The 72,089-nt window shown below is 42.7% G+C and overlaps 4 protein-coding genes across 4 annotated transcripts in view; 2 read left to right on the top strand and 2 right to left on the bottom strand.

The window, feature by feature from the left end:
- Positions 1-13,007, top strand: part of lyrm4b (LYR motif containing 4) — a 112,531-nt gene extending 99,524 nt beyond the window's left edge. The window contains exon 3 of the mRNA XM_083631964.1: positions 12,605-13,007. Within this exon, the coding sequence (XP_083488090.1) occupies positions 12,605-12,667 (63 nt within the window). The 3' untranslated portion in view covers positions 12,668-13,007. The remainder of the gene's footprint in view (positions 1-12,604) is intronic.
- Positions 13,008-21,441: 8,434 nt separating this feature from the next.
- ppp1r3g (protein phosphatase 1 regulatory subunit 3G) lies at positions 21,442-23,786 on the bottom strand (the record flags this gene model as incomplete). The annotated part of the gene is made up of 2 exons (XM_083631845.1): positions 21,442-21,987; positions 23,487-23,786. The coding sequence occupies 2 exons, from the start codon at positions 23,784-23,786 to the stop codon at positions 21,442-21,444; spliced, it is 846 nt and encodes a 281-aa protein (XP_083487971.1).
- A 7,791-nt stretch (positions 23,787-31,577) lies between these two features.
- Positions 31,578-56,107, top strand: sh3glb1a (SH3-domain GRB2-like endophilin B1a). Its single transcript, XM_083651953.1, has 9 exons — positions 31,578-31,717; positions 32,200-32,341; positions 33,623-33,751; positions 34,731-34,864; positions 36,073-36,165; positions 45,788-45,877; positions 48,525-48,625; positions 52,011-52,248; positions 54,420-56,107. The coding sequence occupies exons 1-9, from the start codon at positions 31,655-31,657 to the stop codon at positions 54,525-54,527; spliced, it is 1,098 nt and encodes a 365-aa protein (XP_083508079.1). The 5' UTR covers positions 31,578-31,654; the 3' UTR covers positions 54,528-56,107.
- Positions 56,108-66,808: 10,701 nt separating this feature from the next.
- Positions 66,809-72,089, bottom strand: part of nrros (negative regulator of reactive oxygen species) — a 5,339-nt gene continuing 58 nt past the window's right edge. The window contains exons 1-3 of the mRNA XM_083632119.1: positions 72,046-72,089; positions 69,797-69,911; positions 66,809-68,763 (exon numbers count right to left, since the gene is read on the bottom strand). The exon at positions 72,046-72,089 is cut by the window's right edge and continues 58 nt beyond it. Of these exons, the coding sequence (XP_083488245.1) occupies positions 66,829-68,763; positions 69,797-69,898 (2,037 nt within the window). The 5' untranslated portion in view covers positions 69,899-69,911; positions 72,046-72,089 and the 3' untranslated portion in view covers positions 66,809-66,828. The remainder of the gene's footprint in view (positions 68,764-69,796; positions 69,912-72,045) is intronic.

Below are 72,089 nucleotides of genomic sequence, written 5' to 3'. Positions count from 1 at the left end.
ACCAGATTTGTCGTTATGCGCATTTTGGAAATAAAGTCGCTAGGGGGGGGTCTTAAAAGTAGCTAAATATAGCGACAAAGGCGCTAAGTTGGCAACACTGCTGCTGACGTTTTATTCTTGTGTGTGTACAGACCTCTGCAGGTCCTTCCAGGAGGGCAGTCTCCTTGTGAAGTACTCTGATGACACTGTCCTACTGTCTCTTCATGAGGGCTCAAAGTCTGATCATGGAGATGCCCTTCCTGCCTTTGTCAAATGGTGCGATGACAACTTCCTTGATCTTAATGTGGCTAAGACCAAGGACTTAATTATTGACTTTAGGAAAAACTGTGACAAACCAAAAGCTAGCATCATACATGGTGTGGATTTTGAAATCGTAGAGACATACATATCTAGGAACAGTGTTCGACTCTCAACTCAAGTTCGAGGCGAACACAGAGTCTATTGTCAAGCGTGGTCAGCAAAGAATCCACTTAATGCGAAAGCTCAGTTCCTTTAATGTCTGTGACACCATTCTTTGTCATTTTTACCAATCTTTTATTACCAAGTCTTTTAACTTTTTCATTTATTTGCTGGTTCAACGTGTTGTCTGTGAAGGACAGGAATAGCCTAAACGCTATAGTCAAGGTCTACTCCAGGATTATTGGAGTCCAGCAGAATAACCTGTGCTCCATGTGGGAGAAACGTGTGGTACAGAAAGCAAAAAAGATCATCAGACAATCTAGCCACATTTTGTCCAGTGAATTTGCTCTGATGCCCTCAGGCCGGCGCTACCATGCGCCCCCTAGGAGAACTAACCGGTACTCCAAGTCTTTCTTCCCTTCAGCTGTCAGGCTGTTAAACACAGACAGTAGTCATTTTAAATAAATGCCTTCACTTATATGAGCGCACACAACAGGCTGTACGTATCCTGTCTGTGACGAACAGCTTAGGCTCGTTCATACATAGATATATATGTATATCTTTTATTTTTTATACATGTTCTCATGTCTTTACATATAGAAATATATGTATACTTTTTATTTCATGTTTATATGAGGCTGATCTGTTATCTCTGACATTATTTATTTATTTGTTTGTTTATGTTATGTCATGCTGTGTTACGTTACGTCCTGTCATGTCTGAAGTTTGTAGCTCACTGTGAGCTTTTGAAGGTGTTGGGTAGGCTGTGAAACTGAATTGCCCTTCTGGGATAAATAAAGTTGTCTGAATCTGAATCTGTATTGACTACTAATTGACAGGTATTGACGGAGAGACGTGCGTCGTAATCGTACAGTCTGCACCATAGATATGCACCATAATATGGATGTAGCTATCCCATGTAGCTATCCCATTAAATGCATTCTCCCTGGCGCCGGAGTTCAAACGTTGGCCGTCGCCATCTTGATTTTTCGTCAGCAGAGTGGGAGGGAATGGGTTGAGTCATTCCGCACCTCACGTGAGATGGGAGTTTCCCAGAGCCGCAGCTCCGCCTGCTATTGGTCCGTGATCTGCAAGCTGAGCGATCACTGGACAGGCGATCTGTCAATCACCACCTTTTCTATCATCTATTTTACTCTAGTCTCGTGGCCAGCCTCATCTCCCTTCCGTCTGAGGAGTCTGGCGCCAAAGAAACAGGCAACAGGGATAAACCCTCCACTGCTCTACAGCTGCTCTCCCATTGGAGCGACTGTTTCAGTGGCAGCCGGATGTCAGGCTCCCGGCTTATTACAAACTGCCATTGCTAATGGCAGAAACCTACACGCTAGCTCGTTGCTACCAGGGGCGTAGGCAGAAATTCAATTATGGGTGGGCCTGGATAAAATTGGTGGGGCAATTGCATGACGAAATTTTGCACGGGAAGCGTGCAAAATTCCTAGATGTCATGAAGTCGTCATGCATTAGACTCTGGAGATGATGTGCCCTGCGTTTTTAAGCTACAAAACCATTAGCTAGCAAGGCAGCAGCAAGTTTGCCTCTAGAAAACAACCAATTAAAAAAAAAAAAAAAAAAAAATTGGGTGGGACAGGGCAAGAAGTGGGTGGGCCTGTGCCTACCCAGGCCCACCCGTAGAAACACCCCTGGTTGCTACACGCTGAAAACGGCAAATTGGATTGTTGGAAACTATTTTCCAAAGGCACTGCCGTTAAGCGCCGCCCATCGCAATCCCACTATGGAGACCTGCGGCGCCAGACTCCTCAGACGGAAGGGAGAGGAGGCTGGCCAGCGAGACTAATTTTACTCCAAACGGGCAAGTTATATAAAAAATGACCCCCCTACAGTTATTATGAAAAGGTGAAATTAGCTATATATACAGTACAAAAACCGTGTTTTGTCCCTCACTGTAAAGATGTTTAATCATGTTACAAAGTCGGGCATTTTAACATGGGGGGGAATGGCTACTCCCCCCGACACCTAGTGGCCATTCGAGGAACTACAGCTTTTCAATTCACTTCCGCATCATCAGAGGGAAGGGGGTGGGCTTGCCCACTGGTCTGCACACATCAAACCTGACGTCGTACCCAAGTTTATTACAATAAACTTATAATGGCTCATTTCCTCCGCTGGTATCAGCGCGGCCCCGCCCAGCTCGTCTCGCTTTTTTGTCTCATTCCACCGATCAAAAACGTGGACAGCCCGGGTTGAGTCGGGGTTGAGTCGTGCTAGTTTTGGTCCCTGCTTTGTTGAGGTTCCACCGCTGTGGACCCGGTACCATATGGTGACGTGAAAACACTGCAGACGACTGATTGGTCAGCCAGAATCGTATTTACTGTATCTACTGTCAATGCTGGATACCAGTTTAGTGGGGCTTACCTTCTCTTCTGTTATTTCAGCGGAGCTGACGTTACACACAACTCAAAGGGCTTCCCGAGGAGCGGACTTTTTCTCTCTCAAAACAATTGAAAACCCCTGTCATGTTAAAGCTGAGCAAGGAGATCGATTTTATTTCACCAGAGCCGAAGGCAGCAACACAAAAGACTGATGGAAATAACAGAAGAGAGGGTAAGCCCCACTAAACTGCTATACAGTATTGACAGTAGATATAGTAAACACGATTCTGCCTGACCAATCAGTCGTCTAAAGTGTTTTCACATCACGGTATGGTACCGGGTTCACAGCGCTGGAACCTCAACAAAGCAGGGACCAAAACTAGCACGACTCAACCCGGGCTGTCCATGTTTTTGATCGGTGGAATGAGACAAAAAAGCCAGACGAGCTGGGCGGTGCCGCGTTGATACCAGCGGTGGAAATGGGCCATTAGTGAAGCCGCGGTCTTGCCTGGTGAGCTGCCGCCGGGGCAGTGGGCTGGCTTCCCTTCTCCCCGTAGCGTACTCCCGTCCCCCGCGCAGCACATGCATGTGAGTTTGAGTAACAACAAAGTGATATCCATTCTCCTAGCCGATTGTCACATTTGCCCATGTACACTGTAGGTCATTTAGAGGCACCAGTATTTCATAACCAGTTTAAAAGTTCCGTGTATGGATTTAATTTTAACGTTATACGTTATAGGCTACTTCGGCTATGGGTGGAGGACAGATATGCGGTCGCTATGACAACCAGGTGTGGGCGGAGGCGAGTAAACTTGCTATGGAAACAGAGTCTATATCAAGTAGAGACGAGTAAGACCAGGTCGAGTAGAGCTGTACTGTGCTGTTATATGTGGTGGAAATGAGCCATAAGATTGCTAAAATCTTACAGTCTGTAGGCAGCTAGGGCTGGGTAAAAAAATAGATATATCGATATCAAATGGATATTAATTTGAAGGAATTGATATTGATTCATAAATCCCAATATCAATCTTTTAACACGTTCACTGCCATTGACGTATTAATACGTCAAAAATAATCCAACGGTTGACTGCCAATGACGTATTAATACGTCAAAAAAAAAAAAAAAAAAATTTGACCGTGGGATGTGCATCTAACCCTTTTACATCTCTTATATAATTATTGGAGCCACCAAACGTTTACAACCCATTCCACCGAGCCACTAAGTGGCGACAGTGGTCTCCTGACTAGAGGAAGGCAAGCAAAAAGCAGCCATTCTCATGAAAATGGATGGGGGAAAACGCTTTCGTTTTCGCGCTGATTGCTGGCGATGCGGGATTGCAAATTTGCATAATAGATTACAGGTGGAACACACTTTGAAACACGCAGCATAAATATGACCAGAATCGCAAAAGCTTCTCTCAACCAAAACTCCAAGAAGCGAGCGATCCAGACTTCCTCAAACAAGCGGCCGCGCAGACAGGCACAGGACAGCAGCAAAGCAGTGAGACTGGTGACAAGCTTGTGACGGCCGCTGCAGCCAAGAAGAACGCCCACGGAGGGAGGAGTTGGAAGCAACTCTCCCTCTCGCTCTCTCCCTCTCTCTCTCTCTCTCTCTCGCTCTCTCTCTCTCCCTCCCTCCCTCCCTCTCTCTCTCTCTCTCTCTCTCTCCCTCTCCCCCTCTCACTAGGATTAAACCTAGTGCGGAGGGAGAGAGAGAGAGAGGGAGGGAGAGCGAGAGGGAGGGAGAGAGAGAGAGAGAGAGAGAGAGAGAGAGGGAGGGAGAGCGAGAGGGAGGGAGAGAGAGAGAGAGAGAGAGCGAGAGGGGGAGGGAGAGAGAGAGAGAGAGAGCCAAAAATGAATGGTTAAAGTGACTGTTCTATCGAATTTCACAAAAAGCCGTTTATCTCTGAATAATTTTTCTGACGCTGAAACCATGCTGTATTCAACTGCTAATGCTTACATAACTACTAACTCTACAAACTAACTCTTTTAGACAGAGAAAGCACACATTCTATTAGTTCTTTTGAGATATTGTGTGTTCACAAAATCTTAGCAGAAAAGAATCCTCGGGTCTTGAAAGATGAGCCAGAATCCTCAAAAAAACCCTCTGGCAGAAGCTAACTACAGTAAAAAAAAAACGTCTGGCAGTGAATGTGTTAATATAATGCCTTTTCCCGTGGATGCTTGAAGCTTTAACCCGATTAGACTCGTGTGGTTTGGACTTAGCACATCAAAATCTGGTAAACATCTGTAAACATGAATATTTTTAATAATGCACCAGGTTAGCGGGTTCCTTCCTTGTATAATTCACAGCATTAATTATTTGTGAATCTCTTTCATATGCAAGCAAAATTTATATTGTGACTGAAATATCGAATCTCCCCGGGCGCTGTACGAGAAAGCGACCACTGCTCCTGGCCTGCCCCATGGAGGAAAGGACATGCCTGGATGGGTTAAATGCAGAGGACACTTTTCACCGGCCACCGTCGTCAGCATGAGTGTGTTGTGGCCGCATGCATGTATTGTGGTGTTCGTGTGACAATAAAAGACGGGCTTGTCCGTTACGAGAGAGAGAATCAGAAATCATATCAAATCGTGAAATCATTGGCGATTCCCATGCAGCCCTGGTGTCTCTTGCTCCTGTGGGTGGAGACACTGCTCTCTCTCCTCCTCTACCATGCATTTATCCCTGTATCATTGTTTCCTGTATTGTGGAACTGCTGTGGCAAAGTAAGGGCAATGTTACCATTCCACTAAATTCAAATTAGATGAGCTGAATTTAAATTGAATTTAATTGAATTAAGTTAAATTAATCGAAACAATAGAGCGGAATGGATGGAGAGATGGACAGAAAGACAGATCTGAAAAAAGAGGTGTAGTGATATAGACAGAAAGAGGGATGAGAGATAGAATGTAATGTAACAAGAGAGCGATAGAACGAGATGGAGGGAGAGAAAGAGAGAGAGAGAGGACTTCCCTTTGTTACGAACCCCACTGCCACAGCCGCAGCAATTTACATGAGCCAAGCCTCCTGCGAGCTGATTGGTCCAGAGAGCTGCCCACCCCCCTTCCTCCTACGCCACACTCCAACCAATCAGCACGTCACACACCAGGATGTTCCTACTGGGCGTGAGAGGGACTACTCTACACAGAGAGAGAGAGTGAAAGGGATTTTGGGTGTATGAGAGAGAGAGAGAGAGAGAAAAAATGTGTGTGTGCGTGCATGTGTGTGTGTGTGTGTGTGCGCGGTCTCAGAGAGAGGAACATTTGTTGGAAAATTGCGCCACCTGGTGACACTGCAGTGACACAACCACACACACACACAAATGCAATCACATACATACTGTGTAAGAAATCTGCAGTTTCTTTGCTTTCTTCCTTCTTTCCTTCCTTCATCCTTTGATTTAGAGCTGCAACGATTAGTCGATTAATCGTTCAGTCGATCAACAGAAAATTAATTTATAACCATTTTGATCATCAATTAATCGTTTAGACCAGTAGACCAACCATAGATCTCAGTGTGCTTACCGGTAGATCCAAAAATTATTTTTGGATAATGAGTGTAACATTGTAGCGTCAGTGTCTTGCATTCAACCAGTCAGTCTGTGCATGTTTATTGCAAACTGACAATTTAAATGTACAGTACATCAACAAATGCTGTTTATTGGGGCTGACCCAAAAAAATTGACGCTTCGAAGCTTCAATCGTTGCTAGGGCTGGGTATTGGCAAGGACCGCACGATACGATACATATCACGATACATGGGTCACGATATGATTGTATCACGATACATTGCGATACAATACATATTGCGATATATTGCAATACTGTACATAATTTACTGAAAATTGTAAAATAGAGCTAGAAATACAACATGCTGTGTACCAACCAGGTAGTGTAATATATACATCACTTTATATTGATAACTTAGTGGACAAATTTAGTCAAAACTAGAGTGTTGAGTGTTACTGAATGCACTGAAATAGAAAGTATTGTTATTGTGTCACTGAACACACGGATGTGCAAAAAAATCAATATGGCGATATTTTTCTGAAATATCGATACAGTATTGCGGAAAAAAGTATTGCGATATATTGCCGTATCGATTTTATTGCACAGCCCTAATCGTTGCCATGCTAATCAACTCTCAAATCAGCAATCAACGCTTTGTTGTTTTTTTCCTCCTCTCCTCTCTTCTCCTCTCTCTCCATAATATCTAACATGAGGTGTAGCTTCGTGAGACAGCCTCTAGCAGGCACGTGCACACATAGACATCAAAGGGGGCTTGAGCCCCTGCCTTTTTTTCAGTCTGTAAAAAGTGCCCTTTTCTGACCATGAATGCATTTCTAATGGTGCTTTGTATGGAAATTGCCCTTTCCATGCCGTCACTGAAGGCAGCATTCAAAGAGAAATGCCTTTTCCGAACTCTCTTGGCCTTGAATGCACCATTTATAATAGGCTTCTGCATGGAGCAGTGTTTTTTTAAACCGCCCCTGAAGGCAGCAGGCAGCAGCCCAAAAACACACGTGGCCCGTCCCCGCCCACTCCAGCAGCAGTGCGCACTGAACTCCGCTCAGCCAGACAGAGCAGCAACCACATGACATGCAGCAGCACAGGCGCACCCGCACACAGTCTGACAGATATATAATATCAGTCAGTCAGTCAACGTGAATCAGGTATGTATGTTTGTCAAAACAAAGAATTACACAGAGAGCCACCATTGTTTCATGTTGAAATTTCGGCGGTACAGACAGGCATGCAGCAGCGAGGCGAGCAGCCTGTACTGCTGTTTTACACCCCGCCAGAGAGCACCAAACACAGCCTTCATGTGCTAGGAATGAGCCCCCAAAACATGGAAGTCACCTCGATGCTTTTTTATGCTTTTAAAAAGCAAATCACATCTTATGGTGGTCTATGTAGCAAAAACGGAGTTAAATGACTGCAACTGTAATTCGGCTTTGTCTGATATATCGATATGTATTCCGTAGCCACTAGCCAGTGACGACTGAGTGAGCCTCATTTATGGCTACTGGCCTGGGTAGTTGTTGTGGCTCTTGTTCGACTTGAATTAATTAATTAATTAATTAATTAATAAATTAATTAATAAATAAACCACCCAATAAATAAATAACCAAAATATACGGAACAAATGCAGAATTGTTGCTCTTGAAAATATTTGTTTGTCAATGTGTCTCCTGATAAGGGCAAGGCTGTGTAGAGTAACAATAATGCTGAATTGCTTCTAGAGCTTCATCAGTGACAGAATACTGCAGACCCCTTCCGCACCCCCCTCTCCGCTTAGGTTGTACAACAACCTAAAGGGAGAAAAGGAGCAAATAAATATTGATGCTTAAATGATTTCACAACAGTATTGCAACAGCATGCAACTTTTATATACTAATATTATTCAGTTTGTGAGTTATTTTTCCGTGACAAGTCTCATCCTAAAATCAGATATTCTTCTAAATCTGGTTAAAATTGGAATATTTAAAATGAGTTATACCCCTAAATTGGCCTTCAAATTGCCTCAAATTTTCTTCGGACGGCGGCTGTAGTGCCCTTTTATGAATTTGAGCCCCTGCCCCTCTAATGTTCTGTGCACGTCCCTGGTCTCTAGTTTCCTAGCTGGGCGGGGTCCTTCAGGCCAACACTGTTTTTAACATGGGGAACTCATACCAGCACGCGCCGTGAGCAGAAACAAATGCACCCAACAGCCAGTAGCCACACAGACGGTGAGCTGTGGGCGGAGCTGTTGTAAACATGAAACTTCTACACTTCTTTCCAACCCAGTGTGAGTTATGTTACAAGCGTTCAAGTGAATTCAAGTCATTTCATTTGTTTATAATGTTATGAATTAGCAGCAGTCACAGAACGTGAACCCTTGGCTCTGTCTATCACATGGATTTGTTATTACCGACTGCTAGTGAAAGTGAAGTTGGCTCCGTCTATCACATGGATGTACATACAGCCGGAGCGCACGTCATTTAAGGATGAGACGTGAAACATGTTTGTTAGTATAATGTTAGTCACTTATGTAAACTAGTCGCCTTTTTCATCCTAAAATACGATCGATTCACCTCAGAGAGACCCCCGTTATTCCTGGAATGCAAGTTTAACGACCCTCAAACCTTCCTTTCATCTTAACTTGCCTTGCTCCCTTTCTTTTCTATCTGCTGTCATCCATCTGTCAATCCTTCCTTTCCTGCCTTCCCTCTTCTCAGGGCCCGAAATGAACACCCGCCAAGCGCCTGGCCACTAGATTGTACATCTGCCGTGTGACGCACAGGGGTCTACCCGCCACCTGGTGGGTCCCAAAATAGCCATCATGTAAAATATGTTTTGGTGTGCAGCCGCTAACATGAGTGCTTTGTGAGACAGTCTCTAGTTTTCTGGCTGAGCGGGGTCCTTTGGGCTAACACTGTTTAACACGGGGATAACTCACACCGGCACGCGCCGTGAGCACAAACGAACGCACCCAGCAGCAGGCAGCACACAGAACTGAAAGAGGCTGTCTTATAAACATGAAGTTTCGTGCACTTCTTTCCTAATTTTCAACCCAGTGTGAGTAACTTTACAAGCGTTCAAGTGAATTCAAGTCGTTTACTTTGTTTATAACATTATGAAGTAGCAGCAGCCAGTCACAGATACACAGCTCTCATTGACAAGCTCAAGATTCAAGATTTTTTATTGTCACTCCGTGGTACAAGTATCACGTGTGAAATTCTTGTGCTGTGGACTCCGTTTACAACATAGAGACACTGCGTAACGCGTCATCATTCAGGAACCACGCCCAAGACGGGGGAAAACAGAAAGCCCCCCTCCAATCCTGGCGTTCCCCTATGTCACGTGCATGGTTGCGTGTTGCACACAAAGATCGTATATACAGAAGATGAACACTCCAACTTACTTCCTTGACAGCTAAATCCACATTTTCTTCTCACCAATTCTCAATGGCTTCCTTGTTTTGCTCAGGAGTACAAAAAAACTTTAATTTGCGATTTTTTACATTTGTTGTGTGCGCAGCCCACCACACAACAGCTTTTAGCTATGTTTAATTCAAGGAAAATGACGCTGGTGAATGGGAGTGAACGGACCGATTTCCCCCATGATTGGCGTGGCCTATTTCTTGCAGTGTCTCTATAGTACAAATATAACAGGGCATATGAGTGCAAAAACAACAAGAGACACAACAAGCAATAAGGCAGTAGAGTGATAAGACAAGTCAGAGACAGTGGCATATTCACTGCACATAGGTGCACATGTCATGTGCATACTTTAGACGTGCTTAAACATTTTAAATTCGACGTATTTGACGTACAGGTGCAAATAGCATATACCTAATTAAACATACAATTAAACATTAGACATACATAATGGTAGCAGCTACAGTACGGTACAGTACAGCTACTACACTATTTGTGTATGTTAAGGAGTCTCGTGGCCTGCGGGAAGAAACTGTCCCTCAAGCGATTTGTGCGTGCTTTTGGGACCCTGTATCTCCTCCCAGCTCAGTGAGCATCATTGCAGGCAAGTCCGCTAACGTTATGGTGAGCCCACCTATATTCACATTTCGTGGCAAATAATATCCGCATGTCGGACTGAGAAAAGTTGGATGAAAATCGGCCATCAGGAGGAGAGATGAGGAGCTTTTTGTTACGAGTTTATAAGCCTGCAAGGAAGTTTACAATGAGCCGCGGAGCGGACGGTGCTGAGCTGAGAGTCCTTTCATCTCAAAGTGAGTAGCCTACAACTACATGTTTGTTTGTTCCTCTGTCTGAACAGCCTGCCCGGAATGTATAAGCTTAGATTATGATCGATTTTATCTCATTGAAGCGTCAACGCTCTAAATATGGTATTCGGGACAGCCCCAGATATATGTATATGTGACAAAAATGCAATATATTATTTTGGCCGGTAAAAAAATGCCTGATGGGTGGATTTTTTCTATCTACACGCCACCTGGCCGGTGAGTCAAAAAGTTAATTTCGGGCCCTGCCTTCTCCTCGCTCTCTCTCTCTCTCATCTCCTTTCTATGACACTTGACCAGATGCTCTCCTGTTTTTAATATTGAGTGAAGGAACATCTGCACCCCACCAGCTGAGAAAAATGGTGTGTGTGTGTGTGTGTGTGTGTGTGTGTGTGTGTGTGTGTGTGTGTGTGTGTGTGTGTGTGTGTGTGTGTGTGTGTGTGTGTGTGTGTGTGTGTGTGTGTGAGAGAGAGAGAGAGATGCAGTGTTTTTTGTTGTCTCTATCGTATACAACCTCTCTGTGTCTCTCTCTCTGGGACCTTCTAGAGGTTTCTTAATGACAGTCCTAATTGACAGGTACTCTTTCACCCAGTCGCTCTCTTTATCTCTCTTTGTTTTTACCCCCACCAATGAGTTGGCCGGCAGGTCATGTTTTCACCCCCATCTGTCTGTCTGTCTGTCTGTCTGTGTCTCTGTCTGTCTGCCCGTCTCTCCGTCTGCCTGTCTGTCTGTCTACCTGTCTGTCTGTCTGTCTGCCAGACAGTGTGCCTGTCTCTATCTGTCTCTCTGTCTGCCAGTGTGCCTGTCTCTCTGTCTGTCTGTCTCAAAAAGTTATGAATGGATATGCAAGCAACTTTGTAGAAAAGTAGCCTGTTTAAAACCATCCTGGAGATCCATGTTTAGGACATGGGTTAGTGGTGCACTTGTGTGGCCGAAATGAGTATTACAACAACAAACACTTCAAAACAGTTGCCTGACAATTGACAGACACACTCTGGTATTGGAATCAGTATCGGTATTGGCAGATATCCAATTTCAGGTATTGGAATCAGATGGGAACTGAAAAAGTGGTCCATCTCTATCTATAGCTCTGAGCGGGTGTGGGCAGAGCCAGCATCTAGGTTTTCAGGGATTTTGAATGCTTTCAGATTGATCTTTATCATGATATGTCATCATTATAACAAGGAAAGCTAACAAGTGCTAATTAGGCTCATTCATCAAAAATAAAGAAAAACATCTCAATCAAATGACCTTCAAGCTCAGCATTGACTCAGTGATGGATTAGCTGATCTCCAAGCTTCATTTTTCTTCTTGTCATCTTTCAAAATAAAAGCATCTGGATCAACTTCTCCATTTTGAAACTAAATCACATTAATATGGAAACGGAAGAAATGTGATTGGCTGCTGACGGTCAATGATGGTGAAAACTTCAGCTTGCTGAGCGGCCAATCAACAGCTGAGTTTCCCTGATCGCACTTTGGTGTGCACACTGTCCATGGTGCATGTTTTGTGTGTGTGTGTGTGTGTGTGTGTGTGTGTGTGTGTGTGTGTGTGTGTGTGTGTGTGTGTGTGTGTGTGTGTGTGTGTGTGTGTGTGTGTGTGTGTACACGTGTACGTGTACGTACGTGTACGGGTCATGTTTGGTCATGTTCTATAGATGAGTCTGTCTTGTCTCGGCAGTGAAAGAGAAAAAATCAATCCTGAACTGTGGCCCAACCAAAGGTTTTACCCTGCTTACACACATGCATGCGCGCGTGTGTGCACACACACACACACACACACACACACACACACACACACACACACACACACACACACAAACAGTCGGTACACACAGCTCACATCACACTGGAGCATAATTGGCCATCTCATCTGACAGCAGAGTTGAGCTGGGTAATTGTGACATAACACACTGACAGGACCAGTGTTGTAGTCAAGTCACTATAAGTCAGTCCAAGTCGATTCTCAAGTCCCCAGTGTTCGAGTCTGAGTCACCAAAGAAGAGTCCCAGTTGAGTCCCCATTACCTGGGTCAGAGTCTGGGTCCACTTTGAAAACCCCTGCTATAATATATTCAATAGATATTTTTGATTGATATGTGTCTCTCTCAGGTCTCCATAGGGAAAATGTACCCGACCCAGAAGATCATTGTGGAGAAGAAGACAATCCGCTGACCAACGACTGGACAGGAAGAGAGGAGGATGAATGACAAAGAAAACTGATGGAGGAGAGAGAGAGAGAGGAGGAGAGGATTATTTCAGCAAACAACAGGATGTGACATCACGGTCGAGGGTGTCTCACCGCCACCGGCCACCAACCAATCACCACTCTCCTTCCTCTTTAACCCGGAAGCTGTTTGCTGACCAAACTGACATTGGGTGGAGGAGTGAAATGCATTGTGGGAGATGTAGGACAGATATAGAGCTGTGAAATACCTGAAGCTTGTTTTGGTTTATGGCTTTGTTTTTGTAGGGACCGATTGTTGTTGGTTGTTTTGTTTTTGTTTGTTGTTGTCTTGTGTTTTGTTTTTGTTGTTGTTGTTGTTTTTGAGGGGGGGGGGGGGGGGTTATCAGCTGTTAATTGACCTGATCAACAACTTTCTGTTAATGGCACTTGATGTAAAAACGCACAATAAACAAATAAAACTGATTTAATCTATGAAGAACGACATTACGTTACAACACATTCAACTGTTTCTATGTAATAATTGATCAAACGTGTCAGAAATGAACACATGTGAGCTGTCAGTGCTGTTACTGTATAAACAGTGGGAAACAGAATGAATGAATTGATTAATGAAACTGCAAACCATCGAACTTCAGAAAGTGGTGAGATGAAAAGAGCAACTTTCTCTCTGAAAGTAACTAGAAATAACCACCTCACGCTCTTTGCAAACAAGTCAGGTTGCAGTTCACATCCATGTCTGTAAGCAGCAACCTCAGGCTTGGACAGATGAAGCCGATGTGGAAGTGCCAAAAACAGTGCAGTTCCTCAAATCGCCACTTGAGGCTGGCTCCAAAAGGGAGTCAATCCTCATTCACCCCCATGTTAAAATGCCCAACTTTACAGCAAATAAATAAACATCTTTACACCCTGGTAAAAAAAAAAGAATTGGTCTCTCTGTATAGCTAATTTCACCTTTCATGACAACTGTATGGTGTTTTATATATATATATATATATATATTATATATATATATATATATATCACCCGTTTAGAGTAAAAGAGATGATAGAAAAGACTAGTTTGTAGCGATAGATAGATTGACAGGTCACCTGTCCAGTGATCATGCAGCTCACCGATCACGGACCAATAGCAAGCGGCTCTGGGAAACCTCTGGTCTCACACAAGCACCAAGATGGCAGCGGCCAAAATGCCAATCTCAAGACTGCAAAACGGGAGTCCACAACCCAATGAGTGATGTCACGGTGGATACGTCCATACAGTCTATGGTCCAGAGTGACTCATAAGATTATGTAGTGAAGACTTTGAAGGTCCATACAGTCTATGGTCCAGAGTGACTCATAAGATTATGTAGTGAAGACTTTGAAGGTCCATACAGTCTATGGTCCAGAGTGACTCATAAGATTATGTAGTGAAGACTTTGAAGGTCCATACAGTCTATGGTCCAGAGTGACTCATAAGATTATGTAGTGAAGACTTTGAAGGTCCATACAGTCTATGGTCCAGAGTGACTCATAAGATTATGTAGTGAAGACTTTGAAGGTCCATACAGTCTATGGTCCAGACTCATAAGATTATGTAGTGAAGACTTTGAAGGTCCTCCATACAGTCTATGGTCCAGACTCATAAGATCATCTAGTGAAGACTTTGAAGGTCCATAAAGTGTGCAGCAATCCAAACGGTAGGCCTAAATGTGTCATACAAGTGTGTGTGGTTTGTGTCATACCGACACAAATAAACAGTGCAGCAAAACAATGCATCAGGACCGGGCCCGGCGCCACGAGGGGGCGCCAGGGGGCTTTGCACCCTCAGTTCAATTTTCTGCCCCCTCACTTAATTTTTTTTTTTTTTTTTTTTTTTTTTTTTTTTTTTATAGTTCATATATAAAAGGCCAGTTAGGCAATGTTTGTACCTGACATGTTTCGGCTGCTGTTTCTGCAGTCTTCATCAGATTTGATCAGTTTAAGTTGATGTACAGTAGGCTACCCCCTATAAACAGGGAAGCGCTATTTGCTGTGCTTTGGTTGTCACAAGGTGTCAGAGATGTAGCTATTTATTAAATTTGAACCTCACTGCATGTTGTAGTGATCATGACGTGATTAAAACACACACACACACACACAGAGAGAGAGAGAGAAATCAGCTGCACCCAAGCACACAGCATGCCATGAGCAGAAAGATGGAGACAACGCATCTGATCACTTTATTTCTTTAATTTAATGAACCTGGCACTGACTGGCTATTATTTTGTTTAGTTTTTTGTCGATTTTTGCAGCAATTGTTTATTCTATGACTTTTCATATAGACATATATGTTCAGAGTGCTCCAGACAGGTCCCGCATTTCACGTTATGCAAAGCTCAGCTCTATTAATGCCGTAATCTGCTGCTGTGAAATAAATGTTTTATTTGATTTTGAATAGTAGTCTTTCTTGTGTTGTTATTGCGCTTTTCAGAGATTATTATGGTTAAAGAGTCCAGAAATAGGCATAGCGGGTATATAACCTATGTTTTACAATATAAAAAAATATAAAAAATAATAATAATCAGCCCCCTCCCCAGTTATAACCGCCCCCTAAGTCATTTCATCCTGGCGCCGGCCCTGATCAGGACGGACCTGGAGAAACTGAGAAGCTTTAAATAGTGCAGGAAGGTGAGGTAATTAGTGCTGATCATCTGACAGTGTGTCTTTCAATCTAACAGAAAAGTGTTTCTTCGGCTGTGGGTTGGAATCTCAAATGGGCTAAAAGATGGGATCCTATGGCTTGGATGTAAGGATGAGAGAATATTTGGTAGTAGTATTTGGTCAGGCTGTCAAGATTGAAGTGAGCACATTTCTTGTATTCTGTGCTTCATTTCCGTGGTATAAGCCTTTGTGGCACAAATCTGATGGTTGCATCACTGTTTGAATAGGTTTAATATTAAATAATATTCCTGTTAGTGCCCCTGACCAAGGCACTTGCAAAGTAAAGAACTAGAGTTGGTCCCCAGGTATAGTGATGTGGCTGTCTACTGCCCCTGCTGTGTCTAGTGATGGGTTAGATGCAGAGGATATGTAGTTGTACTTGTACAGTGGCAATAAAGGAATCTTCATAAAGCAATCAGGTGTCTTTCACAACTAGTTAATTACAGCATGTGTATACAGGAATGTTCAAGGCAAAAAACATCTACTGGTTTTATTGAAACTTCAGGTCCATCTCAATTTTTTTAACTACACAGGCAATACTACAGCACAGGTTATTCATATTCTAGCCTATGTAGATTGGGAGATTATCAATTATCACTTTTCTGGTGAACCCAGGTAGAAACTCACCTGAAAGGCCTATCTGATAGTATATTGAAGATATATGATGGTATAAATCTGTGTTCACATCTAGTACATCCTGCTCTTGTTGTGTAATGGCCATTGGGACAGAGAATATAAATAAACCAGTGATCCAAACAGGGCCACTAAGATACACAGACATGAATGTATCCTGTCTTTGATGTGTTTTTCTCAACCAGACCTTTATATCTTTGAGTATGGCAGGGTTTGTTTAATCCATGTGGACCTGGGCACCCACAATCTGATTCACTCAGCTCAACACAGATGTTGCATTTTAACATTGTAATCCAGCGCTCAGACATTTAAAGTGCAGTGTATGATCTGTTGATAGTCCTCTCAGCTGTTATTTTGAGATATTTGCTACTTGTTGCTAATTGTAATTAGGATCTGTTGGTACAGGACCAGTCTAAACTTAGACTAATACTAGATGCAATTGGATGTAGAGGCGTGGATGTTAGCTCGTACAAAGATGTATGAAATATATCACAAATATAACCATTTATAAAGCGCAGCATGAAGGTGGGGTAATCAAATCCTGATTGTGGGCACTAATAAGGTGAGTAACTGGCAATGGTGAGAGGTGATGGTGTGAAGGATTCTGGGAGATTGAGTCCAGGATGTTTAGCTTGGGATTTTGAAGAGCCGCCCCTTCAAATGGTACATTTGAAACAGATACACAAATCACAAGCTGGGCTGGTTAAGTGTCAGTTGATGTATAGTTAAATTAAGTAGTCGCCTCATGGAGGAAGTGAGCAGGTGATGTGGCCTGGGCAGGGATGAACAGGCACAACAGGTGTGGAGGGCGTCCAGGAGGCAGGGCCGAAAGGTGGAGCAACCCTGGACGACGGCCCGGACACGGATGACACGGGTGGGGACTTTTCAGGAGGCTGGCCCGGACGCTGGTGGCTGGACACTGGTGATGAAGAGCGCGATGGTGGCTCGACACTGGTGATGAAGAGCGCGATGGTGGCTGGACCGTGCAGGAGCCAGGCCACTAAGGATGGGAAAAAACAAAAGGGGTGAGAGGTCACAGACCTAAAAGAGGCCTCAATTATCATGCTGGGCTAATGTCATATTCAAAGCAACAATGGAAAGCTACACTAAATGACATAATAAAAGATGTACTGTACTTACACTTTTCTATGTCAGCTGCACTCGAGTGGAGTCATGCATGCCTCTGATAATGGGCAGTGTTGGCGGTAGCAGCAGTCCCCTGGGGATGTCCTCCGTTTTGGTTCCTGTGTGGCAGGTCATCTCCCTCAAGTAGTTGACATACTGTAGCATAAATAGCAGATTAAGGGGGTGAATCATTTCCTCTTGATGTCTGTTTGCATAACAAGTCCTCTATCCACTAGTTTAGTCTGCAATGCATTCAAACTTACCTGGCTAACTCTCACTCTCACACAGTTAGTGTATATCTCTCTCTCTCTCTCACACACACACACACCTGCTTGTTTATTTCGGTCAGGTTGAACAATAGCCTCGGCTGTAAATATTCAGAATTCTTGCTATAGTGGAAAACATGCACATTTTCCTTATGCGACTACGAATTGAAAACACAAATATACTTCATACATGGACCAAGAAGTAATGGAATAACCTTTTATTATCATTTGATTTATTAATTACTACTGTGTGTGTGTGTGTGTGTGTGTCTGTCTGTGTGTGTGTCTGTGTGTGTGTGTGTGTGTGTGTGTGTGTGTGTGTGTGTGTGTGTGTGTGTGTGTGTGTGTGCGTGTGTGTGTGTGTGTGTGTGTGTGTTTTCCCTTGTGGTTACTGTGAAACACACACAGAGCGTGATTGAATGTACACAGCGTGAGCGAGGTGAGCCTGGTCCGGTCAGCAGGGTGAAGGTGAGGGGACTGACTGACCCACAGCCTGTTGCTATAAATGGAGCGCTGTGTTGGTTTAGGATGAGCGCCCAGCCTCAATACACACACAGACAGACCTGTGTAAAGATCACAGTGATCACCAGTGATTGCTGGTTCATCAGCTAAACAAACAGAGGATGCATGTACACACCATGCTTCAGAGCTTTTGCAATGTCATGCACGTGCTCAGTAGGATTCCTCCAAGTCAAGTCCATGTTAATAAAGCCAAGTCTCAAGTCTAAATGTAGAACAGCAAGGCAAGTCAAAACAAATCAAGAGTGCAGTATCAACTTAATTTCTTAAAGAAAACTAAATATCAGGACTTTTCAATGCAATATGGTTTTAATAGGATACAAACTTGGTAAGAGCATCATGAGTTTGATTTCTATGTTTCAACTTCAATCAATTCAATCATTCCATACAAATTCAGCTGGAACAAATCTCATCACTGTCATTTTCAGAAAGATCTCAAGTCAAGGACAAGACTTTAAAAACCTTTTCAAATCATCAAATTACAAGTCAGTCAAGTTCCAAGTCACCAGAACCCGAGTCAAGTGTCAAGGACTTGGACTCTGCTACTCAGTCATGTTAAAGGGGAAGTTTGCCGGTTTGCCTGTACAGCAGTTGCTCCATTTAACCACTGGAGGGCGAGCTGAGCCACGTTTAATGAGTTCAATACTGTGGAGTAAGTATGGCACTGGTGCACAGGAGCTCATGTTGACAATTAAACAAATACTGTTGGACCTGAGGGACATGAGACTCACAGCACAGACATTGAGTACAAGTAATAATAACAAGAAAAACACCAAAGTTGCAGTTATGTGTTTTTACTACACAGTAGGGGTGGGGAAAAAAATCGATACACCACAGTATCGTGATATTTTGCCTGACGATATTGTATCGATATTTGGACGCCAAGTATCGATATTGAGGGGAAAAAAAAAAAAATTGCAGGCCATGCCAGGCCACCGGGCTACTATAAACTTTAGTTCCAAGGCCAGCAGTAAACAAACGGTAGCATATTTTACTTTTGTTTTAACAGTAACAGTTTTGTCATAACAGTAATTTACAAATTCCCCAGTTACTGAATGGGCTGCACAAGATGTTTTGTGTAAGTGAAGTGAAGTTGCAAAAACTACATAAGTACAGTAGTCCACACACACATCCAGTTAAGGTGGACTGTAAGTAGACTGTAACAAACAGTTCAGTTTGTCAGGTGCATGGAACTATGACATGACTTTATGAAAGTTGTTGGTCTGTCTACTTGACAATGTTGCTGCAATAAAATGGTTGAAGTCAGATGTACAGACTGAAAAATTGTTCTTATATAAACCAGATGTTGACAAAGTTTTCCTTTGGGGACATCATTTGCAGTTGAAAAAGTAAGAAATCGCAATATATCGAAATATCGCAATATTCAATATATCGCAATATCGATATATCGCAATATCGAAAATATCGCAGTATCGCAATAATATCGTATCGTGACTCAAGTATCGTTTCAGTATCGTATCGTGGGCATCTGCTGATTCCCACCCCTACTACACAGCAGTGGATAGAGACGACACTTTGAACCAACTCTCTCTCTCTCTCTCTCTCTCTCTCACACACACACACTCTCTCTCTCTCTCTCGCTCTCACATACACACTCTCTCTCTCACATACACACTCTCACCCTCTCTCTGTTGACAGATCATAAAGTTGCTCAGTTTGCCAACAGAAACACTTTCAGAGGCTATATGAACTTCTGGACTTGGGTCTCGGTGCAGAGTGGATAGATAGATGGAGACAGCCAGAGTGGTGTAAAGTAGTCACAACGGCCCCAGTGCAAGCAGCGCACGCACACACACACACACACACACACACACACACACACACACACACACACACACACACCATTAGATGAGTTGGATTTTACAGTCGAATGTACTTAGGATGGAAACGGGAAATCCAGGCAATCCAATGGAAAATCACACCGAGGAAGGACTATTACTCAATTAAAAAGCCTTTATTTTAATGCATCATAGATTAAAAAACATCTTTTGAGCTCTGATGAAGACCGATGGGTCCAAACATGTTGGCATGTTTTTTTTTAATCTATGATGCATTAAAATAAAGGCTTTTTAATTGATTAATAATCCTTCCTCAGTGTGATTTTTCCATTCGAGTGCCTGGATTTTCCTCTTCTTTCCAGTTTTTGCTCCCATTTTCCAAAAGCACCCAACACTTCTTTTTGGACTAGAACTACCAGTTGTTTTTCTCTCAAGTTACTTTGGTCATTTGGCTTTCTGTTGTCCGTATTTTATTTATGTCCTGTCCCAACATTGGTAGGACATTGGTAGTGCATCGGCACTGGACACTATCGATTCAACCGGCCTGGTCTTTCCGGTAAAGATTTTCTTTTCTTTTCTGACAATATGACACTTTTAGGAAAAGTCGTGGTCTTTCTAGTGTTAAAGGACGCCTTTGAAAATGGCCACGCCAGTTTTTCCCTCGCCAAAACTTAGCCTAAATTTGGAGTGTTATTTATCCCCCTTCCCGATGAGATATCATGACATGGTTGGTACCATTGAATGCCTTAGGTCTTCTATTTTCATATGATCCCAAAATCTTAACTCTGGCTTTAAAACTGGACTCTCTACAGCTTCTGAAAGAGAATAATTTTGCCAATGCCGGGCTCCAACTTTCTGACTACTCAGTTCATGTCCACTACTGAAGCAGAAAGAGATATCAGTGTCATGGTTGTCAGTAGATCCAGAACATTTCCTCATGGAGGATGTTGTCATGCATGTTTTCCCTGAAATCTTTACCAATTAAAGCCTCCCTTTGATTTTATTTAACCTTTATTTATACAGGGAAGTCTCACTGAGAGCAATGCTCTCTTTTTCAGGATTACCCTGTTCGCATTCACACACACATCCACATCTGGAAGCTGACCAGTACAACCACATTCTGATCTGCTGGCCACTGAGCAGCTCCACTGGAGCGGTTGGGGTTAAGGACCTTGCTCAAGGGCACCCCAGTGGTGGTAATGAGGGAGGGGCAAGCGCTGCTTTTCAATTTCCCCACCCAGATTTATCCTGCCAGTCCCGGGGTTTGAACCAACGACCTTGCGGTCACAAGCTTGCTTCTCTAACCTTTAGGCCACCACTGCCAAATTTGATTTATTTAGCCTTGTACTGTCTTGTACTGTTTGAGCCCCGTCTTTTCTCTGTCTTCTAGGAGGAAAACATCCATTGAGCCAAGTGGGACTTCAGAAACTTCCAGACATGTCTTTCAGCCAAAATAAGTGTTCCAGAGGGGAATCTACTGTCCTCCAGCTCCAGGCTTCAACAAATAAAAACAGATATGAAGTGGTTTGAATTTCTACCATTCCTTTTGATGGAAATACATCACTGGAAGTATTTAGAAAACCATATACTGTACAGTAGAACATATTCGAGAAAACATAATAAATCTCCATGATGTCAAGAAGACTCTCCATGTTCAACTTAGTTGCTAAAATGATGGATTGATTCACAATGTCAGAGTGGGTTGGAGAGCTTCTTTCCGCATGACGCACAGCCAGGTTCAGGTGGTGAGGAAAGCCAAGGGTGTCTCGCTTGGCATGCAGTGGTAGCGGAGGGTGTAGTTCTGCCCGCCGTTGTTGTCCCAAAACTCCCCCGCCTCGCTTCGCAGGTAAACGGCAAAGTGAACGGAGGAGCTCGGGTCCAGAAATGGCGGCGTGTACATTGTGAAGCTGTAGCTCTCCCCGACCCTGATCGACCATTTAGGGTCAGGGTCCAGGTTAGGGTCAGGGTTACCCTCCGCCACGGGGAGAGCCTGCGTGTCCACATGGGAGAGCCAGTCATTGAAGGTGTACCGCACTCCGACTTCTTTGGCGGGGCATGGACCGGTGAAGACGCGGATCCGTCCGCGCACATCGAACTGCGTGATGGTGAGTTTCTCCAGGCAGACGTGCAGCAGCCGCACCCGGTCCCCCAGTTCTGCCTCCGCCCCCTCTCCGGGGAGCGGGAAGCACGCCACCAGACGGTCCATGGTCAGCCCGGACCGGAAGCGGCCACAAAGCTCGTGGCTCTGCGGCTCTGGCGGGAAGCTCTTCAGCCGGGACAGCACCTTGGTCGGGAATTCAGAGTTGTTATAGTTTATAGTAGGGGTGTCACGATACACTCAGTTCACGATACGATACGTATCACGATACTGGGTTCACGATAACGATACGATACGATACGATTTTAACAATATTTTTTTAAACTTGAATAATGACAATATATGACTGGAAAAGTAGTATTTTATTTGAAATGCACAAATACAAAACATGCTGTTGTGGGAAATTGTTATTACAATAACTAGAAAAAACATGAGATTGGAGATAAGGCTTATCTTGAAATAGAATGAGTTACACCATCACTTAGATTTACTTTGAAATAAAAGGTTTCTCAGCAGTATAAATTCTCATTATGCATCTTCAGTTTTTCTTCAAACTCAAACAACAAGACTTTTCTTAGTCTATTTTTTATGCATCTTCAGTTTTTCCTGTCAAGTAAACAGTTTTGCCAGAAACTCAATTGAATGGTTTCTCTCCTGTATAACTTCTCATGTGTCTCTTCAGAGACTTGTTCAACTGAACTACTTTCCACACATTGAACTTCAACAAACAAAGACGTTTCTTTGTCTATTTAAAAAAAAAAAAAAAAAAAATTGCGATATGAGATTTCATCTCAACGATACATATCGTGACGTTTTACTATCGCGAAATTTCGTGGGACGATATATTGTGACACCCCTAGTTTATAGTTTATAATATAATTACATGTAAAGTTAAAGTTGAATGTCTGTGTGAATGTGTGTGTGTCTTTTGCCAATACCGCAGCTCAGATTGGTCTGAAAATTACAGTGACATCATCAGTGATTTGTGCAAATCGTGACATCATCAGTGATGTCATACTGTAAATGCTACAACATGTTGCGCCCATGGCGCATTGAGCAATAAAATTACTTAAGTAAAAGTATAGCATCATAAAATATAGTACCTAAAAAGTACAAATCCTAAAAAAAACGACTTGTACTTGAGTAGTGTGTCTAGTGTGTGTCGGCAATGTTTTATAGATTTTGAAAGGCCATAACTCGCACACCATTGCTCCGATCGCCTCAATGTCCGCTTTATACCTCCAAACCCAGAATCGCTACACTATTTAAGGGGACCAGGGCCACTTTCTTGTCCCAGTCCAGGCCTGCTAATAATTGAGCATGCGAAGCGCACCTAAGTTCTACTTCCATAACTGTGGCCATGAGAGCCCCCTACATTTCTAGTTTATATCCAATTTAAAATAAGAAGTTGAGCAGTTTGTGAAGGCAGTGAATCACAGGATGTAGACATCCCAGTTTCAATAAACATAAACACCAATGCTCCTCACGAGGATCCTCATCCTCATGCTTGAAATTGAACAAATTGGCAAAAACTAAAACTAAAGTCATTTTCTATATATTTGATTTGATTTTAGTTAGATTTAAAGTACACAATATTGTTTCAGTTACTTTTCATTATTTTCTAAAGTTTAGTTAGTATTTTTTCAGTTAACTTTTTGTTTTGTTTTTCGTTTTAGTTAACTAACCTTGGTGGGGATCTGCGGCTCCTCCAGTGTGCTGAAGTGCTTGACGCTGGCCAGGTTCAGGCCCAAAGAGTCGGCAAACTTCACCCGCTTCCCGTTGCCATTGAGCGCTGCGTGGTCCGGATAGGCGGGCAGAGACCTGGCTCTCCTCCTGTCTCTCATGAACCTCAACTGAGAGGAGTCCAACTCCTCCTCCAAATCCTCCTCTTCCTCTTCTCCATTTTCCATGGGCAGTTCGTCCTCCCTTGTCCCCGGGCTTGGTGACTCTTCCCCGGGGTAAAGCTGGAGAGGTGACTCAGACATCTCCATGGTCCGGAGTTCGCCGGCCTGTCCCAGGCCGGTTTGGTGTTTTTGGTGGTTTGTCCAGAGGGTTATTTACACGCCCCCTGACCAGGCAGATAACGGAGCAGCGCGTCGTGTCACCGTCACTGAGCAGCAGAGCAAACTGCAGATGTGTGGTCTCGGGCCACCACGTAATATAGGCTACATCACCTGTTTACGCACAGATGCAGCCAAATCGATGTTTTAGTAGATTTTGTGGACCGGGCTCGCGGCCTGGTACCAAATGCGTTGCGGCCCGGTACCGGTCCGCGGCCCGGTGGTTGGGGACCACTGATCTAGCCTACTAGTAGATCTCAGGCCATCAATAAGTAGCTCCATAGGGGGATTGTGACTTTTATACTTGGGGGGGAAGGGAGGAGGGGGCGGCACCAGACATGGCTGCAAGGGGGGGGGGGGAGCAATTTTGGTAGTTTTTTATTTTTCTTTGGCCGTTTGAAGACAGATTAGAGGAATTATTATTGCACAATAATTACATCAATTAGTCTCTGAATAATAAAATAATAATAATAGGCTGCTACTACTACTACTACTACTATCACTAATAATAATAATAATAATAATAATATAATTATTATTGTTATAGGACGAATCAGCGTGATGTCACAACCACCCAGAAATGCGGAACCCTGCGGCAGTTAACTAGTATGAGTTGTGCCAAACAAACGTTAATATCTCAAAAACTATAGGCCTACATCACATCGCTTATATTTTGACATTCTGAGTGAGAGCAGAATTAGCTCAAGAGTTTGATGTATAATATATGCATGTCGTGTTAAAGTTGTGTGAACTGTCGCAGTTTTTTAAATGTAAACAGGGTCAGCCGGCTAGAGTCAGACACTCAAGCTCATGCTCCATAGGGTCCCATTGCCACCCAGTGACACGGTTTGTTTACCAAAATGCTGCTCGGCTGATCCCCCATAGTTTTATTATTATTGTTAGTATTATTCATCAGAGTCATTATTGTAATTATTGTTCAATAAGTATAAGAATGGAAATATAAAATATTAGAATATGAGTAGAATTACAGAACATTAATACTCATTGTATGTTTAGTAATGTAATGTATATTATATAGTGCTTCACTGTTCACTGTTGCTTTTGACCGTGCTCAAAGACACTTTACATAGGCTACACAGGATAAAACAACTTTAAAATAAGATAAAGTAGATGGGAGAAAAAAGAATATAGGTCAAAAGCAGCAGTGAAAAGGTGGGTTTTGAAGGCATTCTTTTTTAAAGATGACATATGGAAGACAATGAGTTTTGGCCTGTCAGATGTGACTGGGGAGGGCATTCCAGAGGGAGGGGGCAGCTGCAGCAAGGCCCTGTCAGAGGCCCCCTAGTCTCGCTGGTCAGCCTCCCCTCCCTTCCGTGAGAGGAGTCTGGTTGCACGGAAACAGACTACTGGGATAAGCCCTCGCCTGCTCTACAGCTTCTCCCCATTGGAGCGACTGTTTCAGTCGCGGCCGGATGTCCGCTCCCCGCTTATTACAAGCTCTGTCATTGGCTCCGACCATGTCAATCTGAGCGGCTTCTGCTACAGGAGATGCTACAGGAGAGCTGTCTGTACGGCTTCTTTTATTTTTATTTTTTGGAAAGTAACAAAATTCACACACTATAGGCTACTGCAAAAAATGACAAATAAGTCAGTTACATGAACAATATGAATTCAGTTTGAATATCATAGTTCTTTGATATTCTCGTAACACTATTTCACTCCATTTCTTATTTTGTAATGTTATTCTTCAAAACGTGGGTTGTAGTCAGGTAAAGGGGGTACTTGGATTCAGAAATCAGGGAAACGGTACTGAAGCCCAAAAAAAGTTTGAGAACCACCGTTTTAAGTGATGTCTAAGTTCAGGTAGAGAACGACCTCAGACATCAAAGTAACAAAACGTCACTGTTATGTAACAAGTGCGTCACAGGAGGACCGTAAAACAAACATGTCATCACCACCGACATCACCCTGACATCACACTGCTCCCTATAGGCTACTATGCTTAGTCAGGGGTTTTTATTTGTCTATGAGCAAACTCCACCATAATATAGATAGATGATCCACATCTGCTGCCTTATATGGAGGATTTTAACTTGCTCCAAATTCCTTCAACTGCAATATGTTCTCTATCTAAAATAATTTCACTGTTTGTTTTAGATTCAGTGTCTCTCCATAGTTTGGGAATCTCATCCACATATAAAACAATGTAAATACAATGAAAATTAGTCAAAATAGGTCAAGTAGGCTATAGGCTATTGCATAATTCATTAAAAAAACACTTCACTTCTAGAATTGACATTTTATTCGCTTACAGTAACTGCTCAGTGGATTATATGTATGCCGAATTGAAGAGTGGTGCCTGGTAATCCATTTTATGGTCTAGCTTTGTGGATAATCAATACATTTCAAATTAATAGATGTTTTTCATAGAGCTTGTTATGCCCGGCCTAGGGGATACCCAGCATAACACAAACAAAGTGACTCCCCCTTTCCCCTCTCCCAAGGATGACCATGCCACGAAAGGTTTTGCAGTCCACAGAGTGATTTATTGAAGTACAGCAGCAGAGAGCATCAGAATGAGCCCACTCAACATAATAAACACAATCTATATTAAACTCTAAGCTTACCTGTAAACAAACCCCCCGCCAATTACCTGCTTAACTAATAACAAAAACACAGGAGAAAAGGTAACTAAGGAGAAATCAGAGCTTCTCACCCCTACATGCTGCTATACGGACTGCACACAATTATAATAAAAGTTAGTAATGATACAATTGTCCATGTGAACAGCTAGGCTAACAAACAGGGAATAAGCCAGGTCCTGTCATGACACAGCCTGGTTGGGAGGAGGAAAAGAAGAGTGAAGAGGTCTCTGCCCAGGCTCCTTTTAAGGCCAGTCCCATCAGCCTCCCAACCAATCACCAGCCACACCTGTAGCAAAAGAACATGGGAATGGAGTGACAACTCCACCAGGGGTAGGGAGGAAAAACACATGTCAAAACTCAACATAAATGAATAGTTTCTTCCCCAGTGTGGACTGCCACAGAAATGACCCCCACTGGGTCATAACAGAGCTCATAGTATATGCCTGCAAAACAATGACACATATAGGCTACCTCCAGTAGATGAATATATTAACTATTGTGGATAAGGTTTGGTAATCATGGAAGTAAGTTAACTTTAACTTGATGCATCAACAGAATAGAGGCTGCTGACACTATAAATGATTTTATACCGATATACCAATGATACGATATGATACCAACGGCGGAAACCGGTGAAGACGAAGGAGCTGTTTTGGCAGACTGAAGATCAAGACATGGCTGCTCACCCGCTGATAAAAACTACGGAAAACAACATTGGCCAAAAAGGAATCAATCTCAGCAGTAATAGTTAAAGTTAGTTATTGTCACTCCGTAGTACAAGTATGCATGTGTGGGGGTGCCATGCGGGTGGGGCACTGTGGGTCGGGTGGAGGGGAGGGTGAGGAGGGTGTACGGAGGGTAGGGGTAGGGAGGGCACTGAGGGTTGGTGTGGGGGGTTGGGGGGTGGGGTGGAGGAGGGGGGGGGGGGGTGGCTACTGAGGTTTGGGTGGGGGGGTTGGAGGGTGGGGGTAGGGAGGTTGGGGAGGGCACTGGGGGTTGGGTGGAGGGGTTGGAGGGTGGGGGGGAGGAGGAGGGGTGTGGTGGGTTGAGGGTGGAGTGTTACAAATGGTCTGCATTCTCCGCAATCCAAATGTTGTGTACCGTAGTTTAGAAGATTTCAAATGGACCCCGTACGTACAACATGAAAAGCTGTAGATTTTTCTTTTTTCTACTTCGATATCGACGTATGTTCGATGTATTAAATATGTCAAAGAGAAAGTTAATTACTAGCTAACTTTGGATTCACTTAGAAAAATCTGAATCAGAACAACGAAAAAGTAGCGGAGAGGACACCATACACTAGGTAGGGAGGACACCCCCAATTGCCAGCGGGTATTTGGCACACTGGTTGTATGTATGGCATGCACACTTCCCAGCCACAACCTGAGGAAAAGAGCCAGATCACAGTAGCACTACACTTTGCTAGTATATGGACACGCTGTGGGATCACAATGAAGTTGAAATGGACTAAACTTGAACTGGTCGCGAGCCGGAGAGCCATGGAAGCAGCCATCGCTGCTTTGCCAGCGGCATCCCTGATTGGCCGGTTACGATGTCAACTATGAGGCAGGTCCCTGATTGGTCCGTGCACTTTGTCATTTCTGAAAACACCCGCCCTCGGGCTGGAGGCCAGATGGTCCCGCCAAACGAAACATAATGTGAGTTCACATGACTGGATGGTTTACCAGGCTAGTATTAACCGGTTAGGAGTGCCAAATGGGTGGAGTATGCCAGCATAGTTCAATGCAATGAGTGATGAAAAGTTTTGGCAACCACAGGAAAGTTTGTGGCAGAAGGTCAGAATCAGAATCAGCTTTATTGACCAAGTATGTACACATAGACCAGAACTGCGCTGCGTCATCAAGCATCCAGCGCGAAGGCCATCGCCCCTTTGCAGGGAAACCCACCATCTGACTTCCTCCCACACAGCAGGTAGCAGCCAGGCTGTATCTGGCATAATTACATCCAGACCACAAAGGTGTTTTGTTTTCCAAAATCAACCTGGTACAATTCTTCAAGGCTCCACTTCAAAAGAGAGGATTGCACCAAAGAGTCAGTAATCTCTCTCTCTTTTTCTCTCTCTCTCTCTCTCTGCATGATGATATCTAATATTGACTGAAGTCATTACAGCAGATGATTGCTCAAATAGTAAGAGCTAAACATTAATGTTCCAGGAGTTTTGAAAGCTGTAGGGGAGAGTGGGGTGAGTTGTGCCAGTGGGGAAGTTGTGCCACCCCTTGTATCTAGAAAACCATAGAAGAAATTGGTCATGTGACCACACATTTTTGAAGAGGCATCCATTTTACTCACTCTGCAAAGAAGGGAGGCAGATGGCACAAGAGCTAAGCACATTTAAGTTCAAAAAACTGTTTTTTGCCTTTCAAAGTAAATTTTTTATGATCAAGGTTTATTGATTGTTGTGTCTGAACAATTATAGACAAGCTTGAAAACATTTCACGCATGTGTTAGTGTTTTAGTAAGCTACAATATGAGGCTATAGTCTTAGCATGATGTTAGCTCCAAACCAGCTATATGATACAAGTTTGTTAAAATGGTGGGGATGGGGTGATTTGTGCCAAAAGGCCTGGGTTAAGTTGTGCCAGTGCAGTTGCAGTTGATTTAGTGAAATTTTATTTCATTTTGTTCTTAAATGTTTAAATAGACCTTGTTGAAGAATATTGCAGTATTGGCAAGTGTAGCCTGGCTCTGTGATATTTGATTTTGTTCATTTTGAACATCATTTTTATTTCTGAAAATGTTAAATATGTAGGTCAACTGCTGCTACCGTTTAGCCTTGTTTAACCCTGTTATAGTACACTGGACTTTAGTGTTATCTTTATTTTGTCTTGCTTTGATATAGCATTACAGTATATGAGATGAAAATGTTCTGTTTTACTTCAGTAATCAATGGCACAATTTACCCCAACGTATTCTCTCCAAAGGCACAACTTACCCCGCACCGGGGGCAAGTTGTGCCAAGAGACCACTTTTTTAAGAATAGCCATATTTTTTTAACAGTTTATTTAAGATCCAAAGGGAGTGTTCCCAGTGGTGCACAACATCCTGAAATATATTTACATATTGTAGTTGGAGGCATTACTTTAAAGACACCTCAAGTAAAAAGTGGCACAACTCACCCCACTCTCCCCTACATTTCATGTGTGTAGGCTACATTGTAATAGGCTATATAATTACTTGTGACCCACTGACATATTCATCCCACAAATGCATGATCCATACAAATGGAGCCTCATTGTGAAGGGAAATTAACAGACTTTCCATTGAGATAAGCTACAATGCTGAGGATACAGTAACTAACAACAACAGCCAAATGATAGACCAAACACACATTTCCAAACATGGGGGTGGGGTTATTTATCCCTGACAGGTACAAATAGGCGATGCATGTTTTGTGTTGTCTCATGAAAACAAACGTCATTTTCTAAAAAGAATGGGTAGGCTATACCTTTTGATATCCTATGATAGCATTCAGCAGATGAAGAAAGTAGAGTGGCAGAGCAGAGAGCACTGTACGCGCACACGCACGCACGTGCTCTCTCTCTCTCACACACACACCTACACGCACACGCACACACACACACACACACACACACACCAAATACTGTACTGCCTTCGCTGTGCTTTTGGTTGGACATCATCTTTTTATTATAAAAGAGAGCAAGTGGGCAATGTTCTCTGTTTCAATTTTTGTCCCGGAAGTGATGTCATCAGTGATGTCATAGGCATTGTGACATCATCAGCGATGTCATAAGAGGCATTGTGACATCATTAGTGATATCATAAGAGGCATTGTGACATCATCAGTGATGTCAAGGGGCTTAGGGCAATGTCATCTGCACTGATGTAAACTTAGAGTAAGGGGCGCACACACACACACACACACACACATACACGCACGCATGTAATCTTAAGGGCAATAACATTTTGTGAGCAACACACACACACACACACACAGACACACCCCAGCGTGTGCGCGCCAATAGACAGCTGAGGCGAGGCCACGCAGCAGCCAAGCTGTGGGCGAGGCCGCACAGCGACCGAACTGCATTATGGGTGAGGCCATGCAGCAGGCGAGCTTAGGAATCGAGCGCGTAGCCACCTCCATTTATGTCGATGGTAGCCACGCAGCAGCCACGCAGCAGCCAAGCTGCGGCCGAACTGCATTATGCAAGCTGCAGGGCCAGCTCGGCGAGCTGCAGGGCGGGCGAGGCCGTGCAGCAGGCGAGCTTAGAGCTTAGTAGGAACAAAATTACCCTGCAGCAAAAGTAGATTTATTGTGGTTGTTGTTTCATTTTAGGAATCAAGTGTTGGCTCTTCAACACCGAGACAACAAATAGGCTAGGCACATGTCATCGTGTGACAGACAAAAGTCAAAGAGTGAAAATAGAAACATACAACAATACAAAATATATATTATATATAATTCCAAACAATAACATATACAGTAAATAATAGAGCCCTTTTTTTTAAATCATCATTGCTTGCCACGGCTTTCATGCTCCCTGTCCCCGACATATCTCGATATTTCCGACAGAACTCGAAGGCAACAAAAGATGTTCAAAATACGAGAGCAACTTGGCACCTACTTCCGTCTTAGGCTAAATACCATTTCTCGAGACAGATTTAGAGAAACCGATTGGTTCCCAGATTGAATACCTGGTTATGAACAGACCGCAATGAACTGATTCCGCCAAAGTTGATTCTTTATGTTCCTATTAGATTAATTCCCGACCCGTTTGATGCAGTTATTCCACTGCAATAGTTTTGTAGTGTTGCACATTATAAGCGATAACAACTTCGTTCAACGGTAGTATCCGTTTCAGTCTGTGCAAGATGGCTGAAGGTGAGGGGCTATACTATATACTATATATAGTATATACTATATACTATAGTGTATAGTATATACTATATTTAGTTAATTATTAAATATTTTTTAAATCAAATACTGTTTTTAATGGCGCTGTGTGAGATCTTTTGCGCACTTGTCTCTACACTACAGGGTGGAGAAGGGGAATTACTCTTGTCATTATACTATCTTTGTCGAGATCAACAGCTGGGTGGAACTCCGACAAAAAGTTGCTTCAATGACATTTTCTGTAGGGATGGCAGTTTGACTCCGAGACTATCGAGCTGTCTAATCGAGTGTTAATTTGCTACAAATATATCATGGATTTCAATGTCAAACGATTAGCAGCAGATGCTGGTACTTTTCTAAGCCGTGCGGTACAAGTAAGTTTTAACCTGTTGTTAACGGAAATTGTTGTTGTTGTTAAATTAGAGTAAGCTAGCGTTAGCTGCTATATGGCTTAGCCGACCAGTTGGCGTTAGCTAGCTCGCACAGTATCTGTTGTTGGCTAAGCAACCCGTTCAACTGAGCGTAACTAACGTTACGTTATCTCCACTCTTCCCGTGGCTGTAGTTTCAATACAGGGTGTTTGAAACAGCGGACACAACACAATCCCCTTTGTAGCTAGACCCTCTTCAAAAAGTCAACACATCCCTCAAACAAGCAGGCCTCAGAAACCTTCAGTTTTAGGCAGCTAATCACTACCGGTTAGACAGATCAGATCAAGTACTGTAATCAGATAACTACAATACTATTTTGTATAAAACACACATACGTTAGTTAGACACAAGACACGTTTAAGTAAAATATCGCCAAATTGTCCAGGCAGTGTGTGCCAAATATAATCCCACCATTTCTGGGTCAGTTTACAGAGGAGAAACTTGGCCAGGCTGAGAAGACAGAGTTGGACGCCCATTTGGAGAACCTTCTGGGCAGAGCTGAGTGCACCAAGCAATGGACAGAAAGGATTCTGAAGCAGACAGAAGTCTTACTACAGCCAAACCCAAGTAAGACCACACACTTGAGTCACTGACCCATGATGCTGAAGCACTGGACCCTCTCCAGATCATACACTCACCATAGCTCGTGGAGAGAAAGTCACACCAAACTCCATTCAGATATCTGTCACTTTAATTCTGCTTCACTTACCAACAACAAACATGCATGCTTCGAACATGACGACCTTGGGGGGTACGGTGGTGCAGTAAGCGCTGTCGCCTCACAGCTCGAAGGTCCTGGGTTTGATTCCCACCTGGGACGCTGTGAGCGCTGAAGGAATGCGTGCCCGTCCGCATGTCCTCGAGTGCCCACCGCCCGGGTAGGGTCGTCAAAAGGGCCTTTCTGTGTGGAGTTTGCATGTTCTCCCCGTGCCTCCCGGGGGTTTCCTTCATATAGGAACCCCTTCACCAAAACATGCAATATCCTGGTTGCTGATGTGGTGCCTCCTCTGGTCGTGAAGGGCGCCTGTTCGGAGGGAGGGGAACTCGTTGGAATAGCGTGATCCTCCCACGTGCTATGTCCTACCGGTGAAGCTTCCCCTGTCATGTGAAAAGAAGCGGCTGGCTAACTGCCCATGCCCATGTCTCGGAGGAAGCATGGAGCCAGTTTCGGCTCTCCCCAGATCGGCAGAGGGTGGAGCAGCAAGCAGAATAAATATAAATGAGCACTAACGGGGGATAAAAATGGGATAAGAAATCGGGGAAAAAAAACAAAAAAACATGACAACCTTTTACTAATTGTCAATGTCCATGTATGCTGCATTGGGGAGTAGCTCCTACTGATCCGTGAAAGCTACATAACTTAATGTTTTATGAGGTGTGCACTTGCAGTGTACATTTGCTGATAATGAATGCCACATTAAAATATCAGTTTGTTTACAGGTGTCTATGAAGTCTGTAAGCTCAGCTGTGCATGCTCCTCAGTTCACACCATGATGCCACATTGCACTGCAGCTGTAGCATCACCACAGCATAGGCACAACAAACACATCAGACTGTAAACATGATGTGGTCTGAGCAGTAATTTAATCATTGCCATCCTTTTTACATATTTAGATACAATGCACCTCAGGCTTTATGCTAACTGTGGTTGTCAATATTTTATTTCTGAACGGTGACAAATATGGTAAATATTTATTTTTATTTTCTTTACATTGCTGTCATAACTAAAGCTTCTATTTCAGATTCCCAGTGTGAGCTGGGCTAGAGCCTTGGCATACTGTCCTGAGGTCACCCTCTGCAGTACAGCCTTGTGACTTTCTAATTGAGTTTTCCTTTTATAATTTGCAGATGTCCGGCTAGAGGAGTTTCTGTACGAGAAGCTGGAGAAAAAAGTCCCCACGCGAATGAACAACCATGAGCTACTGGGCCAATCCATGATCGAGTCTGGCAATGAGTTTGGTCCTGGGACTGCCTATGGTAAGTGACACAGGAACGGAGAGAGAGAAATTGACACTAAAACTTTCAGCTGAATTCTGGACTCTATAACTGCTTTTGCTGGTACCTGTTTCCAGGCTTTTCTGCTGTTAAAGCTACTTTGGCAGCTAAGAAATTAGATGAACTTGGTTGGTTGGCGTAACTCTTGATTCCATAATAAGCCACAGTGGCTGGTTGACAAAAAAAATATCCTGTTTCACACAAACCTTCCGTTATAGAACAGATAGGAAGAAAATGGTCTACTGGTAATAATGTGGAGAAAAGATCCAATAATGATGACTTGCCAAATAGAATAAAGGTTTTTTAACAGGTCTTTGAAGTGCCATGGATCTCTATTTCCCCACACGATTACTATTATTATGAGGCCACCCTTTTGTTATTCACCTTATTCCTGGACTTACGTTTCCCATGATTGTCAGCAGTTGCCGATGATCGACTTCCTGTTAAAAAAAAATTCACTAGCAAGGACGTGCGCGCCGCGTGTGGGAACGTATGGCTTATTTTAGTCGAAATTGCAAAAAAATACTATGTGGTTGCATAGCGGCAGCTTTTGTTTTGAAGGCTAAACGTCCAAACCGGAACTCTTATTATTTGGTCATGAACGGAGCTTTAGCGGTCTCTCTTTCAAGATTCAAGATATTGTCACTCCGTTGTACAATTATGCATGTGTGAAATTATTGTGCTGCGGGGCTCCATTACAAGACATAGGTAGGTACAAAGTCACAACAAGTATTATGATTATTTTCAGTCTCTTTCGCTATGAACGGTCCTGGGCGGAAACAGGCAACCGGCAGCTGGAAACAGGGAGGGAGGGTGTCATGGAAGCGCCCAAGGTTTCACCAGGAAACTCGTGAATAGATTGTGTTGTGTGTGATGCTGCCCTCTGCAGGAAGTGAACTGTTGTGTGTGATGCTGCCCTCTGCAGGAAGTGAAGTGTTGTGTGTGATGCTGCCCTCTGCAGGAAACGCTCTGATAAAATGCGGAGAGACGGAGAAGCAGATTGGCGGGGCAGAGCGGGAATTCATCACAAGCTCAGCCATCAACTTCCTGACACCTTTCAGGAACTTTCTAGAAGGCGACTTCAAAACCATCCTGGTGAGTTGGATCGCTGGTTTGTCAGGCAAAAATCAGTGTCACTAGTCACTGGACTTTGACCATTTATTTGGAACCAATTGACAAATTTACTTTGGCTATAGTCCAATATAGTCTAGTACAGCCACCATCGCCATATATGATGTTGAACACTGTCAAAAATCCTCAATCCAGTCAAGAAAGGAAAATGCATCTAATTTAAAATTGTCAAATGTGTCGACCCTTTGTATGTCATCAAGAGAAAGTGTGTTTGAAAATGAAAAATGGTGCTGACCTCACTTGTGCAGGCAAGCATGCCTTTCAACTTTGTGTTGTGGCCCACAGTTTTGTGTTTACATCAATGACACAGACACCAAGCCTTCCTAGCAGCATCAAATATGAAAGGGTTCAGAAAACACCTTTGGAGTTACAGTGATCACAGATAATTAGGAGTATTCTTTTTGTATTTCACCCTGTACGCATCTTTGCTGTTGCGTTGTCAAATAATTGCATGTGACTGTGAAGTAACTGTCCCCTGTGGGCCACCGACACCGTAAGGGATTTGTGGGAGCCAGTGACCACCAGAGGATTCTTTGTAGTGCATTGTGGGTGAGAATAATGGGCCAGTTTTTGATCTGAGAACTACAGCTGAAGCAGTAGAAAATGTCAACCCCACACAAAGCACTGCATTAGCAAAAACTAGAACAACCATACGGTCAAAACCAAACAAACAAGAAAACTCAACATTGGAGCCGTGGAAGATGCACTGAGCCTCATAATTCCAAGCTCACAAATAGATTTGTTTTAATCAGATGATTGATCAGATTTCTTTTGTGAAGCTTAATTCACTCAACAGAGAAAATTGGGAAGTTATTTGTGGTATTATGCAGCTGTTGCTTTGCTATTGTTCCTTTGAAAGTCAGATGTTCCACTGAAATAGCATAATTCTGCGGAAGCATGTGGAATATGAAGCTTGACCCTAATGTACTGTAATTTGCCAACATAAGACTATTACCGGTACTCAAATGCTTCCAAATAGCGTGAATGCACGCTTCCGGTAAGAATCCCCATTTTGTTATTCGCTCTGCCTCTGCCTGAGTCATAACATGGAATAGGAACCACGGTCCAGAGATGCTCCGACCGTAAGAAAGTAGAGACAAAAATATGCAGCTTGGATGTGAGGAGTGAGACGTGTTTTATGAACTTTTTATTGTGCTGTGTTTTGTGTGCAGAAAGAACGGAAGCTACTGCAGGTCAAGCGCCTGGATCTGGATGCAGCCAAAACCAGGCTAAAGAAAGCCAGGATGGCTGATGCTAGAGCTGTGGTAAGGACACGCACATCTCTCTCTCTCTCTCTCTGTCTCTGTCTCACTCTCTTTAAGTCGGAAGTCACACGAGTCACAAGTGACGCACAGCGAGTTACAAAACACCCTGCCTTCCCCTTTTCTGTCCAGCTGATGTTCTCCTGCTCTGCTGAGCCCTTTTTTCTTCTTCCCACTTCTCTGATGTATCTTCTCTCCTCCTCTCGTGTCATTGTCCTACATATGTTCCTTCACATTCCAGCCTTGGTTTGCTTCGCCTAATGAAGTACCAAGCGATCCCCGCTATACTCCCAGCTTCATGTTTCAAGCAGAGCAATTCATGTCAATGTTGAAAAGCATCAGAGCTTAGGTGGAACTAGAAGACAAAGTAGGGTAGGGGGACCCTTGTAGGTATGTTCACTCGAGCCAATTCCCAGATGAGGAAACTGTTGAAACTGGGATCTCATGGACCCAGAGGTGCTTTTGTCCCTGAACATAACAGAAACAACACCTAAAAATACAAGCAGGGCTCAGAGGCAAATCATTATTAGTAGGGTGACTTATGATTTGTAGCATTTGTAGCTTCAGAATGTTCTGGTCTGTGACGTTCCTTGCAGTCACACTTGGGACAGGATGTGGCAGCCCAGCTGAGCTTTTTATTCATCTGAATAGATTGCAAAGGATAGATATCTTTGTGGCTATTCTAAATGCATACATACCAGAGACTTCCCCAAACTTTTGAGTAGCCAGTCAGATTGAAAAAGTAGCCGGATCATGTTCGCGGCGTTTGTTCCAGTGGTCCTTTTTCCCCAATTAATAAACAAACCTCAAATATGTATCCATGAGTGTGACAATTGAAATAATACAAATAAACATTCTTATAAAGGCCCAATGATGCTCAATTTAATTATAAATAAAACAATATCCATATTGCAAAACACAAACAGGCAATGTATATTTTTAAGAACAAAGAAAATACTAATAACTATGTTTCCCACAGGATTTGGAGAGATGTGGTGGGTGGACCTTGTTTGGACCCTCTTGTGGGGTTCGGGGGGCCATGCCCCCTGTAAGAAAAATGTGTAGATTTTAAACTTAAATGCATGAATCTGGTTCACTTTGAGAACCAATTTAAGAGGCTAGATCAGGGGTGGGCAATTATTTTTCATGGGGGGCCACATGAGAAGCCCAGATTGTTGCTGGGGGGCGAACAAATATTGTTATGTCGTAACCCAGGAACTTTGATGATAGAGAGGACCAAAAAAAGAATTCCTCGCTATGAGGGCCAGATTTTGCTGAGGGTTGGGGGCCAAACGGCGCCGATGCGGAAACATTTGGAGCGTTTGAAGTCGGGTTTAGAGGAATAACTCATTTTAAATTAACAGTTGTGATGTCATTATTCAGTCTTAAACACCAATATTTGATCCTTTTCTCACTCACTCCTATGTCACCACTTGCTCTCCCTGCAGGGCTTGAAATTAACTTTTTTTACCACCTGCCAATATGGCTGCTAGAAGTTACCAGCCAATTAGAATTTCCACTATCCAAAATGTTTTTCTTGAAATAAACCAGAATATGAGTGGGTTAATTTAAGCATAAGTATCAGTAAGTGGCCCGGGATTCTCAAAGCCTTTTTTTTTTTTTTTTTTTTTTATCTATAAAGTAACTGGTAGGCCAGAGGCCAGTAGGTGGAGAAATCACCGGCCACCGGGGCTTGGGGAACTCCCTGACATACTGGAGAAGATTGTAAAGGGACTTGAAGTCAGCCGTCTTGGGGTCCACATTCAGGTCATGCATGGAGTCTTCTCAGACTCTCTTAGAATGTCTTAATTCATATGATATAGATTCAAGGCCATGAACCGTGAATAGTTAAAGCATTTGAGTTTCAGTTTCTGAAGTCTTGAAAGTGTTGTGGTATCTTGTTTTTATGGTGGAAAATCAGCCATACCAACTTAGAGCATATTCCCATGGGTCCAGTTTTCATGTACATTATTTCAGTTGCAAAATTCCAACTGGCATTTAAAATGTCTTAAAAGTCTGAATTTGATCAAAAAGGCAGATACCTCATCAGAACCCCTAGTTGATACACTGCTCATTACCTAATGGTGTCCTGGTCCTGAGATGATATCATCATCAGTGATGATGGCCAACTCAGGTACAACACAGTTAGCTAGTTTAAGAGAGACTTGGCTAGTTCTTCTTCTGCATCAGAAATTGAATATGAGTGATGGGCCTTCGCTGCTGTTATTCTTCTACCACTTCCACATTGTTATATCAGAACCAGGGGTGGAAGTTTAGAATTTGGGCACTAACCCAACAAAGCTATTTGGCTACAATCTTAAGAACGTCTACATTGAAATTCTGGCTTTCCAGGACAGGGCTAGTGCAGACAGGAACATACTAACTAGAGCCCGACCGATATATCAGTCCACCGATATTATCGGCCGATAACCGATATTTGGTATCGGCCGATATGTTGGCCGATATTGTCGATATGTTTTTATTTTGTATTTTTTAAGTTATAGACAGCATGTTGTGTATACCGTAAAATACCAATTAGAAGCCGACTTCCAAATTGCCGCGGGTCCCATATATAAGCGGGGTCTGGATACATATTTTGTACATAAAAGCAGGTCCCAATTTGACGCCCGGTTAGTTTTTTCAATGTTTTCTTTTTACCTTTGCGACATCCTGTTGAATGCATCTCCCAAACACAACGAAGAAGAAAAATCGGATGAAGAAGACGAACAACGAGGAAACGAGGAACAACGAGGAAAAAAAACACATGCCCGAAACTTGCTGATCAAAATTCGTTTTCCGTCAACATCTGATGATTCTGAAAATTGTGTAGGCATTTCCTGAAGATTTTTATACACTAAAAGCGACATCTCTGGTGTAATAATTATTTTGAGAAATGTGCCTATGGTATGTTTCCCTGCCAGCGGGCATAGAAGTCGGCTTCTAATTGGTATTTCACCGCACACTGCAGCGGAGGAGGCAGCGCATGCAGCCAGCGGAGGAGGCAGCGCATGCAACAAATAATCTGCTCACATGATGATCATGTTCTCTCACCTTCAGCGGAGAAAGTTTAGTGGTAAATACCGGTAGGTCACAGTTCAGCTCAAATTTTATTTGATTTCATGTACAGGCCAGAACTGGCATGCAATGTGCTCTGCTGCGCTGAGAGGGAGGCGCGGCTCTCCCCATAGACAAGCAATCGTGTGGGGGGCTGTAGCCAACTCATTAAAATAAATGGTTTAAATAAACAATTTCATACTATTTACAATCTTTGCTGAGCAATATTTTTGTACAAAAATAATTAAAGCAGGTCCCAAACTGCCGCAGGTCCCATATTGACGCAGGGTCTGGCTACATATTTTGTCAATTAACGCCCGGGCTAATAATTGGTATTTTACGGTATGTGATCTTTTTTCTTAACTCAAGTTATATTTTATATTTGCGTTTCTGTATTTCTAGTTATTTATAATTATTACATTCCCAGTGAAGTTTACTGTTTCATTGCATTGATGTCATTTTGGACAATAAAGTTTATTGATAAGCTGTAAAATATCCTGCCGACATTACATATCTCAAGTCATGTCAAGTCATATCTTTGTCCAGTGTTTGATATTTGAGGGATATAATAAGAATATCGGCTGATATATCGATATCGGAATTTTTTTACTCCGGTATCGGCATCGGCCTCAGAAATCCAGTATTGGTCGGGCTCTAATACTTACTATGGTCCGGGACGCTCAAATTTCCTTCCTCCGCTTCACAAACTATAGTACAATTCTCCTTGGCTTATTCAGGGCCGGTGAATAGGCCAAGTTGTTCCTGTACAGTTTTATCAACACTACAGTATACAATGTAACGTTTTATTATTGTCAAACGACAATGGGCCAGCTGGTGGTTATTGAAAATCCTATAAATGGTTTTAACTTGACAACAAAAACATTCTAAATTGAACCCCCGCTCACTTCCTGTTGCAGTGTTTGCTATGGACATAAAAGAAAAAAAAACATTAAAGTGCAGGACTGACCATTCCGTGAAAACCGTCTATACAGCTGAGCAGCGAAAACAAAAGTAACGATGTCGAGTGAATATTTCTGCAGTTTGCCAAGTGCTGAGAAAAAGGAAGTGCTGTGGGGTTGCGCTCTGGTGAAAACCGTCTATAGTCTGTTTAATCTCCACAAACCCAAATCCCTACCTGCTCACCATGCTAAATCACTTTCATACTAGTAAGTAAAAAAACAAAAACCATTGGCAGTAAAGTACCTTGCAGCCATTTTCAGCGTAGTAAAACATAATTATAAACATCAGGTTGACCAGAATGCAATACAGCTACAAGAAATGTTGTGTAACAGAGCACAGTGTAAGGGTGTGCTGTGTGAAAGTAGCCTATGACAGAGCACAGTGCAAGGCTGTGCTGTGTGAAAGTAGCCTATGACAGAGCACAGTGTAAGGGTGTGCTGTGAATGTGTCCCTGAAAGTAGCCTATGACAGAGCACATTGTAAGGGTTTGCTGTGTGAAAGTAGGCTATGACACAGTGCAGGGGTCTGCTGTGTGAAAGTAGCCTATGACAGAGTGACACAGTGTAAGGGGGTGCTGTGTGAAAGTAGCCTATGACAGAGTCACATAGTGTAAGGGTGTGCTGTGTGAAAGTAGCCTATGACAGAGTGACACAGTGTAAGGGTGTGCTGTGTGAAAGTAGCCTATGACAGAGCACAGTGTAAGGGGGGTGCTGTGTGAAAGTAGCCTATGACAGAGTGCCACAGTGTAAGGGGGTGCTGTGTGAAAGTAGCCTATGACAGAGCACAGTGTAAGGGGATGCTCTGTGAAAGTAGGCTATGACAGTGACACAGTGTAAGGGTGTGCTGTGTGAAAGTAGCCTGTGACAGAGTGACACAGTGTAAGGGGGTGCAGTGTGAAAGTAGCCTATGACAGAGTGACACAGTGTAAGGGTGTGCAGTGTGAAAGTAGCCTATGACAGAGTGACACAGTGTAAGGAGGTGCTGTGTGAAAGTAGTCTATGACAGAGCACAGTGTAAGGGTGTGCAGTGTGAAAGTAGCCTATGACAGAGTGACACAGTGTAAGGGTGTGCAGTGTGAAAGTAGCCTATGACAGAGTGACACAGTGTAAGGGTGTGCTGTGTGAAAGTAGCCTATGACAGAATGACACAGTGTAAGGGTGTGCTGTGTGAAAGTAGCCTATGACAGAGTGACACAGTGTAAGGGTGTGCTGTGTGAAAGTAGCCTATGACAGAGTGCCACAGTGTAAGGGGGTGCTGTGTGAAAGTAGCCTATGACAGAGTGACACAGTGTAAGGGTGTGCTGTGTGAAAGTATTCTATGACAGAGCACAGTGTAAGGGTGTGCTGTGTGAAAGTAGCCTATGACAGAGTGACACAGTGTAAGGGGGTGCTGTGTGAAAGTAGCCTATGACAGAGCACAGTGTAAGGCTGGTTTCACACCGGCGACCCAAGCCTTGCCTATGCCTTGCCTTTACCCACGCTTTTTAATAGGCGTCCGTTTTAGTCAACGAGGCTGTGTACACCGGACGCCTGAGCGTGAACCCTGCGTGTACCCACGCCTTGCCTGTGCCTTGCCGATTTTATCGAATAGGCGAGAGTTCTATTTTCACGCCGACAAGGCGCGTGCAGGCAGGCTTTTCTGTCAAGCCATGAAAGAAAAACGCGACAATATCCGTGGGAACTGGCAAAGTCAACTGAATTTCAAAATAAAATGGAGTTTCTACAACAGTATTGAGCAGAGAGAGAGAGCGAGAGAGAGATTGACGGGTGGCTATCACGTGGGGCTTTCTCCCTGTCGGCAAACAAATCTTCATGAGAGAGAATAGCGACCGAAGAAGCAAGATGGACAATGTTGTTGTGCCAGCACATATTCTTGCAAGATCACCTCTCTAAAATGTCCGACTATAGTCAGACCTGGTTATACATATCCAGCATCAATAGAACATTAAATATATCAGATTTATTTTACCTAGAGGCTACCCATGACAATTCTGGACAACACGTGAAAAAATACAGTCGGGAGAGAGGAGAGGCGCTTGTGACTCGGCTCCAGGTTCGGCGTGCAAAAGGCGTGCGGTGTGATCGCAAAAGCGTGTAACAGGTTCACGCCCAGCTCGGCGTAGGCGTGGGTTGAGGCAAGGCAAGGCGTGGGTCGTCGGTGTGAAACCAGCTTAAGGGTGTGCTGTGTGAAAGTAGCCTATGACAGAGTGACACAGTGTAAGGGGGTGCTGTGTGAAAGTAGCCTATGACAGAGCACAGTGTAAGGGGATGCTCTGTGAAAGTAGCCTATGACAGTGACACAGTGTAAGGGTGTGCTGTGTGAAAGTAGCCTGTGACAGAGTGACACAGTGTAAGGGGGTGCAGTGTGAAAGTAGCCTATGACAGAGTGACACAGCGTAAGGGTGTGCAGTGTGAAAGTAGCCTATGACAGAGTGACACAGTGTAAGGGGGTGCTGTGTGAAAGTAGTCTATGACAGAGCACAGTGTAAGGGTGTGCTGTGTGAAAGTAGCCTATGACAGAGTGACACAGTGTAAGGGGGTGCAGTGTGAAAGTAGTCTATGACAGAGTGACACAGTGTAAGGGGGTGCTGTGTGAAAGTAGCCTATGACAGAGTGACACAGTGTAAGGGGGTGCAGTGTGAAAGTAGTCTATGACAGAGTGACACAGTGTAAGGGGGTGCTGTGTGAAAGTAGCCTATGACAGAGTGACACAGTGTAAGGGGGTGATGTGTGAAAGTAGCCTATGACAGAGTGACACAGTGTAAGGGGGTGCTGTGTGAAAGTAGCCTATGACAGAGTGACACAGTGTAAGGGGGTGCTGTGTGAAAGTAGCCTATGACAGAGTGACACAGTGTAAGGGGGTGCTGTGTGAAAGTAGCCTATGACAGAGTGACACAGTGTAAGGGGGTGCTGTGTGAAAGTAGCCTATGACAGAGTGACACAGTGTAAGGGGGTGCTGTGTGAAAGTAGCCTATGACAGAGTGACACAGTGTAAGGGGGTGCAGTGTGAAAGTAGTCTATGACAGAGTGACACAGTGTAAGGGGGTGCTGTGTGAAAGTAGCCTATGACAGAGTGACACAGTGTAAGGGGGTGCAGTGTGAAAGTAGTCTATGACAGAGTGACACAGTGTAAGGGGGTGCTGTGTGAAAGTAGCCTATGACAGAGTGACACAGTGTAAGGGGGTGCAGTGTGAAAGTAGCCTATGACAGAGTGACACAGTGTAAGGGGGTGCTGTGTGAAAGTAGCCTATGACAGAGTGACACAGTGTAAGGGGGTGCAGTGTGAAAGTAGCCTGTGACAGAGTGACACAGTGTAAGGGGGTGCAGTGTGAAAGTAGCCTATGACAGAGTGACACAGTGTAAGGGGGTGCAGTGTTGGCTGTGGCTGTGCAGCAGCTGGAGCTCTAACTACTGTGTCACTGTTTTCAAACCGCCAAGCAGCAGATGTGAGCAGAGGAAGTGACCGAGGTGAGTGGAATGTTGGGGCCATCTTTGAACTGAACAAACACACACACACACACACACACACACACACACAACCAGTGGCCTGGCCTGGTAGTAGTGTCAACAGCTGCCGTCTCTCTCTTCCCCTTTACCATTGCATTGCTCTCTCCTCCACGACTTATACTATGGTAGCACATGGAAAGCCTCAAGCCTTTGTAGGAGAGACCTACAAGAACCATATCAATGCTCTCCCTCTCCACACCTTTCTGATGTGAGCTGTAGAGAGTGCAGGAGGGACAGTAAGAAGACCATTGTCCTTGTCAGTGTCAGCTCTCTCCCCTGTATGTACTGTATGTTTATTCGACCTTTGCTCAGTTAGCAGCTCTCAACAAGCCATTGTTCCAGCGGGCAGCGTATCAAATCCTGTGGCTGAATATGAGGAAAAGGAAAGGTTTCCCTTGCTCCGCTTGTGTTAAAAGGAGAATTCCGTTTTTTTACAACCTATTTCCAGCTTTTAAATATGATTTTTAATTCATAACTTCGGTTTGATAAACAAGCGTGGAAACATTAATCTGGCAGACACACATGGAGTCAATGGGGGGCAGGGGGCTTGTTGGAGAGTTTCACAGCCATGGGGTAGAAGCTGTTAAGATGGCCTGAGGTTTTGGTCTTGACAGACCGGAAACCTCTTCCCGGATGGAATTCTTTGAAACAGGTGGTGGCCGGGGTGGGAGGGCTCCTTGATGATCCTTTCAGCTCTCTTCCTGGTTCTGGAGTGCTACAGATCCAGTAGAGACGGCAGGTTGCAGCCGATGGTTTTCTCGGCTGATCGGATGATCCGCTGCAGTCTGGTTCTGTCCTTGGTGGATATGAAATATTCATATCATTTCATCTCTAGTCCTTTATAGAGCTTATTTTCTGACACTCAGCAGCTCATATCCTTATTATATCATACAGACAACAAGGAAATTAACAATGTATTACCTTGGTGCAGTGTGTTCATCCTGGCTCTGCTGTCCATAGCAGCTCCTGATCCCCCCCCCTGCTCCTCAGATTGCAATCCATGACGTTATTCCAGACCGGCTCAAATAAATACATGCAGCCATCGATTTCAAATGAATCTAATTTCCTCGTTGTTTGTATGATATAATAAGGATATGAGCCGCTGAGTGTCAGAAAATAAGCTATATACAGGACATAAATAGAATAATTTCACATGCCCCGAATTCCTCGTTTTCAGCTCGCAGGTCAAAACAGATGAAGGTGTCCGCGCTTGTTTGTCAAACAGAAGTTATCAGGGTGAATTAAAAATCATATTTAAAGCTGGAAATAAGGCCCAGGTTGTAAAAAAAACAAAATTCTCCTTTAAGTCATCGCCTGTCCCTTCCTTTCCTTTATGTCCCACGCAAAGGATCCTTCAAGCTCATGAGAACCAATTCAGGTTAAGGGCTTCCCATAGATGAGCAGTGTAATACAGATCAATTTGACAATATAAACAATTCAATTGCATCATATTCATCATATCAGAGGTACCAATATAGCAGTCTAACCCTAATGTGTTCATTTCATTCACCCCCCCCCCCCCCCCCCCCCCCGTTTTTACAAATTTGCTGTACAGATTTGCTGAAACATTAGGGGTGTAACAGTTCGCAAAATTCATAGTTCGGTTCGATACGACACAATGCTGTCACAGTTCATTACATTTTCGTTAATGCAAAAAAGAATTAAATGCAAGAGAAATTTCCTTGATTTAATTTATTTTTATTTAAATTCTTTATTTTATTTCACAGTCTAGTTTAAATTTTTATTTCAATTTCTGACGATGTTTTTTTTTAACACCTTTTGTCTTTTTCGTCTCAATTTTAGTTTCTCATCATATCCTTGTAGAAGACTTGCACTATTCAGTAGTGAAAGATTCATCCCATTTGCAATCGAATGCATATTGAAACGGTTCGGTATGAATACACGTATTGTTACACCCCCTACAAGACATGGTATTTGTGTGCTATCCTTTTATGCACCCTTGTTTAATTTGATTTGCAGTTGGCTTGAAACTTGTTGTTTATTGTCTGTATCAATTTCTGTAACTTGGAAACATTATAGATGTTGGCTTTACTGTACAAAAACCCAGTTTAGTCAGCCATGTTCCCTCGTGTCATCCTTCTCAGGCAGAGCAGGAGCTCCGGATGACCCAGAGCGAGTTTGACCGGCAGGCAGAGATCACCCGACTGCTCCTGGAGGGCGTCAGCAGCACCCACGTATGTCACCCAGCTCACCTCAACACACTTTCCAAGTTCACCTCATCACCTGTAGCACATTTCCTCACCACTCTCTCTTCCACCTTAAAGGGATAGTTCACATTTTTAAAAGTCCAGCCCTTTTTTGCCACTTACTAATGATGATGTTGATTGGTAGAGTTCTTTCTCAGCACAATCCATGCTGTACCTCATAAAGCTTAATTTATACTTATTAGAAAGTGTCACTCAGCACATGGTCGCAGACGAAAAAGAAAGTGTCGCTCATGGTGTTGCATTTATACTTCAGTGAATGTTCGCCTCGGTTCAACGGTCACGTGACACCCGAACGCTATAAGCAGACAGCCAAGAGAAGAGAGGGAACGCACAGTGAAACCACCTCGGAGGCAAGATGTAACGTACTTGGCTGCAGCCACATATAAACGACACACAACTCACCACCTCTCTCTCTGGGAAATTGGTCACAATGTTCTTTGTGATTTTCACGAAGTCATACATCAAGGACAGGCTGATAAAAATAGCGGGGACACGTTCATTAATTTCAATCGAGTGAAAACCAAAACAAGGAAGTCAAGCGCGACAAGACTTGCGCGACACATCGTGACATAGTCAGCGACACTAGACATTTCACTAGGTAGCAGACACTGCTCGCCGACACTTGAAAGTGTCGACTCAAGTCCTCATTTCTGTCGGCGACCGTTTCAAAAGTGTCGGCAGACAAAGCATAAATTGGGCTTCATAGCTCTGGAAAGTTGGGCAAAAACAAATGCAAGGTCAATGGGGTCACGCTCCTGTTTGTACAAGCTGACTGAGGCTCACTACAATTTCATCCACAGTGCACACAAATTAAAATTCAGTGAGCTTCAGTCAGCTTGTACATAGTCTCACATGGTCAGACCCAATGTCTTACGTCAGCAAGCTTCCAGCGACGGACGGCAGGTCTGAATCACAAGTACATTTCCGGGGTCCCTCTCCGGCAAGAAGACATTGGCGCATGCCTGGCGGAGAAACGGAAGTTACGTCGTACAGCGTGTTTTCGTTCTTTACAGTCCAGCTAGGAAACACGACCAGTGGAACGCTGTGAAGCACCGTGAATGGAGCACTTTTTCTCCTACCAGATTTCTGTTCTATCTGGGTACTAGTTCTAATTGATATAAATGTACTGTTGAGTTGTGTCCCTGAAATATAAGTACCGTAGTTTATCTCTTATTGTCCGAACCGAATGATTTGGAGCAAAGAAGGCAGCCAAAGTTTGCAGTTTTAGTCCAATTCATTGGCGATGCTAACTAACTGGATGACTGTAGCTCACTGTATAATGTACGGAGTGTGCCGGTAAAGGCATTGTGTATCTTGGTTATGTGTGGGCGATATGGCAAATGTCGGTATAAATGTTGGCATATCCATTTAAAAAATCTGAACTATCCCCTTAATGTCAAACTTTGAACAAAACCAATGAACTAATTAGATGAGTCAAATGTACACGCTTGTCAGTGTCTTAGCAGCGTAGAATATAATAATTGGCTTCTATGATACAGACAACACCTCCGATATTTTATCCTCACCTTTTACTGAGATGACAGGACAAAGCGGTTGGAGTAGAATATCATCAACCTTTATTTAAACAGGCAAGTTAATTAAGAACAAATTATTATTTTCAATAACGGCCTGAATAGAATATTGTTACATGTCTTAAGTTAATAGTGCTTTTGTGGAGCTTAAAGGAGCACTTCACCGAAAAACAATGCAGATTTCTTCTTTTTTGGCGCACAATCTCACACATATCAGAAAACTGTCAATGGTTTTGCAGGCATTCGTTTAGTTTGACAGTCATTGCCAGTTTATTTCAGTTGTGGACCAGTGCTGTCAAACCAACTCTCAATAACTGTCAAACTAAATGAATGCCTGCTAAATGGTTGACAGGTTTTGGATATGTGTGTGATCATGTCCAAAACAAATCAGCATTGTTTTTGGTGAAGTTCTCCTTTGAAGTTGACACATGCAGGGAGTTGAATGAAAACGAGTGAAACCTCTCTTCTCTACTAGGGGTGGGAATCGCTGAGTAGCTCACGATACGATATCGTCACGATACTTGGCCCTCGATAACGATATTATCGCGATACAGCGATACTGCGATAATCGATATATTGGAAGACGATACATCACAATACCTGTGTAACTGAAGAGAAAAAAATACCCCTAAAAGGCAAGAAGCAGGTATTATGTATTTATTAGCAGAATTGACATGAACTCTCTGAGTTCACTCACTCACTCATACCATTTCGATACCACGGAGGAAAAGTTACACATTAAGTCTTTTTATTATTATTATTAAAACAAGAAAACCTATATAACCTACCTACCTATATAATTTCTAAAAGTAGATATTAATGATCAAACATTTCCATTCATGTAGCCTACAGTATTTATGTTTTTGTTTCAACTACAAACATAAATAAACGTCAACTTGAAACTATGTTTCAACTACCACACACAGCATAATATTTTAGCCTGTTTATTAAAAATAAATAAAAAATAAAATAAACATATCGATACTTGGTGCCAGTGTATCGATAACGTATCGCAAGTGGAAATATTGCGATACCGTGAGTATCGATATTTTGTCCCACCCCTATTCTCTACACATCATCAGGCACACCACCTACGCTGCTTGAACGACTTTGTGGAGGCCCAGACTACATATTACGCACAGTGTTACCAGTACATGGTGGATCTCCAAAAGCAGCTGGGCAGGTAAGACACCACCAAGACTTCACCAACAATTATTTATATGAAATAATTTCAAGCTGAGTTATCATACAAAGTTGGTGGTTCACTTAGGCTTTAAAAAAATCAGCATGTGGTGCTTTTCGGCCACATAGTACCAGCTCATCTCACTTTGCCTCTACTCACTTTTGGTACCTGTTGGTTTTCCAACGCAAATAGTCCACCCTTAATGTGCCCAGCCCCACAACTGATAGTCATAATGATAGTCACCACTGTGTAAATAGCCACAGCAAGGAGATAGGCTCAGAGACTCTAGTCTCACTCACACTGTGTAAATAGTCACAGCAAGGAGATAGGCTCAGAGACTCTAGTCTCACTCACACTGTGTAAATAGTCACAGCAAGGAGATAGGCTCAGGGACTCTAGTCTCACTCACACTGGGGCTAAATCCCCTGGGAGCTCCCTTTATAGTCACAATTAAACGTACACAGTACTTCCCTTAAAGCCACAGTTGTTGTCCATCACACTGCCTTGGTTGTTCTTAAGTATTATGTCGTTTTCAAGACAGAGGGCTTTTAGTCACGTCTGAGCCTTTCATTTATCTCAAAAACAACTGAAAGTGGCCATCTGTTGAGGCTCAGCAAGGAGGCCCATTTTATTTCAGAAGAGGCTGAAGGCAGCAACTCAAAAACAGGGGAGTTCGGGAAATCCTACATGCAAGAGGGTAAGCTAACCTGGTAGCTCCCGTTAGCCAGTCAACAATCTGCAGTGTTTTCACATCACCTTTTGGTGTCGCCTCAGCTCGCTTGCAACCTGAACGGAGGTAGTCAGAGAGTTCCCCAAACCTTTGAGTAGCCAGTCAGATTGAAAAAGTAGCCGGCTCATGTTTGCGGCGTTTGTTCCAGTGGTCCTTTTCCCAATTAATAAACAAACCTCAAATATGTATCCATGAGTGTGACAATTGAAATAATACAAATAAACATTCTTATAAAGGCCCAATGCTCAATTTAATTATAAATAAGACAATATCCATATTGCAAAACACAAACAGGCAATGTATATTTTTAAGAACAAAGAAAATACTAATAACTATGTTTCCCACAGGATTTGGAGAGATTGTGGTGGGTAGACCTTGCTTGGACCGGACCCTCTTGGGGGGTTCGGGGGGCCATGCCCCCTGTAAGAAAAATGTGTACATTTTAAACTAAAATGCATGAATCTGGTTCACTTTGAGAACCAATTTAAGAGGCTAGATCAGGGGTGGCAATTATTTTTCATGGGGGGCCACATGAGAAACCCAGATTGTTGAACAAATATTGTCATGCCGTAACCCAGGAACTTTGATGATAGAGAGGACCACAAAAAAATGTCCTCGCTACCAGAGGGCCAGATTTTGCTGAGGGTCGGGGGCCGAACGGCGCCGGCACGGAAAAATGTTGGGCATTTGAAGTCCGGTTTAGAGGAATAACTAATTTTAAATGAACAGTTGTGATGTCATTATTCAGTCTTAACACATTGACTGCCAGCCGTTTTTTTTTGCTGTAGGTAGCTTCTGCCAAGCCGTTTTTTGAGGATTCTGGCTCATTTTACAAGAGCCGAGGATTATTTTCTGCTTGGAGTTTGTGAACATACAATATCTCAAAAGTACTAATAGAATGTGTACTTTCTCTGTCTAAAAGAGTTAGTTTGTAGAGTTAGTAGTTATGTAAGCATTAGCAATTGAATACAGCATGGTTTTAGCGTCAGAAAAAATATTCAGAGATAAACGGCTTTTTGTGAAATTCGATCACTTTAACCATTCATTTTTGGCATCAGTAAGACCTAAACAATAGTTTTGAACAGTAATTTCCTCCATAACAGCAGGAAACTCCCCTCTGCTCAACTCCTCCCTCCGTGGGCGTTCTTCTTGGCTGCAGCGCCCTGTCACAAGCACTTTCCTACCTGTGCAAATGCACTTTCTCATACTCTCGACCTCTCAAATAAATTTCTGAATAGAAATTAAATTACTCTAAATTAGAGCGAAAAAGAAACAAAAAAGAATGGGTTGAAAATCCCATTCTAAAAGTCTTTTATGGCTGTTTCCAATTTGCAAAATAGCCTGCTGCACCACAAGCGTGTCACCAGTCTCACTGCCCCGCTGCCGCTGTGCGGCTGTGCCTGGCTGTGCCTGTCTGCGTGGCCGCTCCCCGAGGAAGCCCGGCTGGACTCGCCCGCCTCCCGGAGCCCTGGCCGAGAGCTCCGATGAAGCCCCTGCGACTCTGGTCATATTTACGCTGCGTGCCTCAAAGTGTGCTCCATCCGCAATCCACTATGCAAGTTTGCAATCCCGCACCGCCAGCAATCAGCGCGGAAACGAAAGCGCCTCCGCCCACCCATTTTCATGAGAATGGAAATGGACCACACTGCTTTTTGCTTGCCTTCCTACTTCCTTGTCGCCACTTAGTGGGTCGGTGGAATGGGTTGTACACGTTGTACACGTCCAATACTTATATAAGAGACGTAAAAGGGTTAGATCAACGTCCCACCGTCAAAAAAAAAAAATCGATTCTGAAAACGTGTTTACACGTTGTTGGCAGTCAACAGCTGGATTCTGAAAACGTGTTTACACGTTGTTGGCAGTGAATGTGTTAAACACCAATATTTGATCCTTTTCTCACTCACTCCTATGACACCACTTGCTCTCCCTGCAGGGCTTGAAATTAACTTTTTTGACCACCTGCCAATATGGCTGCTAGAAGTTACTAGCCAATTAGAATTTCCACTAGCCAAAATGTTTTTCTAGAAATAAACTAGAATATGAGTGTGTTAATTTAAGCACAAGTATCAGTAAGTGGCCCGGGATTCTCAAAGCCTGTGTTGAGGGTCACACAAGAACAAAAATGCACTCTTGAAGCTAAATAAATCCAAAACCAACAAGTTAATTATTTACAGTTTTACTTAATTGTAGAACAGTCATTTCTTACACATGAGATTACCTTTAGGCTTTTAGTCATAAAGATTATTGAATGATATTCCATATTCCAGACTGAAATGTTATAACAGAAGTGGAGTATTGGCCAGAATGACATGAACATTTGGACACTTATTCAGCGGGTATCTTGTATGTTGCGTTCAGGTGCACTATAATTTTTGTTTTTTGTTTTTTACAGTGTATAAAGTAACCGGTAGGCCAGAGGCCAGTAGGCGGAGAAATAGCCGGCTGCCGGGGCTTGGGGAACTCCCTGGGTAGTACTAAAAAAAGTATGGCCTCAGCTTGGCACTTGCCGAGGAAAACCAATGGAAAACCAAAAAAAGTAGAATCGAGTTGAGCCAGTACCATGCGGTGGAAAAGAGGCAACGGTTTTCTGCTTGAATTGTAACTAAGTCATTGCAACGCAGCTCTCTCCTCTCCTCTCTCCTCCTCTCCCTGCAGTTTCCCCACCTCCTTCTCCAACAACAACCAGTCGTCGGTGTCGGGCGGGGCCAGCATCTCGGTGCCCACTATCCCGGTGTCGGCCTCCCTGCCCAGCCCGTCAGCGGGCCGCGGGGGCTCGGCAGCGCCCTCCGGTGGTTTCAGCGAGCTGCGCAGCTCCAGTGGCAGCCGCAAGGCCCGGGTCCTCTACGACTATGATGCCGCCGGGAGCAGCGAGCTCTCCCTGCTCGCTGATGAGGTGAGCCCTGCAGCAACTACTACTGTTCTATTGGAGTTATAGAGCTCATCATAGCAGACTGAAACAAGCCTAAAGCTGCCTTCACATGATTGAGAGACTGAAATTGAACAAAGCTTGTGGCAGAACGGCAGAACACCTGAAGTATGCTAGTCATAGAATCTCAGTGCTACTTGCCATGTGCTTCTCTGGTTTGATGATGCATGGAGTATTGCCTGGTTCCAACTTCCATGATATCTGTCATGTTGGTGCCGGTAGTCAAAAACAAAAGAGGTAAATTAACTAGCATAGAAAATGATAGACCTATTGCACTGGCAAGCATACCTTCTAAAGTACTAGAAGGTATCATCATGGATAGGCTCAAAGAATACATAATATCTTCTGACAATCAGTTTGGCTTTAAGAATAAACATGGCACTGATTTATGCATATATGCACTTAAGGAAATTGTCACTAAGTACAGGAGAGGTAACACCACAATATTTATGTGTTTCTTGGATGCATCAAAGGCTTTTGATCGTATCAACCACAGTAAACTGTTTTTAAAGCTTCAGGAGCGAGGTGTCCCCTCATCACCAATCCATGCAAGCTAGTTGGGGAAAGAGTTTGTCCACACCTTTTCCAGTCTCCAATAGGGTGCGCCACTGGGCGGAATTCTGTCCCCGGTGCTCTTCAATTTATACATGGATGGTTTGTCCAAAGAGTTAAGTCAATGTAACACTGGCTGTATGGCGGGGGATAGCCTTTTTATTCACTTGATGTACGCCGATGATCTAGTTATACTGTCTCCATGCAGTGCCGGCCTACAGCAGCTTCTCAGAGTATGCTCTAGGTATGGCATGATGTATGACATCAAATTCAGTTTTAAAAAGCGTGTCGTTATAATCACTAGAACCAACGAGGATAAGAAGCTCACCTTCCCCTCGTTTTGATTGGCTGGTGAGGTGCTTGACGTAGTGGGGAAGGTTAAATACCTGGGTCATATAATAAGGGATGATCTCTGTGATGATGATGTGCAGCGACAGTGCCAACATGCTGGCACGTAAATTCCACATATGTACTGACGATGTAAAAACTGCACTTTTTAGAACCTTCTAAGTTCTGTACTCCTCTGTATACAGCCCACCTGTGGTGTAGCTATAGCAATGCGAGAATGAAAAAACATCAGGTGGCATACAACGGTGCATTCCGTATATTGCTCAAACTCCCCAGGTGGAATAGCGCAAGTGAAATGTTTGTGTCTAGGAATGTACCCACCTTTTATGCTGTTTTGAGAAATGTTATGTTTAAATATATGGGCAGACTGACAGAGTCTAACAATCTGATTTATAATGGCTCTAGCTGATATAACTAAGAGTGATACGAGGTATACATCATGCTTCTGGAAACACTGGCACCAAAGTTTGTATATCTTTTAATTATATTTCTTAATCCTTTTTACGGTTCTCCCCAATGTGGCATTGTTGGGGCAAGAGCATGTGTGTTTTTTATGCACTCCTAAATGTTTCCTGTATTGTCTATTGTACTGTATTGTCTCTTTATGGACCAACTTGTGTCTGAAATTTTAAGGGACCAAAATAGTTGGACAAACTAACATAATCATGCAATCGTCCAAATGGGTTTTGAAGCATTTGACTAAATATGAGCAGATAATATTGTCCGAAATACTTCAGAATTTATTCTGCTGCTGTTGTCAGAGCAGTTGCATCATCAATAAATACAATGGAACCAGTTCCATTGACAGCCATACATGTCCACGCGTGGGCATGTATGGCTGTCAATGGAAATTGAACTGACAGTCATTCATAAATCGACTTCACACAGTGCACATTTTTGCACAGAAAATGTTGCACTTTTTTCCTCAATGTTTCCCCCCCCCAACTTGCACTTGCATCTGTCATGAGAACTGAAAAGAAATATAGATATTTTTGCGGATTCCTCCAGTCCAACTACATTTAATAAACATTATAGGCAATACAGTGTCGGCTGAATTATCCAATGCCGCCGCGTGCTGCGGTTTCTCCTTTTGCAGAACTGAAAGACTGAAGCGCGCTGACTTGACACGCAGGGGTCTCAATCCCACAGTATAGGCAGTGGCACCCATTAGGCGCACACTTTGCATCTAACCGTATTCACTCCACTGCCTAGCTCACCCATGCTCCCTGTCCCCACAGGTGATCACGGTCAGCAGCGTGCCAGGCATGGATTCTGATTGGCTGATGGGCGAACGCGGCAACCAGAAGGGCAAAGTGCCAATCACCTACCTGGAACTCCTGAACTGAGACCCCTCCAGACGTCCCATATCATACAAGGTCCCATCCACCCCCCACACACCCTCCTCCACCCCTCTGTCACCTAGCTGTGATTTCATATTTATACCGTGTTGCTGGGACAGGCCTCACTTTCACTTCCATTCAGCCAATGTCAGTGTGACAAGTCCCAATGTTTTGAGTCCAGAATGAAGTATTTGTATTTGATGTGTATTAAGAAGGAGGAGTGAGAAAGATGTAGCAGAGACTCAACTCTTCTGATCATTAGAGCTGGAACCAATACGGACCCCTTCCCTGCTGTGTATGTTTCTATCAAATCAAAACGCAAATGCTTCCATGCCTTTTGTGTCTGCCGCCATGCCATCTGCAATACGTGCCAGAACTTCTCCCAAAACTCTACTGTATATGTTTTACAGGTTTTGTTTTGTTTTGTTTTGTTTACAATATGTAACTCAGACGGTGACGGAAATGCTTTTGATGTGATTTTTATTTCACTGTTGATAACAGTCCAGTTTTCGCAATCAGCGACATACAAGATGAATTTTGTAACGGTCACAAAAAAAGCACTTGGATACAAGACAGATGCTTTTATTTTATGATTGGTAATGTTGCAGTGCAGTAGCCTGTAATGTTACCATCAACATGTTTTTTAAATAGCATCCAATGTAATGTGTGGCAACTTTTTTTGTTTTTCTTTTCTTTCTTTATTCTTCACATGGAGCCTTACTGGACAGAGGTCAGAATAAGTCTAAAATTGCATGACGCACTAATTGATGAAGCTCACATTCCGGATATTATCTTAAGTGCCTGTGGGAATATTTCCTACACTGCAAATTTAAACGGTAGCGGCTTTCTTCTAACGACACCAAAAGTGACAACAAAAAATTACTGAGAATTGATGACGCCCATTTCCACACTCCCTATAATTTTGGGAAAAGAGTGTCAACCAGATGACAAGTATTATCTGTTATTAAGTTATTGCTGGGGATATTGCTCATAAGTATGCAACGGGCTCATGTGGGACATGTATATTGCCTCTGATTTTTTTTGTTTACTTTGAGGCGCCTTAAAGTTATATATATATATAGATATAGATATATAGATATATATAGATATATATATAGATATATAGATATATCTATATACTATATACTATACGTTTACTAACATCTTGCCATTTTCCCTACATTGTAAAACATGTATTGTTCAGTTCTGGGAGTAAAAAAAAAGTATATTATTACATAGCTGCTTTTTGTAATGTGTGTAACTTACATGATAGCATACAATTGTTAAATAAATATATATTATGCAATATGATACATTAAAATGAGAAAATATCCTTGGCCTGGTTTGAGGTTTTATTCTGTTTTGTGGAAGCAGCCAGTAGGGGGCAGAACAGTCTACATTCTGTATACTGTGTTCATGTTGGTCATCTCTGTTGCGACGACATAATAGAGAAATTCATATTTTGCTTGTCCCAAATGTGGAAATGTTTTGCCCCTGACAAATTTTTTGCTCCTGAAAGAATGTGGGATTGATTAATTCTGAAAAGATATGCCAATGCCAGTATTCTGTATTTTCCAACATAAACAGCTGTAAAAACTAATACACAGAAACCAAGATTCTTCATTGGAGAGACTTGAAAGTAATGTTAATAGTGTTGTTTTTTTCTCCCTCTTTCCCCAAAGCAGTTTTATTTCAAACAGTTCAGAACAGTGTAGGAATTTAGGCAGGGGAAGGGCAAAACTGCCCCCAAGAAATGTCAGATTGCCCCTAAAAACCATGATCCAGGGGCAAAAATTACCTCCAATATTTTATTTCCATTAAATTCATTAAATTCAAAGCTTTCATTCAAGCTGGTTGCCAGAAGACAATGATGAAATCACACAAACAGCACTGTTGTTCACACTATGCTTTAGCAACTTTATGCACTGATTACTATTTTTTAAAGTGCTCCCAAAACTTTGTAAATGCCCCCAGTTTTTAGACAGTGGGGGCAAGAGTTGCCCCCAAAATATTTTGCAAATTACCTACACTAGTTCAGAACTAGAAAATGCCTCCAGGAAAATCAATATGGGGCTTTTCTACTCTCATCCAATCCTTTAACTACAGGGTTTTTTGTACTTTTATTTATTTATTTATTTGTTAATGGACTGCATTTATACAGCGCTTTTATCCAAAGCGCTTTACAATGTGCCTACATTCACCCATTCACACACCGAAGGCGGCCAGCTGCCACGCAGGGTGCTGGCACAGCCATCGGGAGCAATTTGGGGTTCAGTGTCTTGCCCAAGCCAAGGACACACAGACAGAATCACTTTCACTTATAAAACATTCCTCTGATAGCTGAACAACAAAAGAAGAAGTAATAATAATAATAGTATAGCCACATCACAGTGTCCCAGCCGTGCTATGTGCAAAAAAGCGGCTCCATGCCCTCTTGCAATCTTCACCTTTATCATTGACCCTATCTAACATGTTCATATGATACTATTTCTAACATGAATTCCACCCTCTTTTTACATCTGGAGAGGATGTACTTTACTTTCCCATAATCTGAGAATCATTCTGGCAGCTGCGACCACTCCTACATTAATCACTGCAAAGTCATACTTCCATATATTCAGCAATTCTGTGTGGTCCCCTAATAGGCATACATACAGGCACCTCCAAGCCCAACCATTTCCCTATATATTCTAGTACTTTTTCCCAGAAGGGGTAAACCAGTTTACACTCCCAGATTGCATGTAAGAATGTTCCTGGTTCTGTCTGACATTTCCAACATAAATTATTGGTCATCAAGCCCATCCTGTGGAGCTAGAAGGAGTAATAAAACCGATGTGCCTTATACCGTGTTAGATAGTAGTGATTCCCACAGGCTGAAATTCAACTTTCTTAACAGTTAATTACTTTACATTGACGGAATATGTCGAGAAAAAAAGCATCTCTCATGCACGAGTGCACCCCACAGCCCAGGCGCTGACAGCATCAAGTCAGCCAGAATGTAAGTAGGTCGTCCGCTTTAGCTCTCAAAAATAAAACCCTCGTTGTAACGTTAGACATTTTGAGTCATGCTTTACAGCCATTTTATGTCATCTTAACATCACAATGAGTATTTTGATACAATGTTTGCTGCTTCATTTGTTGAAACACCTTTTCTCCTCCAACGTGCATCAGTCAGGCTATTTACTGCTTTAAATGACATTAGTTTGACATTTTTACCCGAAAGCTTCCATTTTGTTTTGACTGCCCTGGCAGTGAGAGGAGAAGGGAGGGGGAAGAGACCCCCTGCTGCTTTCCTGGGTAACAAAAACACGTGTACTAGTGGGACTTTTGATGTAAAAAAGGTATTGGAGCAACAAGCTGTCACCATGAAGAGAGATGTGAACACAGATGAGCAGCGCCAGCATGTGAACAGATATGATTTAAACAATTTGATTTATTCAATCACTTTAAACAATATGGACTGAAACAGCCCCACAGTGGACTGAAACAGCCCAAAAGTGGACCACAGTGGACTGAAACAGCCCCACAGTGGACTTAAACAGCCCAAAAGTGGACCACAGTGAACTGAAACAGCCCCACAGTGGACTGAAACAGCCCCACAGTGGACTGAAACAGCCCCACAGTGGACTGAAACAGCTCCACAGTGGACTGAAACAGCCCCACAGTGGACTGAAACAGCCCCACAGTGGACTGAAACAGCCCCACAGTGGACTGAAACAGCCCCACAGTGGACTGAAACAGCCCCACAGTGGACTGAAACAGCCCCACAGTGGACTGAAACAGCCCCACAGTGGACTGAAACAGCCCCACAGTGGACTGAAACAGCCCCACAGTGGACTGAAACAGCCCCACAGTGGACTAGCACCATGCTGTCAAGCAGGCCAGCTAAGCAGTCCGAAGGCCTCATGAGAGCAGCAAGGGGTGAAGAGGAAGTGGAGTGCTGCAAGCGGCCTGTTGACTTCCTGAGACGCTGCCTGGTATGTTGGCTCACATGAGGCTCCTCTGCAGTTCCTGGACAAAGATATTATCCACCTTTTAGCACAATCTGCCCCCCGCTGTCCTCATGTACACATCAGCGTAGCCCCACACACAGTGTGGCCCTGGAGACACAGCAATCCTCAAAAATAAACAAAATAGCAAAAATCATGACAACATGAATATCAAGTGTGCTGAATAATGACAGTAGTCAGAGGCCATTCTTTGCTGTCATAATAGCTTCAATTTTGGGGGTTTTGGTATGTTTTTTTAATTTGCCATTCACAATTTTATATCTTTCTTTATCTTTATTGTTTATTTGAGCAGGGACAGTACACAATAAATATATTGCACCAGAAATAGCTAAGAGCTCATTTGCATCTGTAGTCCCAATGTGTATGTTCGGGGTTCGACATTAACCATGGCCCGTGGCCACAAAAAGTTAGCAAAGCATTTTAATACAAATCTAGCAATTACACTTGAATCAACACTGAATGAATATCTTTATTTTAAGTACATTAAGTAATGTTCAGCAACTTTCACCAAGGCCTTTAAAGCAGCTACGAGCAACTTTTTCGATTGTTATTAAACAGTATAAATTTAATATCAATGCATCACATCTTACCTCTAATAGTCGACGATACCAACGCAGAGTAGTCTCGCTTGAACCCCGAGTGAATCGGCCAGTGTTAGTGTGTCTGTAGCCAGGGCAGATCAGGAATTGAAATGAAACGGTTTGCAGCAGCCACTTCGGCCATAACCACAAAATAACTTCCAAAAAACCTGTTAGAATATAACGAGAGATGTTCCCGCGAGTATGCGTGGCGTTCACATTGTTTATGTTATGTTGCTAGGCAGCGCAAACGGCGTAAAAAGGCAGCTGCGTTTCACTTCCTGGTTTCACTTCCGCGTTTCACTTCCGGGTTACCCGGTCCGGTCGCTCTAGAGAGCCCCCTGTTGGCGCGAGTTTAGACAGACTATAGACTTAATAATCACCTAAGGGAGCAATCTCAGATACACACGGCTTTGGTTTTGTCGACTATTAGAGGTAAGATGTGATGCATTGATATTAAATTTATACTGTTTAATAACAATCGAAAAGTTGCTCGTAGCTGCTTTAAGATTGTAGGCTACATCAAACATATCAAATTGACTGATAATATTTTGCTATTAAAAACTTTTAATAAACCTAATAAACTTCTAAGAAACAACTTTTGATTCAGAGACAACTTTTGATTCTAAACTACTATCCCCCCCCCCCCCCCCTTTTGCTTGTATAATACATTTTTGTTTGTGGACACATACAAAGATGGCTAAAACTCCTCATAACACTGAGGGATAACTTCAGCTACCAGCAGTCTTGCTATCAGAGCTCATACAATTTTGAATCTATCAAAGTATTTCATGGGAACATTAACATATTTACATTAATCTAATTTGGGCCTAGAATATTAATTAGGATATGAATAGGACACTAAAAATGCTGTGATCATACTGCTATGCTAGCATTACTTATGTCAGCATTCATTTTGAGTTGATCTAAGTTGTTAGAATCCTCTACCCACAATGCTTGTTCAGTGTCAAAAGTGGGTGTGCTTGGTGTCAAAAGGGCACAGTACTGTGAGTGCAGTTATCGTAACTGCACTTACACCAAAAGGGTGTTACTTAGTGCATCTGCGTTGACGCTGAAAACCTGCGTAGGCCTACTTTTTCCCCACATCGAAAATTGATCGAGAATCGATAAAGAATTGAACCGATAAGCAGAATCAACAGTGGGATTGGTATCAGTATAATCTTATCAATTCCCATCCCTAGTCACAGTTAAGTAATGCTGTGTTACGTTGTGTTAAGATGGATTAAGTTTACATTTGGTCCACCAAATTTAGGGGCTGTGCTTAAAAATATTAGCGTCTATCCCTAAGTTGCTTTGAAAACACAGAAAAGTGATGATGGTCAGAGTTCTTTTAAAGCGGACACATCAATCAGCATAATATGAGAAGCTGCAGTTATTATGAGTAAATTCCTTCTTTTCATGTGGTGTTTTCTGTTATTTTCCCAACCCAAGGCTTGTTGGTATCTAACGGTCTCAAAAGTTTGTTTTCCACCGCGCTCCGTCCCAACGGTGGCTCCTTCATTCCAACCCACAGCACTTTATTTTAAATTGTAGTGAACATCCCATGGTTTCCAAAGATAATTACAGGGAAATTACATTACAAATTACATTACAGGTGAATGTGTATAAAATCATGCACATTGACATCTCCTTTTTTCCATTTGTTGTGATGTACAGCTAATTTATAAAAATGGCATCTTGGTTGTGACCACTACATTCAATTATGATGTGTGATATAGCTACAATGAAGCATTGGAATAAGCAGGTACAGAATATGTTTAATTTAGCAGGATATATTTAACAAACTTTGAAATTGAAGGGGAAAATCTGACTTCAAGGGGTTAAATAATAAAGCAATATTCGACTTTAATGCAACCCTCAGTTGACCTTGGAGTGAGTGTTACCACAAGATATATATATATATATATATATATATTTACAATTGGAATTTTTTTGGGTAAAAAGACAGCAATGTTTGTATGGTAATACTTTATTTTCACTATAATACCATCCATGTTTGGACTCCAGCATACTCACCAACTTCTATAGGTGCACTATAGAGAGTATCCTGACTGGCGGCATCACGGCTTGGTATGGCAGTTGCACCGCCCTCAACCGCAAAGCTCTGCAGAGGGTGGTCAACTCAGCACAACGCATCAGCAGGTCTGAGCTGCCAGCCATCCAGGACATCTACAGCCAGCGTTGCAGGAGGAAGGCCAAGAGGATTCTCTCTGACCCTTATTCACCCCAGCCACAGACTGTTCACACTCCTGCCGTCTGGCAGACGCTACAGGAGCATCCAGTCCTGAACCAGCAGGTTCAGGGACAGTCTGTACCCCCAAGCCATCAGGCTGCTCAACTGTTGACTGCCCCCCCCCTTCTCTCTCTCTCTCTCTCTCTCTCTCTCTCTCTCTCCCCCCAAGCCATTAGGCTGTTGAACTTTTGACTAGCTGCCCTCCCCCCCAACCCATATCAGTACTGCACTATAGCACACTTTTAATTTATGTGTGGATACTCTGTGTCTTGTTTTTTACAAAGCACGTTTTATATCTGATTTTAATTACTCGGCTTGAAACTTGCTTCTTATTGATATTCCTTTTTATATATATTTTTGCTACAGTGAAGTTGAGTGGGCTCTGAGTACAAGGTTTTCATTGCAGGTGACAGATGTTTGCATTGTTGCCGGTATATGACAATAAACTTGAAACTTGAAACATAATAAGTAACACAATGGCAGAATGTAGGACTATTTTGGTCATGGGTTTCATACACTTTGTGTAATAAAAACATCAAAAAGCAAAAAATCTTATCAGATGGGGGACCCTGGGACAAAATCTTATCAAATAGATGTCCGTGGTCTAATTAATGTCCGTTTTGGGTTCCTTGATGTGAAAAAATTGGAGAAGCACTGACTTAGCAGCAGTGTTGGGCAAGTTACTTTCAAAATGTAATATACTACATATTACTAGTTACTTTCATTTGAAAGTAATAAGTTACTTTACAATATTACTTTCTGTGTAGAGTAACTCGTTACTTAGTACGCTACTTTTGCATTACTTTTACCAAAACAACAGCAGCAGCAGAATGACATCGCTGCCCCGGAACATCCCGAAAAATAATTTCAACCGCCTTGAAGTCAGTGTAAACAATCCAAGATTCTAAATGTTATCCTTTTCCTTTGTTATTGTCATCTATAGTGGTTATTTGCATAAAAACACACAGTTTGATTAGGAAATGATTGTATCTTTTTTAAATATGTGCTTTGATTTAATAAAATGTAACTCAATTTGTAACTTGAGTTACTTGAGAAAGTAACTGGTATAATATTACTGAAATCCTATAAGTAATAAGTTATATTACTGAGTTACTGCTAAAAGTAATATATTACATGTAATATGTTACTTTTGTAATGAGTTACCCCCAACACTGCTTAGCAGTATGATTTTGTATAAGTGGAAGCATAAATATAGCAAGTGGCATAACAGCAGGTGACTGGGTAATCTATCCGAGGCTAACTGTTGCTCATGACCCAGCCATACTGAGCATCTTTTTTTCAAGTGCTAAAACCTGTGGCAGTTTCTCATCCTTAACACCTTTCTCTCCTCGAAAAACAACCACTCGCAGCAGATGAGATAAGGCTTCACCGAGTCACACCTCACATCAGAGATAGTAAGCCTGAGAAAACACACTTCCTCTTTTATCACTCATTTTCTGTTATGTTGCACAGAAATAACGGACAGGCTAACTGTTGATATTTCTGGATACTCTGTTGTCGGCTAATGTGTTTGTGCTTAAAATTAGGCTCCAGTTCACCTTTTGCATATGAACAGAGATCATGGGAAGTAAGAAAATAAAATACTTGGCTGGTTACTGTACTTAAGTAGGATTTTCAGGTATCTGTACTTTAATGAATTTTTTTTTTTCTGACAACTTTTTACTTTTACTCCCTACATTTTAACACAAATATCTGTACTTTCTACTCCTAACATTTTCAAAACAGGCTAGTTACTGTATTACTTTACTTTTAATGCACGACAGACAAAAACAATGTAACATTGTTTGTCTCGTCTCGTGCTCTCTCAGCTATGTGCATCTTTTTTGTGGAAAAACCATATCACAATGTGACCTCATGAACGTCATTTCCAAGCTCATTAACACAATATCTCAGGAATACCTTGATGGAATTTCTTCGAACTTGGCTCAAATGTCGACTTGGACTCAAGGATGAACTGATTAGATTTTGGTGGTCAAAGGTCAAGGTCACTGTGACCTCACGGATGCCATTTTCAAGGGGAGGGCTTGTTTTAAAAGGAGGCTCAGATCCCATCTTCCCTCACAATGATGTTTGTAACTTCACTTTTTCTTCTATGTCTATTTTCTAATGTATAGAGTAGTACGTTCAATATTTTTATATTTGGGTTTGGCCAGCTAGAGGGCTAGCTGACCACGCTATTGCCTGTCTTAGCTTAGATTTGCTTTTTATTCTCTCTTCTGTTCTTTCACCTTGTGTTTTTGTATTTTAATTATTGTCTATCATGTAATGTGTTTTTGTCTGGGACCCCAGGAAGACTAGCTCTCGTCCAGGCGGCAGCTAATGGGGATCCTTTTGAATAAACAACAATCTCACTAACACCTTGATGGAAGTTCTTCGAATTTGCCTCAAACATCCATTTGGACTCAAGGATGAACTGATTTTGGTCATCAAAGGTCAAGGTCACTGTGAACAAACACCATTTTCAAGCTCGTTAACTCAATATCTCAGTAACGCCTCGACAGAATTTCTTCACATTTGGCTCAAACGTCAAAGTCTAGCCATGGATGTTGACTGCTCACTTGTTGGCGGAGGCTTATATCCACGGTGCGGTCGTTCTAGTTTACTTTTATACTTTATTACATTTCAGAGCCTGTACCTTTTTATTTTTACTTGACAAGTTGAACTGTACTGTACAATACTGAACTGTATTTCTAAAGAATGTGTGTACTTTTCCCATCTCTGCTTATGAACAAGGTGTTAGAGCTAAATGTAGTGTCAACAGTCATCTCAGAGGATGTCCCTTCTTTTTTAACAATATGTGATATTTGTGTAGTGTTGCAAACAACTACACAGCCACTTCTTCAGGTTCTAGTTTACCGCTAATTTGAAACCAGCGTAAATCTATCCTGGAGAAAAATGGATACAAAATGTATTCATGTGTTTTTGGGGGTGTAAATGAACTAGGATTCTTTTTTCCATCAGAAAAGTTGAAGCAGACAATAAAAACAGAGAAGACTTGTCAGAAAAAGTAATTTTGGTGAAGAAAAAGAAATGAGGATGCAGAACATTGCTGTAGCGTAGCATAGCATGTATCATAGCAGTGCTGCTAGCTGATAAGTTTACTGAAGATCTTAAAAAAATCTATTTACATTTTAAATTCACCATGGAAGTGGTAAAGACTGGTAGCAGAGACATTTAATGTTGATAGCTATCAAATATTGCTTTTCGAAGATACTTTGTGACAAATAAGGAGATAATTATTTTTCTCACATTGTAGCAAAGAGAAACTTAGCTCTGCTTTACCCATTCTACTGATGTTACCGTAGCAAGCTAACTGGAACCTTTGTTTGCCATAAAGCTAGCATAGCTACAACTCAGTTTAGCTCCTACTTCAATGTTTTCACCCAGGTCTCTCTTTTTTTTGCCTTTTTTTGATCTCCTGATGGAAACTGAAGGCATCCCAGTCCAGTTCCCCTTGAAAACCTCTGTTTGCACCCTAAGCACATTTTGTAATCATTTTGCACCAGACGTGTGCTGGTTTCAAGTTTGCGGTCAAAAAGAATTGTATGCCTGGCAGAGTTGTTTATAGCTACTACCTGAATATCTATAGGTTACTACCACTGACCCTTGTTATGCTAGAAATGTGAAATTGAGTTGGATTAAAAAAAAAAAAATCCATTCGGAAATTCAACAAATTCTACATGCCCTTTTCAGCAGTGCCATCCTTACAGTTCCAAACCTTTATAGTGGAGCAGATGAGGGTTAAGTGGCTTTCTTAACGGCATCTCAAGTTGTTTTCTCAGTGTGTACAGGGATTCAAACCAGCAACTCTCCAGTCATCTCAAGTTGTTTTCTCAGTGTGTACAGGGATTCAAACCAGCAACTCTCCAGTCATCTCAAGTTGTTTTCTCAGTGTGTACAGGGATTCAAACCAGCAACTCTCCAGTCACAAACCTTTTTTTTAAGTCCCCCTCTTCACCCTCTTTTCAATTGTGGTTGACGGCCATGAACTATGTTATATGGATGGAGAGACTTAGGTTCCTGAGGACCAATTCACGTTTAAAAAAAATCAACTATCTGGGACCCATTTCTAGTCTACCTCGATGAGGTTAGGGGCGATGGGTGACTCGCCTGGTTGGTTTCTCATGGACCCCTTGCATGGGATCCCATGCACAATATCTCTTACAAGCACATAAGCACCTTATGTGGCTGGTAGCAGCACATTGTAATATTGAATGTCGATAATATATTTATGTTTATTTTTCTGTGTCTGAGCCTGTTCGTTTGTATTGTTCGTTTATTGTTCGTTTATTGTTCTAAGAAAGTTGAAAATAAAATATTGGGGGGGAAAACTTTTCTCTAACCACTAGTGTACTACTGCCCCCGAATATTGAATTGCTTTATCTCAACACCACTGCTTGTGAATGGATTTGAATGCATGTTAACTGACTGGCCAGCTACTATTTAATGTCCCAGCATGTAACACATAGCTTATATAGACAGCATCAGCCATGGAGTTCCACAAGGCTTCTCTCCGGTTTCTCTTTCTTTCTCTGTTCAAACCACCATGACCCAGAGCATCACCACAGCGGTATTCTGGTTACCTTCTGGTTAGGCCTGCAGCACTCTGCATAGCTACAAAGATCTGCCAGCCTTCCTCACCATCGACAAACACACACACACACACACACACACACACACACACACACACACACACACACACACGGGTAGACAAACTAGCATTGTCACGCCTGCATGTACCCCAGCCCATACAGTGCAGATGCCCCCATTTGTCTGATAATGTGATGTGGATATCACTTAGTACACATTTCACTTTGATTTGGTGGCCCTTCTCTGCATTGTTGCAAAGTTAGCTTATATCCGTAAATGGCTCCAAATTCCTTGTGCACACTGACACAGTAGGATATCATATTGATGATTAACAGTGTGTCCCAAGTCGCATCTGTGCCTCACTGGTGGGAAGGAAACGTCAAACTCCTCTCTGAGATATAGAGCTTGGGCAGTTGCTGCAGATCTGAGCAAAACAGGAAATTTCATGCTTCCTCTGCTGCTTATAGCAACAGCTTGCATCACACTACTTCTGCATAGTGCGAACACACACACACACACACACACACGCACACGCACACACAAACACACACACACACACACACACACACACGCACACGCACACACACACCACACACACACTATGTCCCACAAGAGAGCAGCCACATTTTTACATTAGGGTCCAAGGAATAGTCTGGTTTGAACCACACTTATTAACAATGCACACCACTGGGGAAAACCTGAATATTCTCACTTACAGCTGGTTACTGCCATAGAATTATTAATTCATTATTCTACACTATTTTACGATGAACTTTTGCTGTTTTCATTTTTATTTCTAAAAAAAATACACTGTAAGCACCACATGTGGTTTTATTTATGTTTATTATAAAGTATCAGTAAGATGTTGGCACATTCAAATATTTGGATTTTTGTAGCAGTTCGGGCCTGAAGGTGAGTAGGGAAACAATTGGAATGCCCACACAAAACAGGCAGATGGGCACAAAAAGTAGAAAGTACCAGAAAATAGACTCCCCACTCTCGTCCTGTGGACACACAGGGTTGAAATCCTCCACTCTGTGTGTAGTTTCGGTGCCATACTGACATGAAATATCTGACTTGTCAAGCATATCGATTGTCTTTATGGTTTCAAAAGTCCAGTACCATTCCATTTGGCAACAGTTGTACGGATTTCCAGCGAGAAAAACTGTCCGAAGTTTTGGGGCTAATGCATTAGCCTGGTTTGAGGGAATAGTGGACAGTTTGTTGTCCCTCAAGTCCAGGAATTGAATGTCAAGGCTTAGAAGTGAAGAGGGTATTCGGGTAAGGGAGTTTGTCGAAAGGTTTAAAGACTTCAGCCTTTGGAAAGGGGAGAAGTCAAACTCTTGAATCTTTGTGTTTCCTATGCCTAGATGCTGTAACGTTCTGCTAAGGCTTCGTATTGATTGTTCAGCAAGGAGTCCTGGGTTCTCGGACAATTCCAAGTCCGTTAGAGACATACCTGTGAATGCAGAACCTGGAATTCTTGCAAGTCTGCATCCTTTAAGGTAAAGTTGTCTTAGAGATACCATATTTTTCCATACCACACAAGTTGAGATATTACTGACGTCAGCTACCTCAGTTGGGCAAATGCCAATGTTATTGTAACTGAGATCCACTGACTTAAGGCTTGGTAGTGAGGTAAACAATCTGGAGGGTAACCACTCTAGATTATTCAGGCTCAGGTTAAGGAAAGTCAGATTGCCAAGGACTGTCAGTGTACCGTCATCTGCTACAATCTGGTTCAGCCTATTGTTGCCTACATCCAACTCTTTCAAGCTCCCAGAGAACTGTTCTGAAGTTAGATTCAAAGTTTCCAAACAGTTGGTGCACATGCGAAGTCTGGACAGAGCAGGCATCTTCCTGATGAATCCTTGGGGGAAATACGCCACCTGATTTGCTCTCAGATCTAGAACCTCCAGAGCAGAGATGTCACCGTGAAGACCGTCATCCCACAGCTGAGCTGTCACGTTGCTGTTCAGATTGTAGAACTGAACACTTTTGGTTGAGTTCGGGAAGATGGCGTCATCTGCCAAATGTTCGTAGAATTGGACGCGGTTTTGGGACAGGTAAAGGTTCCGCAAGTGGCTCCGGCTGGGCAAAAAAGGGAAGAAGAGCAGTCTGTTGTCTGTCAGATCCAGCGTCTCCAGGTGGAAAGTCTCTTGGAGGTCTTGTCTGGAGATAAACCACTCGATGGAGTTGTGGCTGGCGTTCAGCACCACCAGCTGGGTCATGTGGAAATCAGTCAGGCAGGGCAGATAGTTGAAGGCCAAGTTGAGCTTTTGGAGCTTCGGGGTGCTGTTGAAGGCACCATCAATCTCAAACATCATGTTCCTTTGCAGGTCCAGTACCTTGAGTTGGATAAGGTCCCTGAATGAGCTCTCATCCAATCTCAGCAGGAGGTTTTTGGAGAGATTGAGCTCCTCCAAGGATGTCAGGTTCTGGAGAAGAACAGAGGCCATATTGTCCTCCAACTCATTCTCAGAGAGATCTAGAACTCTGAGCCCTGTCAGCTTCATCAGCGCATGGCTGGTTTCTTGGTATCCGATGTGAAGACTGTTATTTGCTAAACTAAGATTTTGTAGCAGTTGCGTGTCTTGAAAAGCATTTGATTCTAATTTTTCCAAATTGTTGCCAGCCAAGCTCAGGTTGCGTAATGAGGGATAGTGGAGAGAATCATCTGGTAGTGTTTGGAAGTGATTGTGGTTGAGCTGAAGCACCTCTATGTTGTTTGGTAGTCCCAAAGGCACAGAGGAAAGTTCAGCATTGTTGCAGAGAGCTGTTCTTTGTATCTGCAAAGAAAAGGAGAGAACATAGTTTTAAGTGGGGGTGTCTGGGTAGTGAGAGGTATAAAAGCACCTACTACCATGGCGACCCGGGTTCAATTCCCGGCAGCAGTACTTTCAGCTTGGTCAGACATTCCTACATCCACAATTGGCAGTGTTCGCGGTTGGGAAGCTGGTGGGGTATGAGTTCTGGTCGCTGCACTAGCAGCTCCTCTGGCCGGTCAGGGCACCTGTTCAGGGAGGGGAACTGGGGGGAATAGCGTGATCCTCCTACGCGCTACGGCCTACCGGACAAAACTCCTCGGCTGGCGACTGCACATGTATCGGAGGAAGCATGTGCCAGTCTACAACTCTCCCCAGTTTGGCAGAGGGGGTGGAGCAACGACCGGGACAGCAGGGGAAATTCACCAAGTACAATTGGGAGAAAATGGGAGAAAAAAAACGATCAAAGTTTGAAGTGGATATGTGGTTGCAAGAGAGACATATCTTAGCAGTGTTTTGGCTTTTTAGAAAATCCACAGTACCATAGCATTTTTTCAGGCATTATCTGATTTTTCAAGTGATTGTGAATGCATCTTAGTTTAGTGTCCTCTATCTCTCCAGTGCCAGTTCTGCATTGGCCTTTGCATCAAAGTCCCGATGCACTTATGTGTGCTGCGTCCGCCATTGCTTTATCTTTCAAATAGCTTCTGAAGCTTGTCGGTTCAACAACAAAAATGACATGGCAGCATTTTCTTCTTTGTGGCTTCATGTCAATCAACGTATGTATTATGAGAGCCAAACAAAAAACAAGATCAGATCATCGACCACAGCAGTGCTTTTCTTGGTGTTTAATTTGTTGATGAAACTAATTAAAATCTGTGTCTACTCAGTGAAGTATAGTTCCCGTACTGTTTGACTGACAGGTGGTCACTGGGTGCAGTGCAAAAACACCACGACGATTGTAAATAAAATTAGGATTACTTTATTGTCTTTTATACACTTCAGCACATCAAAGCCGTGAATGGATGTGGAATAGACCGGCATAGAGAGCCCTTACCATTCGGCATCGGCTGTGTTGTGGATGGCTTGAGACCGGCATCTGGATGCTCCACACCACTAAGAAGCAAAGCCGGATGGGATTGAGGCCGTGGATTGGCATTTTAACATCCTCACTGTTGAGAAGGAGAGAGGGATAAGAACTTTTTTTCCTCAAACACCTTTAGAAATACATTTTCAAAGTGAAGTTTTTTTTTTATGTTAAAAAAAATAACATAAATAAACTTTCTCAACCGAGTCCGAATAACAAACTTATACATGAATGAACCATATTAAACCCGATTAATCTCCGTTTTGTCCCCGCTGTAAACTGGAGACCGGAATGTTACATGGTGTGGTCTTGTTCTAAGCTTAGGTGGCTGGAGATTGAAAACACTCTGAAATAAGTTTTATCACAAGAAATATCTTTAACTCCTATGACAATTTTGGGAGACCAGTCTGAATCTTCCATCCCAAAGGATAAAGCACTTCGTTAGCCTATTATGCCTGCCTAAAGATGTATCACATCCACAAGGGGCACGGTGGGGCAGCGGTAGCACTGTCGCACTGTCGTATACCACTCAACATACAATCATATTGTGTCACTTGCATCTTACAACCATTACACACATACAGTAGTAATAACAACAGCATACTTGCGCAGTAAGAAAGCACATCTAATAGATATAGATCAAACTGACTGAGTTATCTGAGTGTCGGAATATCTGAGTTTCCGCTGTTGAGGATAATCAAGCACTCACGGTACTGGACAAAATAAGCTTTTACAGACCTGAAGTTTTCCTAATTAAACCAAAACCATGAGCAAAAAAACAACCGTAACCCTTAACCTTAACCAAAAATGGATTGATTCCATTGTCTAACCTCAACCATTAGCTGCTTCATGTGAGTAACTGTGAAAAGTTCAGTTTGTGTTATTGTCAAATAATCCTTTCATGGTGGAGGAATGTAGTCTTTACATTATTAGTGTCCACACACATTATGTGATTCATTCCACTAACTTTTGTGAGACTGTATCAGTATTAGATCAACTCTAACCCTTCACCCAAAAAATTATATATATTTAACTAGCTATATAGTTTGTCAAACTAAGTCTAGTTCAGCTACATACAAGCTAGGTTACATTGTGAGTCTGATATCATACAGTATAGGCATAATACAGAAGAAACACGACTATAAGAATATCTTATTAAAGGGGCACATTATCTTTTCCAATTTTCCATAGCAAATGGATATATTTATGGATATATTTTACGTAACAACTTTCTGTTTTGATCTCCTCTGTGCCTGTTGTACAGTTCAGTATGAGTCGCTGTCTTTTTTCCCCTCTCTCTCTTTGAGAAATTGCCCTAACTTCAGTTAAAACTGCCATTCAATGCAGCAACAATGCTGTTTTTACGATGGTATTTTATTACTGTATTTTGATCACTTTGTTTCTCTGTTTTACCAATGTGCAATTGAATGTTAACTACTGGGGAACTGTGGTTAACTACTCCCCCTGACACTGGTTTGCTACTCCTGAACTGTGGTAAATAACACCAACACAGTCTCATCCATTTAAGGTGTACCACCCACCAAAACGACATTTTACGCCTTCATTGTCTGACTTTTTTGAGTGAGATCATATGTTTGTGAGAAAGCAAACCAGTGTAGGATTGTGACATCTAATATAACCTTTGAAAAACAAAGATAATCTTTTGAAGTAGTTTCGATTAATAAAAGATCACCTGTATGACATAAACCTGACTGTTTAGGATCCCACTAATGTATCCTAACTGACATACACTAAATGCTATTCCAATTCCTGATACAAAATAAAGAAATGAATGTAAACTGGGGGGAAAGAACATTAACCAATATATTGTAATGACATTGGAGGCTATTCATAATTTAAAGCTCATTATTATTATTCATAATGAGAATGTACACATCTGACACAATCTTATTTTTATATAGCCTACATTTCAGACTTCCATGCAAGGCAAACATGCTGTATTAAAATTGGACACTATTTAGATGTCATGATATAAAACTACAACAACTTTATACTGACAACATCCTGACAATTGAACATGGTCAGATTCACAGTGTGCATGAAAGCAGCATATACGGCACCTGACGTCACTGTCACACAGCAAGACTGAGAAAGCAGTTACATGCGTGCACTTTGCTCCTATTGCTGAAAAGCATCCTAAGTGGATGAGCGGTGCACACTGCAGCCCCATGGGGCCGGTGCGCGGTGCCTTCACTTACACTGGTGGTTAGGTGTGGATGTCCCGCGCCACTGCCCATATCGC

The sequence above is a fragment of the Poromitra crassiceps genome (genome assembly GCF_964638095.1).
Source record: "Poromitra crassiceps genome assembly, chromosome: 2".
Taxonomy (NCBI): domain Eukaryota; kingdom Metazoa; phylum Chordata; class Actinopteri; order Beryciformes; family Melamphaidae; genus Poromitra; species Poromitra crassiceps.
The sequence above is the reverse complement of the archived record's forward strand: the minus strand, read 5'-3'. Positions and strand labels throughout refer to the sequence as shown.

Excerpts from the sequence above, each read along its gene's own strand:
- sh3glb1a (XM_083651953.1), top strand. The coding sequence starts at position 31,655 with ATGGATTTCAATGTCAAACGATTAGCAGCAGATGCTGGTACTTTTCTA. Across the intron at positions 31,718-32,199 it reads TTCTAAGCCGTGCGGTACAA|TTTACAGAGGAGAAACTTGG; the intron begins GTAAGTTTTAAC and ends TTTCTGGGTCAG. Across the intron at positions 45,878-48,524 it reads AGGGCGTCAGCAGCACCCAC|GCACACCACCTACGCTGCTT; the intron begins GTATGTCACCCA and ends ACACATCATCAG.